General features: G+C 35.3%; 3 protein-coding genes and 1 long non-coding RNA gene across 7 annotated transcripts; 2 read left to right on the top strand and 2 right to left on the bottom strand.

The window, feature by feature from the left end:
- Positions 1 to 7,858: 7,858 nt before the first annotated feature.
- On the top strand, positions 7,859 to 18,201 carry LOC145133217 (SH3 domain-containing protein). Of its 2 annotated transcripts, none has more exons than XM_079068157.1 (27): positions 7,859 to 8,033; positions 8,106 to 8,354; positions 8,762 to 8,821; positions 8,915 to 9,007; positions 9,276 to 9,504; positions 9,650 to 9,753; positions 9,907 to 9,969; positions 10,221 to 10,321; positions 11,012 to 11,106; positions 11,635 to 11,655; positions 11,759 to 11,854; positions 11,951 to 12,071; positions 12,447 to 12,587; positions 12,952 to 13,139; positions 13,282 to 13,517; positions 13,621 to 13,722; positions 14,308 to 14,484; positions 14,570 to 14,758; positions 14,866 to 15,107; positions 15,190 to 15,336; positions 15,445 to 15,667; positions 15,849 to 15,977; positions 16,047 to 16,187; positions 17,041 to 17,127; positions 17,240 to 17,434; positions 17,668 to 17,727; positions 17,863 to 18,201. In XM_079068157.1, exons 1-27 carry the CDS (start codon positions 8,028 to 8,030, stop codon positions 17,935 to 17,937), a joined length of 3,570 nt encoding a protein of 1,189 aa, XP_078924283.1. In that variant the 5' UTR covers positions 7,859 to 8,027; the 3' UTR covers positions 17,938 to 18,201. The 2 variants fall into 2 exon arrangements, with proteins under 2 accessions (XP_078924283.1, XP_078924278.1); XM_079068152.1 differs by having other exon boundaries at positions 13,246 to 13,517.
- Positions 18,202 to 20,227: 2,026 nt separating this feature from the next.
- On the bottom strand, positions 20,228 to 23,933 carry LOC145133207 (putative magnesium transporter NIPA6). Its single transcript, XM_079068147.1, has 9 exons — positions 23,533 to 23,933; positions 23,239 to 23,295; positions 23,042 to 23,132; positions 22,793 to 22,953; positions 22,553 to 22,680; positions 22,108 to 22,245; positions 21,742 to 21,834; positions 21,502 to 21,619; positions 20,228 to 20,758 (listed from the first exon to the last, which is right to left on the bottom strand). The coding sequence occupies exons 1-9, from the start codon at positions 23,651 to 23,653 to the stop codon at positions 20,625 to 20,627; spliced, it is 1,041 nt and encodes a 346-aa protein (XP_078924273.1). The 5' UTR covers positions 23,654 to 23,933; the 3' UTR covers positions 20,228 to 20,624.
- A 16,299-nt stretch (positions 23,934 to 40,232) lies between these two features.
- PEX1 (peroxisome 1) lies at positions 40,233 to 47,857 on the top strand. Of its 2 annotated transcripts, XR_013718470.1 has the most exons (18): positions 40,233 to 40,535; positions 42,354 to 42,527; positions 42,930 to 43,029; positions 43,207 to 43,623; positions 43,727 to 44,464; positions 44,680 to 44,771; positions 44,898 to 44,971; positions 45,060 to 45,282; positions 45,369 to 45,462; positions 45,533 to 45,687; positions 45,793 to 46,023; positions 46,145 to 46,345; positions 46,445 to 46,570; positions 46,641 to 46,702; positions 46,830 to 46,947; positions 47,231 to 47,515; positions 47,617 to 47,705; positions 47,809 to 47,857. XR_013718470.1 is itself a non-coding variant. In XM_079068133.1 (17 exons), the coding sequence occupies exons 1-17, from the start codon at positions 40,329 to 40,331 to the stop codon at positions 47,653 to 47,655; spliced, it is 3,336 nt and encodes a 1,111-aa protein (XP_078924259.1). In that variant the 5' UTR covers positions 40,233 to 40,328; the 3' UTR covers positions 47,656 to 47,857. The 2 variants fall into 2 exon arrangements, 1 of the variants encoding a protein (XP_078924259.1); XM_079068133.1 differs by having other exon boundaries at positions 47,617 to 47,857.
- Positions 47,858 to 48,233: 376 nt separating this feature from the next.
- On the bottom strand, positions 48,234 to 49,799 carry LOC145133186 (uncharacterized). 2 transcript variants are annotated; one of them, XR_013718465.1, is made up of 6 exons: positions 49,566 to 49,799; positions 49,112 to 49,308; positions 48,951 to 49,031; positions 48,791 to 48,823; positions 48,580 to 48,704; positions 48,234 to 48,503 (listed from the first exon to the last, which is right to left on the bottom strand). It is a non-coding gene; the product is annotated as an uncharacterized LOC145133186 (long non-coding RNA). The 2 variants fall into 2 exon arrangements; XR_013718463.1 differs by having other exon boundaries at positions 48,614 to 48,704.
- Positions 49,800 to 68,215: the final 18,416 nt, after the last annotated feature.

Here is a 68,215-nt window from a genome sequence, read left to right as displayed (position 1 = left end):
ATTTTTGGGACAGTGTAATTGATTCCCCCTTTTCAGATTTAATCACGTTAACTTTGCCCCTATCTCTCTCTCTTCATCCTGCCTCTCTCTCTCTCTCTCTCTCTCTCTCTCTACACCTACATCACGTCTTCATCGTTGATTGTTGGATGAAGCCACTGTTTTAAATCCATGGCCGCCTCCGATAATCGTCACCCCCATCAATTGATCGGCTTCCTCATCGTCTCCCCCCTCTCTTTCTCCCTCACAAACACAAACACACATACACATCTTTATGCCTTCGAGACGACGATTCATTTGATCAGGATAACATCGGAGAGAATCGAGTACATTGATCTTCCCTAAAAACAACATCACCACCATCGTCTCCTCCTAAACCTACACCATATCCGCCTCCATTAAAACCTACACTGTAATCACCTCCCGGAATAGATCTTATTGCGTTTGTATCTGGTTATCGATGAAGTCTGAGTAGGAGTTAAATATCTTCACTTATCGTCTTCATATTGATGAATCCATGTTTGCAGACTTCTCTATAAAAAACGAAACGAAATTCGCATCTCCACTGTATTTCGGACGATCGATCGAGTATTTGATTAGAGAAGCTTCCACTGCCAAATCGGCCTTTGATTAGAGAAGACGATCCTATGTCGATGAAGTATTTGATTGTACAAGCATCTATTGCCAAATCGACCTAACCGGATCTATACCACATATAATCACCAATAAATCGAAATGAAAACTCCGACAATCAAGTGCCTACAACTACAATCAGGTAAATCATTAATCTCATTTTCTGAATGTTTATTTCAATATTTATGTTCTTCTCATAAGTTAAATGTTTCTTTGAGTGACCAGATAAGGTTTTATTACAGATAAGGTTGTTCAACAATCATTGTTAGGATCCACCTTATCAAACATGTTGTTAGCTATTGGTTGTGCTTTTTTTACTGGTGACATTGTGCATTATCCAACAGTTCAACATTTCAACCGGGCAATTCACCATTTTGGAATATGATTCCATTCTTTTGTATGGTGGAATTTAGATCTCTGGAATCACTCATTTTGTCATTTGTATGGTCGTATATATGAATGCACTTAGCAGTTCTTATGGTAACCTGAAGACTCGAAGCTTTTAGATCGTGTGTTTCAGCTTATACGAGAACATAACAAAGATGAATGTTAACTGTAGATTATAAGTTCCAAAGCTAACATTGTAGTGAAGGCATCAGATTATTTTGAATGTTTAGATTTTGATGTATGCTTTTGTTCTTTTCTTTGGCCCTGATTACAAATGTATATTTTTCAATTTATTACACGATACATAAGCAAATGATTATGTTTAGATTTTGAGTGACCAGCATTTTCCCCCGCCAAGAATATGTCAAGAATACTGCAAACTGAAATACTAAAAATGCCTTTTTGGTCATTTAAACTCACATTACAGTAAATCAGGAACATGATATGCAAAAAAATTCAAACTCAATTACAATCTCATTAAATTAAGAACATAATCTTTTGATTTTTGTCTCTGTTGACCAGTCAAAGTTATAATGATGATTATATTGAAAATTGTAGTCGTGCAATGGGAGATGGTAATTCTGCAGTCGGATATTTTGATGAGAGTGTGAATTTCCTTTCGAAAGTGGGAACATATGATCTAGAGGTACAAACAATTCTTGAATCTTTTTTTTAATGAAGGTAAAATTACGTTTATAACCTTAGTTGAATATATATATGTAATGCAGGTTACACATACACTTTCGGTTTCTTTGAATAAAATTGGGGATCTGAAATATTATGAAGGTGATTTGAAAGCTGCAAGGGATCATTACTTTCGGGCTCTTGATGTTCGTAGAAATGCTATAAAAGATTCTTCAAAAGCTCCATCACAGGGTTTTTTTATACATTGGATATGAAAATATACAAATTTATATAATATTTGATATGTGTGATTTGATCTTATGATTCCATTCCGTTTGTTGATTCCGATTCCAGGTTCTAGATGTGGCTGTGTCCCTTGCGAAAGTCGCTGATGTAGATAGAAATCTTGATGCTGAGGATACAACAATTGAAGGGTTTCAAGAAGCCATAAATTTGTTGGAATCTTTGAATATAAAGTCTGAAGAAAATGCACTGGAACAATAGGTAAGATGTTTCTTTTTAATTTAATGGACAATATTTTAAATTATATGAAAGATTTACAGGGTTACTAGGTAAGATTTTTAAAATTTTAAATTATATGATATTTCGTACTTTTCCTTTTCCTTTTCCTTTTTTATTATTAATTATACTTTGCAACTGCAGCACCTAAGGAGTTATTTAGTGAAATTATGATAAAGTATTGATTGTTGCGGGCCATTCACTTTGGTATGTACCTCCTTGTATTACACATTAAGGGTAATGTTTGCACATTATCTATCTCAATATATACATATTTCAAAATTTTCTCACTTGCAAACATATATCTTTTTCCTTTTTTTTATTGTAACAGGTTCTTCCTATCATGATTGATGTTGGAACCAACAATGACAACCTTCTAGAAATCCCTTGTGTAACTTTTTTTCTTCTCTTCTTGATTTTTTTTCGAACCTTATTAAGTAAATTACATGTGATTCACATGTAAATCACATATGAATCACATGTGATACACATGTAATTAACATATGAATTACATTCAAATCACATGTTATTCACATATGAATTACATGTGATTCACATGTAAATCACATGTTATTCACATATGAATTACATGTGATTCATATATGAATTAGATGTGATTCACATGTAAATCACATGTTATTCACATATGAATCTAATGTAATTCATATATGAATTAGATGTGATTCACATGTAATTCATATATGAATTACATGTGAATCGCATGTAAATCACATATGAATTACATGTGATTCACATGTAAATCACATATGTATTTTTATGAGTGTTTTTGCATCAACCGATTTTTTTTTCTTGTAGATTTGAAAGAAATTATGGTCAATATTGAAGAGGTGAAAAATGATAAATTGATGAAAATATGGAAATATTGACATGAAGACATGAAAACGCTTTGAAATTTGTAGCATTTTTTATTTTTTATATTTTATTTTGTATCGAATAAAATACATGTACTATTATGTTTATAGATTAATTAATAAATATGAGATTTGTTGTGATTTACTTACGAATATTATAGTATAAGAAATGTACATATCTGCATTTGAAAAAATATGTACATATGCACCTAAAATTTTACTTTTTTTAAAAAAAATGCAGTTTTTTTTTTAAAATTATAGTTTTTTTTTTAAATACAGTTTTTTCTGAGAAAAATATAACTTTCTTTAAAAAAAACTTACAGTTTTTTTGAAAAAATTGCAGTTTTTTTATTTAAAAATGAAGTTTTTTTAAAAAAAATTGCAGTTTTTTTTAAAAATGCAGTTTTTTTTAAAAAAAATTGTAGTTTTTTGAAAAATTTGCAGTTTTTTTAAAAAAATATTTTTTCAATTTTTTTTCAAAAATTCATGTTTTCTAAAAAAAAATTAAAAAATCTGCATTTAAAAAAAAAAACGAAAAATACTATTTTTAAAAAATATGAAAATTTGATTTATGATGTAAATTTTTAGACATTTATATTAATATGTTAAATAACACAAAAAAATTATATATATATATATATATATTAAATCCAAAGGAGCTTAGGAATAATATTCTTTTAGCCTTTAGGATTTTGCCACATAAGTTTGCTGAACTTGACACTTTTAGTCCCTCAAGTCAAAATTTTTACATTTTTTGCCTTTTGATTAAGTTTTTGTGCCTTAAAGTTTTTGCCACAAATCTTTAATGACTTTGACACTTTTAGTCCTTATATTCAAAGGTGTTTTTGCCACAATTCTTTAATGAATTTGACATTTTTTGTCCTTGTAGTCAAAAGTTTTACATTTTAACATAAAAAAACACAAAAAAACCTCCTTTAAAATTTTGCCAACATATTTTTCCAACGTTAACAACTTTAATATTATTGCCACAACATTTTGGATTTTCTCCACCAGTGTCCCTTTTTTTCGTTGTACACTTTTGACATCTAATTTTAGGAGTTGTCGACTTTCTTCCCTATTTATGGTGATTTACAATTTCAGCACATATCTTTTAAAGTTTGTCAATTTTTTCCATATTACCCCAAAAGCAGCATAGCCGCGGGTTCTTTACTAGTTAAACATTAAATGAGATTGGTAAGATGACGATCATGTCCTTAATGAATTACTTTTGATCCAACGCTCCACTTTTAGTTCTCGGGTTCTCGGGAAACTATGAGTTCTCAACCGAACTCAACCCTATATATATATATATATATATATATATATATATATATATATATATATATATATATATATATATATATATATATATATATATGGCCTAATTTTTAGTATTCGCACACAATTCCTAAAATCAACTATGACAGTTAAACTTATTTATATTGTTTACAAAATAGCTTTATTTCTTATACTGGCCGTCATAATTATATTTTATGAACAAAGTAAACAAGTTTAATGAAACCAAAAGAAAACATCATTGACTAAATATATGCTCATAATAAAATTTATTAACATTATAAGTCACTAACATTTTTATATAAAACTCATGTCACCGAATTGTATCGACTCTTCTTATAATAATAGAAATTCGAACCGAGTTTCATTATATAACAAAACCAGTCCCTCTAGTCTAATTGTGTAAATACCATTAATACCAAAGTTTCATGGATTTCTACATTGATTGATGTTATACAAAATGGTTTAATCTTTATCATTTATTACAAATCCAACAACTGACATTGATATGTTGGCAATCTTAAATGTCATGTGATGCTAATCTTAAACGATAACTGGGGAAGCGACATGAACTATAGAACCATTAGATATTTAGATATTTAGATCCCAAATTAAGATTTATAACTGTTTTTAGTAGGGCATCCACTATCAAGAACATGTTAACTATAAATATTTTAAAACAACATAAGATAAACAATAGATGAATATTTTTATTTACACCTTTATCTTTATTAATTATAAATATATTTTAAAGGTATTTAAATCAAGCATGCTTAATTTACTTATTATCTTTTATTCATGTTCAAAACAAGTTTACTTGCATTTCAAAACTAATCACACAATATTATATATATAATTTCATTCATTCATTTATATATCGGAAACAACGTAAAATTAACATATTCAAACATCGCATAATTGAAATATATTATTAGGCTAATAAATTCAATTAATAAAACATTGGATTAACATTATTTTAATTTTCTTCGTTATCATGGTTGAAGCGTTCCCATTTAATATGTTGGATCAAATGTTTAATGAAGGCGACGTCTACCTCAAAAGATGGATTATAAATTCCATCGTTTATCTTTTTTAACGATGCTTTTGCTTTGACTATTTATAAAATAGACATCCTTATTAGATGGAAAAACACCCATTTTAAAAGGAACTAGATGCTACAATTGTGGCGATCAAACCCATTTTGTAATAATGTCCTAAGCCATTAACGAAGTACGAAAATCAAAGAGCATTTGTGTGAGGGCTTTGAGTGGAAGTGATGATGATTGAAAAACGAAGAAAGAAGAAATTTGCCTTGTGGCCTTGGATTTTCAATAGGTATGTTCTAACTATTCAAATGATGAATATTATAACAACAACGACTCATTATAGTCTAACTTTGAGGAATTTAGATAATATTCATTAATAAGAACGGTTTTAAGAAAATATGTTAGCTCTATGTAAGTGTAATCGTGCATAATAATAAAAAAATGTAAGTGTACATATAGTAATTACAAGAAAACTCATTTACAAAGGCATTAGGTACATTAGACTACCACCTGAACAAGAACTAACTGTAAATAGCATAACCTTAACACAATCTTTGAATTGAATATATTGAATTAAAGAATGAAATTAAAACTAGGATATATAATTAAGGGTGGATTTGACGTTAATGATCCTAGAACCTTGAGAGTATGGGTATCATAGATGTGTTTGTGGATGTAGGTTTGCCTTAAAAGTGAAACCGAATATCTCAAATGGATACATGATAAATAATGCACAAGGCATAACGAGGAAACCAATCCTCTTCACCACCTATAAAGAGTGATAATGGTCATGTAGAATTTGGAGAAAATACCAAAGGTAATTAAGGTAGTTAGTAAAGGTAAGTTTTATTGTAATAACATTATAGGCTTATAGCATTCATGGATGTTGTCATGTTCAGCATGTTGGTAATCTAGAGTTTAATTTGCCAAGTGTTAGTCAATTGTGTAGCAATGATATTAAGATGCTTATTATAACATCTATAAAACAATGAAAACATTTTAACCAATTCCATGAGGAACTTGTATATGTGTATGACATGACACATATGACCGATGGATCTTCCGGACCGAAAATTAACCGAGCTCCACTATATATTTTTAAAAAGATTAGACGTTAATTAACATTAACATGTTGATGGTAAGAATATGAAATTTGGTTTATGACTTGTATTTAGCAACTTGGATTATCTTTTAAAACGATTATTCTTTTTGTTGTTTGTAAATTGTATCGTAACGAACTAGTTATAATATTTATTTTTTTTATTTCAACGGCTAAAAATTATTTTGTATTAACGAAACTAAAAAAAATGGCGTAACCGAATTAACTGCTCCCGAAACCAGAAACCCAGGTTCCGAGATTGGTTCCAAAAATTTAAAAACCGCCTAAACCAGTTCCGGTTCTAACTTCATAGGAACCGTCGGTTCTGAGTCTGGTTCCGATTCCAACGAAATGAGACGGGTACCCACCTATGTTCATCCTAACGGAGATAAATAAACATAATTGAATATATATGAACATAAAAGAAAATTAAATAAACGAACGTTGACGAACATAATTGAACGAACAAACAAGAGTATTGTTCATGTTCGTTCATTTAACTAAACAAACGAGAATTTGCGTTCATGTTCATTTTTTTAAAATAAACGAATATAAATGAACTTTCTGCCGAACGATTCACAAACAATTCGTTAAACATTCTGTTAGTTTATAGTCATATCCGTCAAGTTTGAAATTTTAATACATTAAATGTTGATGTTTCACAATTTAATTTTCACAATGAATTGTATGATATATATGCGAAGCGAGACTTTCATGGGTAGGCTTTATCTTTTTTGTATATTTGTAAACTAGTTGTGAGACCCATGTATTACATGAGTTCATTTAAAAAAAAACTAAATACAAAATTCTAAACATTTGAAAAATATGAGTTTATAAGAAAAGTGATAAAATATTGAATTATAAAAATTAAAGTGTTTTTTTCTCTTTTAAATTTAAACAAATAATTTAGATAAATAAATAAAGAAAATTAATGAATCTTTAATTTGGTAATTTTGAAATTAAAAAGAAAGTTTATTAATGAAATTGATATGCATTTATTATTAAATATAAATATAAATACTATCTATAATTTAATAAAATGAAAAAGCCATAAAATGACATGTGGAATAAAAATTAATTTAAAATAACCATAAAATTACATGTGGCAAAATAAATAAGAATGTGACATGTGGCAAAAAGATCTTTATTTATTAGGGAGGACATGTTACAATAAACTAAGACAGTGGTTATAGTTAATTATAAGTAGTAGTTAAGAAACTTAAAAATTATTTGTAATAAAAATGTAATATATTTAATGGTTGTTTTGAACAATATTAATTATATAGTTTAAAGTTACTGGGCTTCATATTTATGAAAGTTGGGTTTTGTTGTTGTTTATTGGGCTCAAATTCATTCAGTATTTCAGTGCCGCTTGCCCGCTTGTCGTCAAACTGACTGTAAGATTTCATGACAGAGAAACGGAATCGGACTCGGAGAGGACTACTGAAACACCCAATTCAGACAGCAACAACGATCTGTTGCTTCCTTTTTCTCCAATTTTGCTAACTATCAATCGAATTAACCAAATTCTGCCTCTGTTCACAGTCCAATTTAATGGCGGTAAGAATTCCATTTCAGAATCATCTCATGGGCAAGGTTTTTCATGCTTCTCACTAATTTTTGATGTAATAGGATTCTTCGGGAACCACGTTGATGGATCTCATCAGTTCCGACCCTACATCGGCACCTCCACCGCCTTCCACGTCGGCGCAGGCTTCAACGGCGTCGCACCAGCGGCCTGCCAGCCCGTTTAGTAAACCTGTTACGGCGACGACAACTACTGACCGGAAGTCTAAGAGATCAACTTTGATGCAGATCCAGAGCGACGCGGTTTCTGCTGCCAGAGCCGCTGTTCGTATACCTCATAAGCACAAGAAAAAGGCAAGATTGTGTACACCATGTGAAATTTCCAATTTCAAAGCTGCTCATTGATGCAGATCAAATTATATAATTCGATGAAATGTGGAGTATGTTGTGTAATTTGTAGATATAATCCTTAACAAATAAGTAATTTTAGCTTATAACTTCGCCAATTAGGCAGAATTTAAAGTCAATTGAGCTGATTTCAGTTGGTCATTGTTCATCTTATATTAGAGTTTAATTAGGGAGACTCATAACTAGTGATGCAATTTTTTATGTTTCAAGCTAAGCGTGACCTTGATCATCTTCTATGTTCCCGAATTTAACTTTGATCTTGGCTCTTGAGTGGTTCAAGATATAATTTACAGTCTGCATTTTGACAGACTTATTTCATACTGGCTGATTCCTTTTAATATTCTTTTGTATAGCCGGTTTCTTATGCACAACTTGCAAGGAGTATCCATGAGTTAGCGGCTTCATCCGACCAAGTATGAGTTCCATCACTAAACTTGATTAACGGTTGATATTATAACATTCTTCAGGTATCTGTAAATTATAGTTTTCATACTTCAATTTTGCAGAAAAAGTCCCAGAGACAGTTGGTGCATCACGTGTTCCCAAAACTTGCTGTGTACAATTCTGTTGATCCATCTCTTGCTCCTTCTCTTCTTATGGTATGAAGTTATTTTCAGATATTTCTCTCTTCTAAAACACATACACTTCAAAGATGGTTGATAAATTACAAATTGCAAGACTGTTCATAACCTATAGATTGGTGCCACACTCCTTTCAAAGTATAAAACCATTTAGCCAAAAACTCAAATATTATGAACATTTGTCACCATCTCTTGTTATAAGCCACCCCAAATCCGTAGTTAGAGCCTTACAGGTATTGAGTGGACATTTTCTTATTCTTGACTTCTTTTGTGCTCCATTTTGTAGCTTGGTCAGCAATGTGAGGACAGGACTATTCTACGATACGTCTATTATTACTTAGCAAGAATATTGCCGGATACTGGAGCACAAGGTTTAACTCCAGGTGGTGGGATTCCTACACCAAACTGGGATGCTTTAGCTGACATTGATGCTGTTGGTGGGGTCACTCGAGCAGATGTTGTACCTCGAGTACTAGATCGACTTTCTACAGAGGCTGTAAATCCTGATATTGAATGTAAGTGATTCCCTGGTTTAATTTGCAATATAGTTCTACACTTAGGTATATAGTTTTAATACTATGCATCCATCTTTTGGTGTTCTTTTTGTGTTATGAGTTGCAAGTTTAGAAAATAATCTACTGATGTTTTTGTTTTTTGAAGTTCATGCACGGAGGCTTCAAGCACTGAAGGCTCTTACATATGCTTCTACCACTCCTGAGATTTTGCCCAAATTGTATGAAATTGTTTTCGGTATTCTTGATAAGGTTTGTTCGTATAAACTAATATAAGCTTTTATACACCATTCTTGATTATTTGTGTAAATGTATGGTGTTACTCTTGTGTATGTCTTTTTTTATTAGGGACTATCAATTGACCGTGGAACATGTTTTGTTGCTTTTTTTTTTGTTGTTGATCAGGTTGCTGATACACCTGATAAGCGTAAGAAAGGCATATTTGGGGCAAAAGGTGGTGATAAAGAGGTAATTCTGAATGATTTCCGTTTTTACAGCTTCAGCATTTGATAATATAATGCCCATGTTTATTTCATCGAAACACAAGATGTCGTTATCTCAAATATTTATATGTATTACAAACAACATTGTTTAGCAGACAAATAATCTTTTGTCAAGTAATGGGAATATGTGGTTTATATAATAACATACTGTTGTACCTATTTGTATGTTTGATTTAATGCTTTCCTTATCCTTGTTACTTTTAATGTGAATATCAGTCTGTAATTCGAAGTAATCTCCAATATGCTGCCATGAGTGCATTAAGAAGACTTCCATTGGATCCAGGAAATCCAATATTCCTCCATCGTTCTGTGCAAGGGTCAGTTTGTTACTTTTCGTTCTATATCATTTGATTTTGATGATAATTACTTGGCCTTTAACATTTATAATTATCTTCATTTTGGTGATTCTTATGTTAAGTGAGTGGTTTATTTTTTAATCATTATTGTAATCAACATTATGCTTTATTAGGTTGATTCCATCAATAAAATCTCTGCACTGTGAGAAATAATTTTATGCAGGCTTTTTTGTTTAAATGTTAAAATATGGCCAACACTTTATCCCTAACAAAATGAGCCACTACTGGTTTTGCTTGCTAAAGTGGCATATGAAGTTAACCCTTCATTGTTCAATTTTGTTAGGAGGAAACTATTCTTAGTTACCATAATACCATTTCTTTACCCTTTCCTTTCTAGTTGGTTTCGTTTCCTTTTTCTGCAAGGAAAATGAGTAGTTTTATTGAACCCATTTTTCAAAACTTTTAGTGGAAGGTGTAATACATATGTGAATTCAGTTGACCAATAATGTGGTGATGCTGGAATTTTTTCCCAACTACTTCTCAACTGACTTTAGCAATATTAGCAGAACGACTCTAGTATCTTGATGAAATATACCACTTATGGTTTCCTCTTTGAGATTTGCTTAGTTGTTCTATTTAAGCAGGCGTTGTATCTTTGTAGTAATGTTACTAAAAAAATTCACTCTAAAATAAAATTCATACTGAATGCAGCGTGTCATTTGCTGATCCGGTGGCTGTTAGACATTCTTTGGAGATTATCTCTGAGCTAGCTACAAAAGATCCTTATGCTGTTGCAATGGCTTTAGGTAAGTATCAGATGTCTAAAAATCATGAAGATTGATGATTCAAGTGTCTTTCTTTATCTTAGTTTGAAGCATTTAATCTTTGATTAAATAAAATAAAACTTGACATTATATTGAGAATCTTCGTGATCGTGCTTTTCTTGTACATGCTTTAGGTTTAAATATGTGGCGGAAAAGCATTTTCAAGATATTATTTGCTTATATTCACATCAGTATTATGTTGATGATGTTTAATAACACGTATCCTTCTCATGTTTGGAATTCTACTTGCTAAGTTAAATTTTATTTTCTACGAAAAGTATGTAGTAAGGGTAACCAGACATTAAAAAAGTGTCTAGAAGTTATAATAATGATTGTTTTTGAGTCTTTTTGATTGATGTAGATGCTACCAAATATGTTCAGTGTTGCAAGTTAAACAATTGAGATGCTACCTAATCGAATTCTATCATCTTAAATAGAATAATATATGATGCAACTTTTTCCATGAGTTTCTAATCTTTATTTATTTTTTTATTTTTTTTCGTATCGCAGGGAAGCTTGCCCAGCCTGGTGGTAAGTTGGGAATTTTGCTCTTCTGTCATTTTTAATAGATATCTAATCCAGGTCATCATGTTGGTTATCACCACTTAAAGTTTTTATATGTTGTATGAATCAGGAGCTCTACAGGATGTTTTGCATCTACATGATGTGCTTGCTAGAGTTGCTCTGGCAAGATTGTGCCATGCAATATCTAGAGCCAAGTCACTAGATGGTACTCATACTTTAATAATATTACCTGATATTCTCAACTTCTTTTCTTGCCTTTGAAAACTAATAATTACCAATGTCCAAAATGCTTTCTTCACAGAAAGGACAGACATCAAATCCCAGTTTACTTCTTTGCTGTATCAACTACTCCTTGATCCCAGTGACAGAGTTTGTTTTGAGGCTATCCTCTGTGTACTGGGGAAATCTGAGTCTGCTGATAGGTACTTAGTCCGTAAATTGTGTTAAATTCAAGAAATAGCGACATACTTCCATTTCTTCCTATTACAACATTGCACTTTATAAAATCTACCTAGCTATAACAATGTCATCGATTGCAAAGTAGTTTTCACTGCTATAAGTCTAGGCAAAATATTCTGAGTACATTGTTTAATAAAGAACTGAAAGTACAATGTTATATTTGGATAGATATTCAAAGTAAAAAAAGTTGATAGTACAATGTTGTAATAGAAAGAAATGGAAGTAAGATCCTATGATAGACAAACAAATGAAAGTACTTTGCTATTTATTGCATTTCGCCTTATAATGTAAATATTTTTGCTTGTGATCTTTTTTACTTAATATTTTATCAACCATAGGACTGAAGAACGAGCTTATGGGTGGTATCGTTTAACAAGAGAGGTTCTCAAGGCCCCTGAAGCACCTTCTGTGAAGGACAAGGACACTAAAGCTTCCAAGACCAGACGTCCACAACTTCTTATCAAACTCGTTATGAGAAGGTCATTGTGCTTATTTAATATAATTATACATCTTTGCCAAATTATTCTACTTTCTGGATTTTTCTTGTGTTTTCTGAATGTTAGATATGTTTTTTTTTCTTTCTTTTGTTTATATAAACTATTTATTTATTATCAGATGATGAACGATGAATATTCATATTTTGGGATTTTATAGGTTTTTATGATCGGAGATCCTATAAAATTGTACATTAAACATGGATCTTTTTAATGTGCTTTGGACCAGTTCCGGTTAAATAGCTTACAAATTATTCAACAAATATTTTTGTATTTATACTTTCTTGATCCATTGGTTCATAGTTATGCTTGTAAAACTTAAACATTTTCCTTTTCATTATTGTTACAGATTGGAGAGTTCTTTTCGTAGTTTTTCCCGGCCTGTTCTTCATGCAGCTGCTAGAGTTGTGCAGGAGATGGGGAAAAGTCGTGCTGCTGCATTTGCATTGGGTTTACATGACAACATTAATGAAGGAGAAGATGTTAATACATTTGCTGAAAATAACGATCAGGAAGATGGAAAGTCTCAAATTGAAGGTAATTTGGTGATTGACTAGTCAACATCTGTTTAGGAGTAGGAGTGTAGGACACAAGACACATGCTATTGCTTTTTTCCTTTTTATTTCTTTTGAACTTGTTTTAGGTCATAGACGCATTCGTTCTATGTCAAATGGGGCAGGTAACAAGGATACAGTGTCAAGTCTATTGGCTTCATTGATGGAGGTGGTGCGTACAACTGTGGCATGTGAATGTGTTTATGTTCGTGCAATGGTGATTAAAGCACTTATTTGGATGCAAAGCCCACAAGAAACTTTTGCTGAATTGGAATCAATGATTGCATCAGAGCTCTCTGATCCTGCTTGGTCGGCTGCTTTGTTAAATGATATTTTGCTCACTCTGCATGCCCGTTTCAAGGTACTCGACTAATTACAACCACTCACTAATTCTCGTTTGAATCTTCTAATTTTTTTATTTTTATTTTTGTTGTAACTCTTCTTTAATTGTTTCTCGCGTATAGGCTACTCCAGATATGGCTGTTACACTTCTTGAAATTGCAAGAGTATTTGCTACTAAAGTCCCTGGAAAAATTGATGCTGATGTGCTGCAATTACTATGGAAGGTAGGTTTTTCTACTGTCCTTCCAATGATAACGCGTAACTACACTCAGTATTTAATATGACACCATTTTAATAGCATCAGGGAGTATTCAGGCTAACAAATGCATTCTATTAACATAAAAACAACAATTATATAAAAAGCTTCGTTGACCGTCTATTCTCCTAGATCATATAGAAGCTATATGTTATCCGCATAAATCTTTTTATTTAATGAAGAATTACTGCACACTGTTTTTCACATTAAACTCCACAAAGGTGTGAAGGGTGTGGATTTTGTAAATAGAAATTGCTAGCTACCTTGATGCCTGTAAAATAATCGAGTCTCCTCAATTCATTGTCTTGAAATTATTTTCAAATTCTTTAGTATAAGTGTTTTGTGGGCTAAAATGCAAGAAATAGCAATGTACTTTCATTAATTTATGTATTAGAATCCCACTTTTGTTTCTTTCTGTTACAGCATGGTACTTGGATTTTATTTATTTTTCTTATTAAAGCATCGAGCTTTCAACAATCTTGCCTGTTATATAGCATTGTGATTGTACTTGATTCTTTTATTTGTGTTGTGTCCTGAATAATTTTGTTTTCAGACTTGCCTGGTAGGAGCTGGCCCTGAAGGTAAACATACAGCTCTTGAAGCTGTGACAATAGTTCTTGATCTGCCACCTCCACAACCTGGCTCTATGTCTGGGCTTACATCAATCGATAGGGTGTCTGCATTTGATCCAAAATCAGCTTTGGCTCTACAGAGGCTTGTCCAAGCAGCAGTAAGGATGAGATCATATTTCTTCTGAGTGAATTTGATTATGTAAATGTTGCTCAGTGTGTTTGATGAATGAATTATACTTTCAGGTGTGGTTCCTTGGTGAAAATGCAAATTATGCTGCATCAGAATATGCTTGGGAATCAAGAACCCCTCCTGGGACTGCACTCATGATGTTAGATGCAGATAAAATGGTTGCAGCTGCCAGTTCTCGCAATCCTACTCTAGCCAATGCCCTCACCAGACTCCAACGATGTGCTTTCATTGGCAGCTGGGAGGTACAAAGTTATGATATATCTGTATCTATATCTATATATATGTATGTATGTATGTTGCAAAATAACACATCTGATGCATTCTTGTGATTGATATTTTTTCATGTCAGGTTCGTATCATTGCTGCTCAGGCTCTTACCACCATGGCAATCAGATCGGGTGAGCCTTACAGGATACAAATCTATGAGTTTTTACATGCTCTAGCACAAGGGGGTGTGCAGTCTCAGTTTTCAGATATGCATATTAGTAATGGGGAAGATCAAGGAGCTAGTGGTACGGGTCTTGGATCATTGCTTAGTCCAATGCTCAAGGTTCTTGATGACATGTATAATGCACAAGATGATCTCATAAAGTGCGTATGTTTTCTTAGTATTCTGAAAATTGCTGTATAAAAAGTTTGTAATGAATGTTTTTTTTTGTACTTGAGTTTGCAGGGAAATGCGTAACCATGATAATGCGAAAAAAGAGTGGAGTGATGAAGAACTAAAGAAGCTATATGAGACGCATGAAAGGCTTCTAGATCTTGTTTCATTATTCTGTTATGTTCCAAGAACAAAGTATCTACCTCTAGGGCCAACAAGGTAATATATTACTGCATCAATATCATCATCAGCTGTTGTATTTTTTTTTTATATTGAATGTAGCAGAAGCTTATTCATTGTGTTTGTTTACAATCTACAAATTAACAGTGCAAAGCTGATTGAGATATATCGGAATCGGCATAATATTACTGCATCAAGTGGCATGAGGGATGTTGCTGTGTCTACAGGGATTTCTGAACTGTTATATGAGTCCATAAAACCAGCAGCTGTGGAGTCTGACAATAATCTTGATGATGATCTGGTAAATGCTTGGGCAACAGGTCTTGCTGATGATGGCTTGTGGGGAAGCAATGCTCCTGCAATGAATAGGGTGAGAAATGATCTTTTTTTTTTTTTTTCTTAAGAAAAAAAAAACCCCCCATTAAGTGTTATCTATGTTTAAAAAATATTTGAGAAAATGAAGGGACACTTGGTAGGAAAGAAATAAATGAGGGAAGTTGTTTAAAAAAGTTGTTGAGTTAAGGTGATGATGTATAATTTGATTTTGGAAGGTTAATGAGTTTCTTGCTGGTGCTGGGACTGATGCACCTGATGTTGATGAGGAGAACATTATTTCAAGACCTTCAATGAGTTATGATGATATGTGGGCAAAAACTCTGTTAGAGACTGCAGAAGTTGATGTAAGAATTCAGTGCATTTTATTTATGTATGATTGTGCAATTTGATGTATATCATATGTTTATTTGTAGGATGACGGGAGGTCTTCTGGATCCTCTTCTCCAGATTCAGTAGGGTCGGTTGAGACATCAATTTCATCTCATTTTGGAGGAATGAATTATCCATCTTTGTTCAGTTCCAAACCATCAGCTTATGGATCTTCACAACCCACGGTATCATAAAATTTGAAAGCTATTTTGTTATCTGATAGATAGATAATATGTTTGAAGTTACTTTGTTTATTATAACTTCCTGCTTTCATTTCTTCTTATTACAGGATTTTAGTTTAAAAATCTACTCAAATTTTAGCAATGCCATCCAAATGCAAACCATTTTTGACTGCTATAATTAAGTAGATCTTTCAAAGTATAATGTCCTAATAATATAAAAGTATTGTGCTATAACTGGGTAGATTTTTTAAAATATAACAAACGCTTACCAAGGAAAATAAAAAGTATAATGGTGTAGTAAGTAGGATGCTATTGATTTGTTTGGATAATGTGAGGGTTGGGACTCAGAAATAGCAGTGACAATTGACATCCAAATACAAAGCAAGTTTCACTGGCCTAGCGGTAAGGAGTGATTCTTTCAAATGAGAGGTCATGATTCAAGTCTCATTAGGAGACATAGGTGGTGTTTAGGAGTAGGTTAGTTTTCCGTTTCAAAAAAAAAAAAAGCAAGTTTCACTGCTATAATTACACTGAAAGTACGATGTCTAAATAAATATAGTAATAAAAAAAGTGAAAGTACACTGGTATAATTGGATAATTTTTCCAAAGTATAATAATGGGTTAATAAGAATAGAGATGAAAGTATAATAAAAAGAAATGGAAGTAGGAGGTGATAATACATATAGAAATTAAAAAAAAAAAAAAAAAATATTGTTGCATATGCATAGAATGTTGATGGTGGTATAAATATAATCTGTATCTGTTTGAGTTTGTAAGTGGTATTTATGTATTTGGGAAATGGAAATGGAAATAGAAATAGTTAATGATTTTATGTTGAATGAATTGTAAAATGTAGGAGAAGGGAAGCAGCACAGGAGGAGGACGACAGAGTAGGAGTAGGCCTTCTGCTGGTTCCTCTTCATATGAGGGTTACGGTTCTCCGGTTAGTGTTGTGTTGTGCATGATGAATCTTATAGTTAGTTATTGAATTGAATATATTATATCAAGTAAGTAACTTGTTAATTGGTGTTGGTGGTTTATATAATAAAAAATAGATTAGCGAAGAGCCTCCTCCATACTCATCTCCGGTTCATCAAAGATTCGAGTCATTTGAGAACCCGTTGACAGGACAGGGCTCAAGTAGCTTTGACTCTCATGAAGAGGAAAGAGGAGAAAGATCACGATCCTCTACAGGGAACGCACAATCTGGATCAGCACTTTATGACTTCACAGCCGGTGGTGATGATGAGGTACACTTTTATGGCCCTGTTTTCTCTTTTTTTTTTTTTTTTTTGTCCCATTAAGTGGTGTCTACTCTGGATAAATTATGACAAAAAAATATGGCATGCTTGGGAAAATTGAAGAAAAATAATAAGTTTTCTGAATTTATGTATTAAGAATGTCAAAAGGAAACAACACATGAATTTTTTTGACTTGTATATATATAAAATATAATATTTGTTTGTTTAATATGGTGGTGCAGTTGAGTTTAACTGCTGGAGAAGAGGTTGAAATCGAGTACGAAGTTGATGGCTGGTTCTATGTAAGGACTAGTTACTTCACTTGTACTAAATTGTTGTGATATATGCTCTTTTTCTCCCATTAAGTTAGTGATGATGTATTAATATGTATGATAGAATTAAATAATACCTGACTGAGTTACTTTGACTGACTGCAGGTGAAGAAAAAACGAGCTGGTCGGGATGGAAAAATAGCTGGGCTAGTCCCTGTTCTGTATGTTAGCCAGTCATGAATGAAAACTTTTTTTGAGTGTTGAGGAATGAGGGATTGGATTGGATCGGTTTTTTGGTATATGCATAGCATATTCATGTGATGGGCAGGGGCAGGGGCGATGATGTTGTGCATTATGTGTAGATGAAGAAGTCAGCAGTTGTGTGATTGATTAGTTGATTGTTCCTTACATATGTATTATATATATTTCATGTTCAAGTGTGAGATGAGAATGCTGTTTTCCTCGACAAAAAAATTATATAATGATAATAATTTTAGACAGTTACCAATTTGTTAAAAGTTTCCCATTAATTACTCTTCTAAATGTACAACTGGTCTTTATGTGTCTTGCCGTTCCTTCCCTGTTAAGTTTCAGCCTTTTCTTTAAATTTGAGGATGTTTATTTCTTTTAAGAAACAGGTCTGTCATTGCCCGATCAAACCATTCATATTCTTATTCATGTTAATCCGATGCTCCGCTACAAATCCAAACTCATGCAACTGTGAATTTCATGTACTTCGGCAACAAAACTATCTTAAATCATGTAATTATGTAATTATTCCAAAAAGGTATAAAAAATATACTTTAATGTTATTGACATAATTTTTTGTAAAATACATTATCATACATGACGACTAAGAATAGATTGTTTGTTTGTAAAAACAAAGAAGCAATAATATGTAAGGTTGTGTGGTATGGGCATGCTAGACCTTATGGCCACATCACCCATGTCCCTCCACACCAAAGAGGGGGTGGTCGTCACTTGGGGAGGTAAGCAAAGTGAGGCCCTTCTTGTCGGAAAGATGCAGATAAATAGTCTATGGTGTATTCTAATGGTAGTTGCTACAATCTTATGACATCCAAAACTTCTGAGTCCATAAATACATTATCCAGATATGCAAGGGGGGTGTTAGAGTTGATGCTAATTGACTTTTTTTGTACGACATTGCAGTTGTCGTATTTTGAACATCGTAATTTTACTTGTATAAGTTAGATTAATTACGATGCTTTCCACTATTTGAACTTAACTGTGTTATGTGTTAATAATGTTAGTAGCGGAAATAACAACACTCAACAAAGGGTCGATGACAAAGTGTGAAAAAAATCCAATTAGTAACCAGACGGTGTACCCAATCACAAATAGAAGATTTGAGGTTCATGACTTAAAATGGGATGACATCTTTGATTTTAATGAACAGAGTTGCATGTGTAGGAAGTGACAACTATCTCACATACCTTATGGGCATGTCATAAGAATGCTAAGGACCTTAGAGAAAGTATGAGATAAATAAAAAAGTTAGAGTACGTATGTAAGAAAAACATGAGTCCTGAGAAGGATAAAAAACTGTTAATTACTTTGAAAGTAGAAATGAAAAAATGACATTACGTCATTCTATATATCAAAATATTTACATCTAAGCCTTCTAGCTTTCAGCTTTTATACAATCTAGCCCCTACTCAGTTGGATTATACATTCAAGCCCAACACTTCCAACTTTTGTACAATCCAGTCCCTACTCGTATATTTAATTTCGTAAAATAACATGTCTTATGAGTCGAGTCACGAGTAGAAAATTTTCATTTTGAGTCATGAGTCGACAACTATGAATGGACATACATCAACCCAACAGGCCAAAAAATACTGATTGTATTCTCTCACAAGGTGATGATCCAATAATAAATGAATGTTCTCGATGCCATAAAAAAAAATTTGACTGTCAAAATTATAAATTATATTCCTTCTAATTGTATTGTTAATTTTTTAACAAATATATAGTTTCATGTTTAAAAAATAAAAGAGATAACAAAAAATATATATAATACCATTCTACCGTTAAGAACCCCTATTGAAATTATTTATTAAAAAAAACCTCATTCCCATAAGTAATCGTGGTGCAGCAAAAAGAAAGGAAGACGTGAGTAATGAAGTTGTAGTAAAGGGTAACAATAGGAATATGAGAGTTTGTCTATATTCCCACTTAGTACATAAACGGTTAAGACCAATTGCAATTTCCAAATGTAAGCGGTTAAGGCAATGCCTAACTGGGTTTAGAGGAGTAAACAGAAACATTTTGATAATATGGTTAGAACAAGAAGTAAAAAGTAATATTTTGAAAGGATATGCATATTTGTTGGTGATGACATGATATTTCATAGAGGGATTGTTCAATAACTAAGCAGATGTTGTTTAAGGGGAATGATTTAAAGAGTATTATGTGCAACTATATTTGTTGTTGATCACATTCACATCACACCCCAAAGTGACATGCTAAAACTCCATCAACATGATCAAAGTTTGCATTGCAAGATGAATGAAGCTAAATCTTAACTCTTTTTGAAAACTGAAAACAAAGGTATACACTGTCTGTTTGTGTTGAGCATTTACAAAACATAACACCACCTACATGCACTACTAAATTGTAATACAGAAGAAATAATAATAAATATTATACTACTTTTGGTTTTGGGGCCTATAATGAGATGAAGATCCCAAACACAAATATAAGTTTCTTCTATTTTCACAGATGAAAAAAGAAAAATAAAGATCACGTCACCATGTTAGATGAATATCTTTCAGAAAGCCAAGAATACTTCCTCCTCTCCTTGCATCGGGTGATTGGCATCAACATCATATTTGACTTTTGAGGCATTCTTCTGCATTCTGCATTCTTAATCAAAGTCAGTAGTGTGTATGCATTCTAAAAGTATGTCATTTGAAATGATCTGGTTGAATTATTGCAACAACTTCAGGGGGGCATGATTCTTCATTATCCTTGTGCTTCCATATTTCACCATTTGCATGCACAATCCATGATATTTGAGGAGAAAGTGATGAATACATGTCTGCAAAGTAACCAACTCTCAAATCAAAATCTATTAAAATTTATATTACTTGCATCACAATTAATTTATATCTTTACATTATGCATAGCATTCCCATTTTAAGGAAGAATGCGAGTCTTTCACATAGGCATCTAATCTTAAGAGATACATACGAAATTAGGAGTACTATGCTATACAATTCTCTAAAATGAATATCAATTGAATTATGATTATATTACATTTTTGGTCCCTGAGTATAGCTGATTTTTCAATTTCGGTCCCAAAAGGCTTTTTTCTTGCAATTTTGGTCCTTATGTGAGGTTTTGGTAAACTTTGTGGTCCCTGTTCCAAGTAAAACCACTATTTTCTGGACCAAAATTGCAAAAAGAAGATATACTCAGGGACCAAAAATAATCATTTTACTTGGAACAGGTACATAAAAAGTTACAAGGACCAAAACTGGTTCATGGGGTGTGGGTTGAATTATCTATTTGTCCATTGTACTTCCAATTCAATTCTTATTAAAACATTGTACTTTTAAAAATCTTGTACTTCTAATTTTTCTTCATTAGGACACTGCACTTGAAATAATAAACTCAATTATAGCACTGAAAGGAAAGATGGTTAATATTTGGATGAGATTGCTATAATTGTGTCACTTTTTTAAAGTACGATGTTGTAATAGATGCTATAATATAATAAAGAAATAAATAAATGAAACTTTCATTTAACCCTAATGCAACACAAGATCTTTGGGTTATTACCTGAAACAGGTGGTTGATCAGGTTCTCTTGTAGTGTGCAAAATCATGGTACCAGAAAGTACAGTCATGAACCCACAAAGCACAGAAATAATGGTGCTAGCACTCTGACCAGACCAGTCCTATCAATTATTATTATAGGGAAAAAAAATTAAAATAAAATAATGAGGTGTAATTCAAAAGTGATATTGGAAAGCCTTTTTGATATAATGCAATTAAATGCATCATGCAATACCAAATATACCTTGAACATGATAGCACTTGCGAGAATTGTGAATGATGTGAACATGGCATAATAGATTGGTGAAACAACTGCGGTATTAAATGTGTCCAAAGCCTGATAAAAAATTTCATGATTATTAAAATAATACTTCAGTAAAAAAATAGTAGTTTAGTGGTCAAACAAAGTATAATGGCTTAATTACTACAGGTCAGATAATAGTTAATTGGCTAAATAGACAGAATGATGGAAGTACAAGGGCTAATATGTATTTTCCCTATCTGCTGTTTTTTAAAGTGAGCTCACAAGAAGTGTTGTGTTTCCTATTAAGATCTATTAGATTCAGCAACTCCCAGATTCTTTTTTGAACAAATGAAAATGATGGCCAACCTTGTTTAAGTAATTCAACTGAGTGATTATGCATGTAACAGCTACCATTACAAAAATCCATGTTTGGTAGCTTGCCACCTGGCTTGAGCCTTCTAATGTAAGTTTTATCGCGATACCTATTGCTTTCACGCTCATAACCTGCAATTTATAAACTCATTATTTCAAATGTAGGTCCTACAAAAAAGGAGCATCTGCATCTTGAAAAGAAAAGCCCATTCAGTTTTTTCACAATTCCCTTATAGATAGAAATAGAATTATATACGTACAGATGATACATGAGTCATGCCACTAGACAAGAAAAACATATACATATACTCCACTATTCCCCCAGTGTTTACCAAATATAAAATATCATTTTAGTAAATAAAAACTATATATTCTTATGTCTAGAAATGAGTTTGCTCGAAATGTAAATAATTGACAGAAAGTTGGACAATAGACTGACCGTTATTGAACCATTTATGGAACATACGCCAATATACACCATCATATTAGTCTGCCCATAGCGTGGTTCACAGTACAACACCAATACCAACACCACAGCTATTGCTGATGCTGTATACAAAAGAAAAGCTGCACCAACAAGTACAACACAATGGAATCAACAAAAACAATCTCTTACTATTGAGTATTGATACAAGTAAAACAAGAATCAAGAAATGAGTAATGAGACTGCATGACTCACTTGGTTGTGTTGCTAAGTCCCAAATTTCTTCCACAGAGCTTATGGCATGTTCAGCAGGGGCATGAAGCACAATAACAGTGGAACCCATTATGCAAAGCACACACCCCAGTACTCCCACTTTCCTCAGTTTCTCATTCAGTAAAAAATGTGCTAGAACAGCACTGCCAAATAAATACAGTTAAGTTACAACAATACACAACACTTAATATTAATTTAATCACTCTCGTATAATAAGTAATCAGTATTCACCTCACGATAATACTCAATGCTCCTAGTGGAGTCACAAGCACTGCTGGAGCATAGATGTAAGCTACAAAATTGGCAAATTCTCCAACAACCACTGTCAATTTCAAGAATTTTGCTTATGTTTCAGATAAATAATACAGAGAAGCAAAAGAATCATATCAAGACATCGATCTAAGGATAAAAGAAATGGAAAAACTTACTAGTGAACATGCCAATCCACCATAGTGGCTCCAGCAGATAACCGTAGCCTCCTGAGCCTTTTTTACAAGCCAGAAGCAATCAAAACAAACAAGACTTAAATTAATCAAAAGAACCCCTCAACTTGTAATAAGAACTGACGAAAATTGAACTCGATTGTCACGATGTACAGGTAAACAGTTATACCAAAATTTCGTTTCTGTGATGTTATTAGATAACTATATATCATCAGTGATTCGTTTATGCCAATTATATTGAACTAATCAACAAATTCTACAAAGTCACCGGAAACTTACCCGCGCGAGCACCAGAAGCACCAGCCCTTTGGAGACCTTTCTTTTTTATAATGAAACTTGATCCGATGAATGCACTAGAAGAGACGGCGAGACCGAACCCTAGCAGATTACCAGTATACATGATGATAATGACGACGACAGCAATAAATCTAGAAATTGACGAAATCGACGACCACTTAGAAATGAAAGTTTCATCTGAAAATTCGTCAGAGATCTGATGTCGTGAGAGAAATTCAAAATTATAAACTGGCAAATTGGTATATTGTCATCCAATCGATGTTTTTGGTTTGTGATGAACGTATCGCGTGAATTGTAACTGGAATTGGAATCTTGCAGATGCAATCGGACGACATATGCTTTGTTTTACGTAGTGTGATGATATACTTATTTGTTCTTTTTCAGCGACGAGCGACCACTTGTAAAACAATTGGTAATAAATTGACCAATAACGTGGAATGTAAATGCAACATGCTGTATTAAAAACATTACTTTATTTTTTATATCATTTTAACAACAATATTTGATTTTAAAACAATTTAATAGCAAAAAAAAAAGTTAAAACTTTATTGACTATAGTGTATAATAATCAATAAAAAATGGATACACAATTTTTTTTCTTTTTTTTTAAACGAAAAATTAATCTACTCCTAATTATCACAACCTACTCCTAATTATCACAACTTTTTTTTTGAAACGACAAACTAATCTATTCTTAATTATCACAACCTATGTCTCAAATGATATTTGAACTCATAAACTTTCAAATAAGAGAGTCGCTCTTTATCGTTAGACCAAAAACCTTTTGGTCTTTGTCTTGATAATCAAAATGGGATGTTTGCATTCTTGGGAAATGTTGTGTGCCTGAACTATTTTTTAATTAAAACATTTTGACATCAAAAAATATATAATATTGCTAAATGCTAACATATAGGCTGGCCCGATTGCATGTATGCAACCCCATCAAAACATAGCCCATCATAAATTTATAATAATGCAACCCCATTAAAACATAGCCCATTATTTATAATTACTAAGGCTATGTTTGTTTTTTCAAAATGAAAACGGATGAAGTCTGCAGACCACATCTGCAACCCTCTGCAGTATAAGAGGTGGACTAAACGGCTGCAACATGTAATAAGAAGTTTGTTTGTTTTTTAACTTCTGCAGACTGTTACAATAAACTGAAATTAATTATACAATAGTTAAAAATAAGTCTAAGTAAAAAAATTATATAGTTTACTCATATGTAAATCAAATATAAATACCATTATGATGATATGATTTTTAAAGAGGTTTATATAAAAGAATTAAACATAATATTTGCTAAATAACAATAAATAAAATTGTTACTTTAGCTAAAAACATGTTCATTTATGTTAAAATTTTGAAGACGATGATTATTTTTTCGATTAACTTCAATAAATTTGGTAATTTTAATGATTAATTTTATAATTTATTAATATTTGGTTATAAACAATATAACACAAAAAATACTTATATTAAATTTACCAAATGGTTTTCAAATTGTTTGAAATTATGTAAAATCTACTCGAATTGTTTACATATTCTTCAAATATTATTAAAATAATAAATATGTTGTTGAAAAAAAACAAATCTAAGTAAAATAATATAACTTAAAGTAAGTGAGAAGTGGTTTGAAGAAGATGGTCCAGTGTTGCGCCACACAGCACACGCGCAACAGTTTTTAAGTTAGAAATGTATTCCAAAAAACAAACAACTGCGAAAGACCAAGTGTTGCGCGTGTGCTGCGCGGCGCAACTAGGAGTGAGTTTTCTGAAAAAACAAACAACACCTAAAATATTTTAAACCAAAAGGTTCAAATAACAATTACGATGAAATAACTGGAAATCAATTGACGCGTGTGATTGTGATCCTCAAGCAAACTATGTGAAAACGAAAACTTGATTTTGGTTGTAGTATTTAGATACAACTATGGATCTTTTTCATGTAAATGCCTACAAAATTTTCAAGTCGCGATATGCTTGAATATTAAGGCTTTACACATATTATTTATATTTGAAAAAATCAAAATGTTTAAACGACAGTTAAAAAAATTATACATAATTAACAGTAAGGTTAATGTCATATAATAGACCTAAACAATTTTTTAAAGAAAATAATATATATATATATATATATATATATATATATATATATATATATATATATATATATATATATAGCTACAATATGTATAAACAAATAAATACAAAAATTATTAATAAATATCATTAATTTAAAAAATAGAGAGAAATTTAGACTTCCAATCTTTGTGATTTGAAGTACTAGCCAAATATAAATATAAGATGTTGCTAAAAAAATCCATGATTGGACACATGTGCTCGATCCTAGTGGTTTCATTTAAGATTCTTTTAAGTCTATAAGGGTGTCTGTCATCGTTTATTTGGAATATTTATTCATTTATTGTGGTTTGATATTAGTGATAAAGAGTTCCCATGTTTAGATATGTAGAATTCATAAGTATTTATTAACTTAAATATAGAGTTTTTGATATATTATTTGTTACTTACTTATTGTTTTATTTAAGACAGTGGGGGAACTAGTTAGGAGCCGGGGGTAGCCCGTGCTACCCCTCAAAATCATCCGAGAAATATAACTTTTTTATGTTGCATCTTTGCTGCTAATGCTACCGGTAGATTGTCGAGGTTGTACTCCTCAAGAAGATGAAGAATCAGACATAAACATTCATACATGATTAGTTTAGTTTGAGAATTAGTATCAAAATTCCAATTTGATCGTCTTTTCTAGGATCGAGGCTCAATTTCTATGTTTTATTCTTCTGATTTTGGTGGAATCATTGTTACTTGAATTTAAATTCTAATTAATTGAATAATATGTTGGTGCTTCTACTATGTTTCTTGAATTGCACATCTTAGAGTTTATGTTCTGATTATTTATATGTCACATAACTAATCTCACCTAAACCAACCAACGAATTATCTGTTGAGATATATCATGCCACGGTAAGTAAGAACGATGGTGGTAGTCACTTGTAAATGAGTAACTATCGATTGAGCGTGTATATAGAGTTCACTAATTTAGCACTAGCCCACCAACTGTTCGATGAAATTCCTATGAGAGAACACTAATTGTTCGATGAAATTCCTATATCACATAAGCTGAAGATTCTTTATGGAAATTACCCAATAAAGAACTAGCAAGTTGGAAACCACCATCAATAGACACCTTCAAAGTGGGCATGAACAAAGGGTAATACATCTTCTTTATCAAATGGTGACATTTTGTACATCCTTTACACATTTTACATTCTCAGTAGTGTTGAAATTAGCACCATCTTTGAATCATATCAATTTAGGAAAATAGATTCATGGTCAACTACTATGAGTTAGAATCCATTGTGAAATTGACAAATTTACCCTTGCAAGTGTACTTTCTGGTTCTGATATAAGCTATTTGATATTGATCAACTCATACATACAAATATCTTGAAACCAGACATGAAGATATGGTTTTAAGTTCATCGACCTAACCCCATCTACGGGTTTTTTCCATATCAACATGTATTTCATCTAGTTGTTTCTATTTGGGCTACCTTATCATAAAGATCATGTAGGAAAACCACAACAAAGATTTTCAATGTGTTAGGAAGCTAACTTTAATATCATAGTCTTCTAATTAAGCTTTAAAATTATATATTTTAAGTGTGTTAGGAAACTAGCTATAGTATTACTCTTTATATTTTATTGGGAACTAAAATTTGTGCTACCCCTTGCGAAAATTCCTGGTTCCACCACTGATTTAAAATTTGTGCTACCCCTTGCGAAAATTACCCAATAAAGAACTAGCAAGTTGGAAACCACCATCAATAGACACCTTCAAAGTGGGCATGAACAAAGGGTAATACATCTTCTTTATCAAATGGTGACAATTTGTACATCCTTTACACATTTTACATTCTCAGTAGTGTTGAAATTAGCACCATATTTGAATCATATCAATTTAGGAAAATAGATTCATGGTCAACTACTACGAGTTAGATTCCATTGTGAAATTGACAAATTTACCCTTGCAAGTGTACTTTCTGGTTTTGATATAGGCTATTTGATATGTTGGATTAGTGTCTAAGTCCATAACTATTTTGGTATGTACTTGACCCGATTATGAGCATGGTCCTTTTGGGTTGCCTTCACCATAGCAATATGTAGGATGAATTAAGGAGAGAAAGGTTTAATTATGATTTATTAATATATTATGAGAATAATATATTAAAGGAGAAATCATATTGTTTAATTAATATTAGTCAAGAATTAATAACGAATTAATTTTGTGACTAAAAGAGATTAATTAAACTTAAGGGACTTATTGTGTAATTATAAGATAATTACATAATTGGGCTATGGATCACCGTGGAATAATAGGTTGGACGAATTCTATGGGGAAGCCCATTAGAAATCGTCCAAGACATGTTCCAGAAGGGGTCCATGGGCTGCTTAGGGCTTAAGCAGTCAGATTAGGGTTTCCTAGCTGTAAACCCTAATAGCCAGCATATATAAGGAACCCTTATGGCCCCAAAAACGTGGTGAATACTTGGATTAAGGTTTCCAGCCGTTTTTGGTGCCTCCCCTCTCTTCTCTGATTCATCCAATTGCTTAGTGGTGTTTGTGACTCCATTAGAGGTGCAACACTTGAGGCACTAAGCTTTCTGAAGCCAATCAAAGCAAGGATTGATTGTTATTGCTATTGCTATATAACAATCAAAGGTAATTACTAAACCCTTATTTCAGTTCTTATATGATAGATCTAGGGTTTATAGCTTTGGATATTCGATTGCATGTTCATTAGACAAACTAGATCCAAAAGCTATTAGGGTTTGCATGTACACCATAGGAATGATGTATTGCTCGAAACCCAACAGTGGTATCAGAGCCTAGGGTTGTTTGTTTGATGTATTTGATGTTATAGTTGATTATTCATGCTTAAAATCGAGAATTTTTGGTTTCTGGGGGCTGGACTCGCCGAGTCCATAGTGAACTCGACGAGTCCAAGCTAGACTCGACGAGTCAGAGTCGCAGATGGAGCAGATTTCGGGATTTTGACCTGTTTTGGCTGTGGATAATTGCTTAAAACGTTCTTTATTAATAAAATTCGATTTTTATCAATATTTGGAGATTATCCTTGCCAAAATAGAAGATAATTGTCAAAATTTAGATAATCTTTTGTTTTATTAGATAAAAGATTGATTATTTGTAATTTAGATTTGAATTATCTTGTGAAAAAGTTTCAATTTTCCCCTTTAGGTTTTATAGTTTAAATTTGAACTTAAAAGTTTTGTTTTTTGAAATTTGAATAGTTAAACCCTAATGTTTTGAAAAGTTTCAAAACTTGCCCTCAAGTTTTGGAATTTAAATTTTTGATTAAAAGTTAATTTTGAAATATTTAAATTCTAATCCCAAATGTGTTGAAAAGTTTCAAAACTTGCCCTCAAGTTTTGGAATTTAAAAGTTGATTAAAAGTTTAATTTTGAAATGTTAAATTCTAAAAACCCTCGTTTTTTTGAAAAGGTTCAAATTACACCCTTATGGTTTTATTAATTAATTAAAGTGTATAATTAAAAGAGAGTTAATAATTCCATAAAGTTTTGGTTTACATTTAACTAAATTAAAAGCATAATTTATTAAATTAGACCACCTAGTATTTTAAAAGTATAAAATACACCTTTATACTATATGTAACACTAAAAGTCTAATATTATATATGTATGAGTAAAAAGTCAGTCTTACCGTTAGTAGGCCTCATTCACGAAGCTGGTTTATAAGGGGTGTTTAAGGAAATTGCCTATAAAATGGCGATTGAATGAGTATCCACTCTTACCCACCGCACTCTTGACTAGTGGAGGGTCGTTAGCCGAACGGGTAGGATAGGACGAAACCTTCCATTATAAGTATAATGAAGTACAAAGTAACTAAATGCTTTTACAAATTCCTAAATTCTAGTTACTTTAGGCAAAATGTGAAATTGTATGCTAATCCATGGAATTACACTTCATACCCTTGCCAAACGTTAGTGGAGCGTGTGTGGTTAACCGGCACACAAATTTGGGATTGACATTGGTGGCGAAGGGTGGCTCGGTGTTTATCGTAGATCAATGGAGCGTGTGTGGCTAACCGGCACATTGATTAGGTGATAGTAGCATTGGGTGAACCACGTGATTCGCACGGTTATTCACACCTTGTTTGTGATCCTCGGCATCCCAATCGCAAACCTGAAGGGCATAATCGAGATTAAACATGTCATTGAAAAGTTCAATGAATCTCAAAAGATCTAGGAGTTTCAATTCATTTAAAACTTAAACTTCATTTTTGTTTTTCATGGTGGGAATTGGTAAATCGTCATTTACCTACCTTCAAATATTTTGCAACTAGATTACGGCATCCCTCTTCTAGGTTGTAGAGTATTGTGTTGGATCCTAGCCTTGATGTTTCTTTTGGGCGTTACATCAAGGATTCTTATCAACTAACTTGAATTTTCTCCCGTTTTGTAGAGGTCTAAATCTTACAATGGTCTTCCCAAGTCCCTTGGAACAAGCTTTCCAAATGAAGATGACGTTCCACGATACGATCAAGGAAATGAGAGTCATGCTTCACTTCCTCCACCTCCTCCAATTATTCTCCCTAACCCACAAGTTCAAAGGCTTGAAAAGTTCAAGCTCACTCAATCCATATTGGCAAGTAAGCATGAAGATGGGAAACATGTGTGTGCACACGTCTTAGAGATGAAGTCACGCATTGATAGGTTAAGTGTGACAACCCGAAAATCCTTATCTTGTAAAGTTCAACTATTCGACTCAGCCGAGTGTCAGCCTTCGTTTTTGCTATCTTATAACAAAAATGTGGGTCTACATGAGTGTCATAGGCTTAGTATAACCTAGATATGAGCCTTAGGAAGGGTTAGAAAGTGTGTAGCATCACAAAATCGGGCCAAACACACCAAAGAAGGTGTGTGCGGCCGCACACCCGCGTGTGCGGCCAGCCAGCCGCACACACCCTCCAGCCTCACACTCGACCCTATATATTGAACACTTAGCCAACCTTACACCCCTTTTCTCCCACTCCTTCAAAGCTGGAACATTCTCTCTCAATAATCCTTCGTGTTTTCATCTCCAATCAGCAAAACAAGTGAGTATTCATCCTTAGATCATTGATACAACACATTAAAAGGCCTTTTCCTCGAACTTGATCCATGAAATCATCATTCTAGAGGGTCTTCAAGTGTGTACGGCCGCACACACATCATGTGTGACCGCACACACCTCTTTTGGCCCTAAAATGGACTTAAACACTCCTTTAAGCATAGCAACGGCCAAAACACCTTCTTAGGTTCATCCCCAAGCCTTGGAAAATCGATTTGGGCACATTTAGGTGGGGGTGTACGGCCGCACACTCTGGCCGCACACTCTGGCCGCACACCTGGCCGCACACTCACAAAGGTTGAGTTTGGTGGCCTTACACTCAAATCTAATGCCCTACACTCATTTAGGGACTTCAATAGGTGTTTGTAACACTTATTTCTAAGTGTTTTCATGTCCCTAAAGTGTGTCCATGTGTCTATTAGTGGTTATATACCCTAAGTGTATTCATATATGTGTTGTTACATGCTAAACTAGGATCCGTTTGTGCTCACAACTTCATTCGACACCCGACGATCCTATATCAATCCTTCTTTCGAGTTACTCACTTCAGGTGAGTTCATACCCCCTTAATTAACCTTTTAAATGATTTTAAATGCTTTTATGGGGGGGGGGGGATACAAGTTGAACTGATAAGTTATTATATCAATCATATGTGATTAATAACTGTCTAGCAAATAGATTTTTGCATGTTAAACTGTTTTATCCAGCTAAAGGTTTCCAAATTTTGTTTTCAAATCTCTTTTAAAGTACCAAAATCTCTTTTAAATTACCAAGCTTTTATCAAAGTCTTTTAAACTTATATTCTTGATAGAATCATGTCTATATAGATATAGTTATATAAGTAGGGTTTGAAGGACTTAGGACTGATAACCCACTTTATTTCCTGTTCCTTATTTGGTTGTGGACTTAGAGCATCCGGTTATTTGTCCGAGTGTCGTTGAAGTCCTAGTTATATATTACGTATATCTGGTTAGATGTTAATACTCTTATTCCAGTTCAACACCTTTGGGTAGCAAAGGCATCTAGATAACCTCTCGAATAAACTATAATAGGTATAGTTTAGGAACCAACCATAACCTTCATGAAGAAGAACTTAGTTATATCTATATTCTAAAAACTTGTACTTTTAGTAGAAAAGAAGGGTATATAGAAATCAAAACACGAGATACATCCTCATGACGCGGATTTCACCGTTGTCGAGTGGTAACCAGAGTCTCCTGGAGGGAGAGCGGGCATTGTGTGTATAGATCTATACGGGACAGACCCTCCCACATCCTGACTGCTAGCTACAGTCCCGGCTGACCAAGCCAAGGGGTGACAAATGTCACATTCATTTCGACGCCAGCAGGTCGTCGTGTTACATCCGTCAATCAGCATGGTTACGAGTATCTTTACAATTACCTTATAATTCATGGCTTTAAGGTAATAAGTGTCGTCACGGTATTTTCTACATATGAAACCATCATAATATATTTTCCTAGTTATACACTAGGCCTCATATTAAACCTTTAAACGGACCTACTTAGGATTAAAGGTTAACTTAGACTCTCCGAGGCGTATTGTTCACTTAATACCGCCTGGAGTCTGTATTTCATTCACTTAGACTCTCCGAGGCGTATTGTTCACTTAATACCGCCTGGAGGCTGTATTTCATTCACTTAGACTCTCCGAGGCGTATTGTTCACTTAATACCGCCTGGAGTCTGTATTTCATTCACTTAGACTCTCCGAGGCGTATTGTTCACTTAATACCGCCTGGAGTCTGTATTTCATTCACTTAGACTCTCCGAGGCGTATTGTTCACTTAGTACCGCCTGGAGTCTGTATTTCATTCACTTAGACTCTCCGAGGCGTATTGTTCACTTAGTACCGCCTGGAGTCTGTATTTCATTCACTTAGACTCTCCGAGGCGTATTGTTCACTTAATACTGCCTGGAGTCTATACTTCATTCCTTTAGACTCTCCGAGACGTATGGTTCATTCGATACCACCTGGAGTCTATGTTTTATTCACTTTTAGTCAGCAACATTACTGCTGAAGTAAAATAGTATTTTCCCTATTACTTTTGCTTGTGATCTTCTCACATATTTCTTAAAGTATAAACTATATTTTGATAATAATAGTTACCTTTGGGGAAATTACTCCTTAACCATAAAACAATTGGGTCTTGGTAGAAGACTGCTTTTATTAGAAAATATAGGATTTTCTGGAAAGAATTCTAATACTCTATAAACTCAAATCGCCATTATCTAGTGAGGTTATTTTGAAGTAAAACATGTATTTATACCAATGTCATTAAATACTTATGAACTCACCAGCATTAAAATGTTGATACTCTCTTTTAAAAATAACTTGTATTCTCAGGTCGTCAGTAGACAGGTACACTCCGGAAGCTTTTGTGAAGACAGCCTTGTACCGTGCTGCATTTTATGTTATTCTCTGTATTTACTTTTGATGTTGTTGCTAAATGTAACCTATGTAAAATTATTACTATTAATGCAATGGTTGTTTTACTTTGATTACTATACTGCATATGTTGTGATACTTGACATAACGTCCTCCGCCCCAAAACGTTTCCGTCGTTCTGGTTTTGGGGTGTGACATTAAGGATGTTGGGTGTCGATATCTCAGAGATGTTGGCTGTTGACTGGGTTCTTCAGTCACTTCCTGATTCGTATAGTGAGTTCGTAAGAGAGTACTATACGATGGTTCACGACGTAACCCTCATTGATTTGACCTATTTGCTTATTGTTGTTGAATCAGCGATGATTTGGCGCACTGGTCAAGCAAACTTGATTGGTCGATCAAACTCCCATACTTCATTGGACACTGGCTACATTGGAAGTCCAGAAAAGACTGAGATTGTCCCTTGCTATGTACCAAAGGAGTCAATTTGCTTTTACTGCCAAGAGAAGGGGCATTGGAGACGAAGCTGTCCTAGCTACCTGAGAGATCTAAGAGATGGGAGAGTCAAGACGTATGACTCTACTTCGGGTAAAATCCACTAACTAACTCTGTAAGTTCCTATTTTTTTATTCTTGACACATGATGTGATAAGATTACATTTTGATGTTTTTGCAGGATCAAAGAAAAGAGAGGAAGCTTAAGGAAGAAGCGTGTTGAATCTGATCATAAAGAAATGGATTTCGATCGCATGGATTCGAAGATCAGATTTTTGAGTTGCAACTCTAGAGTTAGGATATATTGATAAGAAATATGTGATAGCATAGTTTTTCAGTTGAATTACATTGTAAGGACAAATTTTTCCGCAATAAAATAAATTTTGATTTTGTCTTACTTATTTATCCTTGCAATGGAGTGTATGAAAAATTGATGTTTAATTGTTTCCATTATTAGCAATGATGGATTTGATTCTTAATTATGTTATATGTGGAAGTGTCGAGAGTTTACCAAATAAGGGAAGACTCTCATCGCCCAAGTTTCAATTGGACAGAAACTTGGAATCATACAACTTGGTTGCGTGAAGAATGAGAAACTTCATATTTGGAAATTAGACTAATTCTTTGGCAAAGTGTCAAGAGAAGGACTAGGAGATCGAGTACACTAGGTTGTGCGTTGATCAAGTCCGCCACAAGAGTGATAAAGATATTCGTCATGATTTACTAAAGTTTAGTAAATATGGTTATACTTATAAGATTAAGTATAATTATGAGTTGATCGAAAGAGTTTCAATCAATAGCAGAACAAATAAGAAAGAATCAAGTAGGCAGAAAGATAAAAGTTTCTCTATTCTAAGAAGAAGGGAGAGTACCTTTTATTGTGTTTTATGATAAGTCTTAATGATTAAGAACTATTTCTCAATTGGTCCTCTAAGCGAGTCTTAGTGCATTTGCATGTCTAAGAAGAGGAATCGAGAATTATGGAAATAGTTAAATCAATAAGTCAATCATACTTCGTTCCAATATCAAGTCTTAAGAGTCATACTCCAAGATTATGACTTGAGTGACAAGTCTTAAGTAGGTTTATAACACTCGTCAAATGTGGAATTTGGAAAAGTCTTCTTATTCTTGCACATTTGAAATTAGTAAGTTGTGATGTCTTGGATAAGACAAAGACCAACCAAGACCATTTGTGTGAAGTTTTAAACTTTGAAAAAAGGCTACACTGACTCTTGAATATTTGTTTGTCAAGAAATGGTTCTTGACAAGAGAATCTTATATGTCAAGGAGTCAGTGGGAGTCTTAATGGTCTTGAAAAGGTTTCAAGAACAAATCAAGAGTAAACCTAGTTAATCATCACTAGCGCACGACTTGAGGTTTATAACCTATCGTGTTGACATTATTTTGTTTTTGTGCCATTCCAATTAAGCTAAATATGTATGTGAGTTCTATGAGTTCTCATTTGAATGCATAAAGACAAAGCACCTTGATCAATGGAAAGTACATTGATAAGTAAGGATGAGTTGCAAAACCACTTGGAAGACATGGTGGGCACTCGTGTTACCATGAGGCAAGAAATCAAGATTGAACAAGTTCAGTCCATATGGTTTTGGATTTGTCGCAAACTTTCGTTTTGACGAATTCACATGGATAGGAACACATACACCATAAAGTCTAAGTGACATAAGGTTTCCCTCCTTCATGAAAAATGATTGTGAGGAAATGCTTTCACTAAGAGAGATTTTAAGAAGATAGCAATTGTGAAAATTGTATTCTCAAATTCGATTATGATTACGACATCCTTTTTCATAGTTTGAATTGTGAGATTTGGTAATTGATCTGAACATTTGGGACTTAGTAACATAAATTCTGAATTGTTTAGACACACATGTGAGCTATCTAAGGCAAAGATGTATGATCTTAAAAAGCTTAGATAAAGGCTTATCAAAGCATTAGGTATTAGAAATATGAACTTAAGGAATTCGATAAGCATTGTTTTCTGGAAGTTCAATTGTTTTCTGAATACATGTCAAAGCTAGTGGGAGCATAAGTGTTATGCTGGTAAGAAAATAATCATCATGTTAGTGGGAGCATGATTATTATGGTAAGTATTGCGAGTTAGCAATATTAATTATAGAAAACAAAGATTAACTTTGCAAAGTTGTAGGGGTTGAAAAGTTGTTTTGCTATAATTAAGGGAGAGAATATTATACTTCGTTTCAAAATTCTAAAGCTTAGATCGAGAAATGTTAATAAATTTAGTCAAGGATACATAGTGCATTCTCAATATTCGATTATGATTACGGCATCCCTCTTCATAATTCGAATAGTGGGAACATGGCACATAAAATATTATGGCAGAAGGATGATAAAGTATCACGTCTTTATGTGAGACATTATGCATCGTGTCCAATACGCTTCGGGTATAGGATTGATTGCATATGCTATAATATTTGATCATTCTAAAATTTTCCAAATGCCTAGGGCGTTAAGAGGGAAAAGGACTAGAACTGGTTTTGACTAAAATAATTAAACAACTATCAAAGGACGATTTGAGGTTCATTGAGGATTGGTCGCTTGTGAATAGTTGGAAGTATAGTACTGGATGGACCATATTGACATTATTATGAATGGATAAGATTCTATTAAGAATGAATTGTCATATGGCAAATATGGAAATGTTTCCATTAATGGGAGTTGGTAATTAAAAATCTATGTAGATTAGAAACTTTTATGCAAAAGGATGTTCAAAGGAATGTACTTTGAGTGAGAGACATCACATCTATAGAATTGTTTTGTAACAATTTCTGATAGAGAACTTAGTAATTTCATTAGCCAAGTCTTGGTGACTTTTGTGCTATGACTTTACGAAAGGGTCGTTGCATAAAATGTTAGAATCTGACATATTCTAAAAGTGGCAAGAATTTGGTATTCTTATACCAATAATAAGGATTAGGGATTGTGAAATGAGTTTCATTGGAAAAGTTTTTCAATTTATCTATTTCACAAAGTATGGACCATAGGAAACCAAAGTGTGCATGCTTGGAGCATGGGACAATTGTGGTTATAATTCGAGTAATAAGTTGATTTTCTGAAACAGTAAGCAATGAATAATGAGTAATCAATATGGTGTTTAAATAAAAGTGTTTTTATTTACGCTCAAAAGTTTTGGGGCCATATAGGATTAATATTATTATTGCGTTTCACTTTGCATGTTTTGACTTCCAGAATAACTGGGTTATTCAAACCTCCACAGTCGGTCATACGTTGGAAGTAGGTATGAAGGAAGACTGCCATGAATTTGTCTGTAGATTGTCTAAAGTGTTTAGACATAGCACAAGTTTGCTGCAGAGTTCATGAGTGCTTTGATAAGATTAAAGTATTGGATTAAACCCACGCTCACTTGAATCACTTCATGGATTTATCACGGGTGATTAGTGAGACGATAACATTGTATATTCTTGAAACCGAGGCGTGTGAGTTGTTATTTGCTGGTCGGTTGCACATTGATGATAAGTAAACGCACCAGTAACTTGATGTTATAAAACTTATTGTTGTGTGTGATTTGATTAGTAGGTGCAAGCAAGCATTTGAGTCAAAGTTTATCCATTCCTTTTACCCAAAGTGGGATAAAAGCGATATCTGTGGGCCCCTCGATGATTTAGTGATGACACCTAAGCACTTGGCCAAGCCGAGACTAAGTTGATGTGTTCAATTGTAGCCTGTTGTCAGTCGTCATAAATCAGATGTCGGGAAACAATACATAGACAGAGAGAATGATTTAAATCCATGTCTCATGTCTATACGATATCTTGTAGAATGGAGGAGTATATGATCCCTTATCTAAAGGACACGCGTATCTGATAAGATCAGAGTTGACAACGGCTTTTGAAACTACGATTGCTGATCAGGTTCTGAAGTTATGCAAAATAGTTATTAGACTTATCCAAGTGGGAGACTGTTGGATTAGTATCTAAGTCCATAACTATTTTGGTATGTACTTGACCCGATTATGAGCATGGTCCTTTTGGGTTGCCTTCACCATAACAATATGTAGGATGAATTAAGGAGAGAAAGGTTTAATTATGATTTATTAATATATTATGAGAATAATATATTAAAGGAGAAATCATATTGTTTAATTAATATTAGTCAAGAATTAATAACGAATTAATTTTGTGACTAAAAGAGATTAATTAAACTTAAGGGACTTATTGTGTAATTATAAGATAATTACATAATTGGGCTATGGATCACCGTGGAATAATAGGTTGGACGAATTCTATGGGGAAGCCCATTAGAAATCGTCCAAGACATGTTCCAGAAGGGGTCCATGGGCTGCTTAGGGCTTAAGCAGTCAGATTAGGGTTTCCTAGCTGTAAACCCTAATAGCCAGCATATATAAGGAACCCTTATGGCCCCAAAAACGTGGTGAATACTTGCATTAGGGTTTGCAACCGTTTTTGGTGCCTCCCCTCTCTTCTCTCCTTCATCCAATTGCTTAGTGGTGTTTGTGACTCCATTAGAGGTGCAACACTTGAGGCACTAAGCTTTCTGAAGCCAATCAAAGCAAGGACTGATTGTTATTGCTATATAACAATCAAAGGTAATTACTAAACCCTTATTTCAGTTCTTATATGATAGATCTAGGGTTTATAGCTTTGGATATTCGATTGCATGTTTATTAGACAAACTAGATCCAAAAGCTATTAGGGTTTGCATGTACACCATAGGAATGATGTATTGCTCGAAACCCAACATGATATTGATCAACTCATACATACAAATATCTTGAAACCGGACATGCAGATATGGTTTTAAGTTCATTGACTTAACCCCATCTTACAAGTTTTTTCCATATCAACATGTATATCATCTAGTTGTTTCTATTTGGGCTACATTATCATAAAGATCATGTAGGAAAACCACAACAAAGATTTTCAATGTGTTAGGAAGCTAGCTTTAATGTCATAGTCTTCTAATTAATCTTTAAAATTATATATTTTAAGTGTGTTAGGAAACTAGCTATAGTATTACTCTTTATATTTTATTAGGAACTAAAAGTTGTGCTACCCCTTACGAAAATTCCTGGTTCCACCACTGATTTAAGATGTTTTTTATGAGTTATTTTCTAATCTTTCTATCTTCTTATACTGATAAAAGAGTAGTTTTTTTGTCATGTGTCATCATATTAGACCTCCTGGTTAATGTCATGTCACTTATCAACCTATTGATTATCCATTTCAAATTTAAAATTTTCACCGTAATTATATTAAATTAATAACATTAGGATAAAAAATAAAATAAAATAAATATAGATTATAAGATGATATAATTTCACGTATTTATTTGAATCAATAATTATAACTGTATATAACTATATAAATATCTTTTAGTTAATAATATATTTAAAATAATTTTTTTAAAATAATTGATTAATAATTTTGAGTTTTTATTATAAAAGTTTAATTAATTTTGTAACCGTGGTTCCCACAGGTTATAAACTAGTTACACATATACATATAGACACCATTTCCCAAACATTAAAATTAATTTAATAGTTTTTTTATGTTTTGATACAAGATAAACTATAAACCTTTGAAACTCTATTTTAAGTCGAATAAATAAAGGGAAATCTCCACAAAAAGTCATAATATTTTATCCTAATTTACGAAAAAAATTTCAAACTAAAATTTGTTTACTTAAAAAAACATGAACTACCGGTAAAAATGACGATTTGACTTATTTTCCCGGTTTACCGGTTTCATTATCTGTCTATTTCCATTAAAGTCCCGTTATTTTATCATAATTTATGAATAAGTCTCAAACTAAAATTAAGTGACGATTTAGCCATTTTCTACCTTTAACGTATATTTTACCGGTTTCATTGCTATCATAGAGCTAATGAGATGGATATGTTGGGTTATATAATGTTATGTTTACCATAAAACTTGATATCCTGATGTACTGTATATTTTTTGGAATATAAAATGCATCCAACGAAAACTGTAATAATTATATAAACTAGCAACAACTTCGTCATTTTTTAAGTTTATAAGAAATTTCAATTTGTCTATCTAATCTTATGTAACCTAGTATATCCATCTCATCAACTTATTGCTCACATTTTTTTTTTCAAAACACACATCTTACCAGTTTCATTGCTGACCTGGATATATTGTCATAAATAAGCCGATAAGATGAATATCAAATTTTACGATAAACGTAGTATTATATAACCCATCGTACTCATCTCTTATCAGCTCATTTAATGACAAGGCGTCCAGATCAGCAATGAAACCGGTAAACTATATGTTACATAGAGAAAATTGTCAAATCATCACTTAATTTTAATTTTAGTTTAGGACTTATTCGTAAGTTATGGTAAAATAATGAAACTTTAATGAAACCAAGTAAGTAATGAAACCGGTAAATCGAGAACAATGGGTCGAATCCTTATTTTTACAGGTAATTTATATTTTTTCATAAATAAATTTTAGTTTGAGATTTTTTTTGCAAATTAAAATAAAATTTTAAGAATTTTTTTTGAGGTTTTCCGATAAATAAATATGTATTTTTAGTATAAGGCAAAGTAGATTGACAGTACACCTCGGGGTAATCAATATTATCAGTGCCATTGGATCACCCTCTCGTCAAACTGCTAAAGCTCCTCCTCTTTGAATTTCGAAAGGAAGCTGCGAAAAAATGGAGATGGAAGTAAAAGCGGTGGCAGGATTGGAAGGATGCTACGTTTCACTACCACTTCATCTGATTCAAACTCTTCAATCAACCTCTTCTTCAGGTTCTCTGTTTTCATTTCTAGCTCTTGAGCTTCGTTCAATCGCAAACAGTAATGATGTCTGGTACGTTGCTTGGTCTGGTTCCGCATCGTCTAGCTCTTCTGCCATCGAGGTATTCCTCTATTCCACTATCGTATATGTCAATTTAGTTTGGTTATAATCGCTGTGTATGCTTTTCAGAATCAAGTTGTAGGTTTGAAGTTCACAACTTTAGCTCTTTATGTAAGTGATTCTGAATTAGAATGCATATAAGGTTCATCAGAACTGTATGATAGTGTTTGGAAGATGAAATTCGAGGTTTTAAACTACAATTGGGTCAAAATTAGTAACTAACCTCCAATTGTGCGCTCACATGGAATAGGATTTCCCAAATTCGCTTGCGCAGTCTTATACTCAAAGACCTAATTCGGGGAGGGGCATGGTTTCCCAAACCCGCCCCGATATCTTTCGGGTATCTTATCGGGGCGCCCCATTGGGTTTCGGGTTTTCCCGTCGGATTTCGGGTTTCTTATCGGGTTTACAAAAATTCATAACGAAATCTTTATTCCGTTTTAGGGTACCCCGATGTCTTATAAAAAATACATAGCCTCCCTTTTAAATTAAAAATATGATGAATCACTTTAATAAAATAAAATGGACGTTATATTAAAAATTATTTGATTTAAGTTTAGTGTAATACGTCAAAACATAAAAAATGATCATTCACAGCAGATTGTTAATAACTAAAAAGATTGTCCATAGTAAGTATTTTATCTTTAAATGCGTTCAATTAACATTAAAAGGATTCAAACATATATATATATATATATATATATATATATATATATATAATCGGGGCGGATCAGGTCGGGGCGATGATAACCCACTCCCTGCCCCGAACCCGATAAAAAACCCGATAACGACCCGTTACCCGACCCGAAATGATCGGGTTTCCCCGTCGGGTTCGGGATTTTTTGCCATCCCTAGACCTAAGTTTCTCTAACTTCATACTATTTTTCTTTGCCTGAATGCAAACCTGATAACCTTTATGCCCCACACAAAACGCAGCAATTTGTATATTGGTTGTGGCATATTGTTTGCAAAGTTCTCTCTTTGTATAGATATGAAGTTAAATACCAGTTTGCCAATGGTTATCCTTAATGGTATTGATTTTGTTCTACTAGGTTCCAATCCCTATGTCTAGAGCTAAAGTTTACAATAGTGGCTATGATGAAATATTGTCTTCATAACAAATTCAGTACGAATATTATTTATGCGGTCCATGTTTCAACATTTTAATATATCTATCAAATCTATTTAAACAGTATAAGCTCTATATCGGCTTTTGAAATTCAAAAGTTGCTAAGGTATCGATGAATATCAAATGCGAAATGCATAGATGGGGAAATAAGTACTTATTCACAATATATGTCTGCATGATAGTTGTTATCTTCTATCTTCCTTAAAATCTCCCTCTTATTCTTGTTTCTCATGAAAGACATGTTTGAAAAGAAATTTTCAATTTTATACTCCTCTGTAGAAACTAAAGTTTGAACGATTCCTTCTAAACATGTATTTCATGAGAAACAAGAATAATAGGAAGATTCTAAGGAGGATAGAAGATAACAAATATCATGCAGACATACATTTTGAATAAGTACTTATTTCCCCATCTATGCACTTTGCATTTGATATTCATCGATACCTTATTTCCCCATCTATGCACTTTGCATTTTATTAAAAACATATTAGCTATGCGCAAGTGTTTTTTTTTTTTTTTGTTATTACTTCATCCGTCACTGTTATGTGAGAATTAGTAACTGCTTCATGCATATTTTCTTTAAACCATACTAATTCAAGATCTACTGTGACATACTTTTACATTGATGTTTATGTAATCTGATTCAAATTTATCTCTATCGTTGACACTTTATTTTGTGTACCTATGTAGATTGCTCAGCAATTTGCAGAATGCCTTCATCTGCCAGATCATACAACTGTTAGAGTAAGAGCAGTTCCCAGTCTTCCCAAAGCCAAAAGTGTGACTATTGAACCTGATACCGAGGACGATTGGGAAGTTCTAGAGCTAAATGCAGAGCATGCAGAGGCAGCCATCTTGAAGCAGGTGCTTACTCAATAGATTGTATATTTATCCTTATTCAAATTTTAGCTCAACAATCCAACCAAGCCTAAAAATAACCTTTACTAATCCTTATTTATAGAGTTATTTATCATGGAAATAATATATCTACTAAATCTAATACTTCAATATAAAGTGTTTATATGTGATTAGTAATATATGTTATATATTAATAGCATTGAGCCCATCTGTTGCTAGAAGGGCTATGCTTTTTTATGATTTAGCTTCTTTAGTTTTAGTGATCTTATAGCTATTAATAAAAGTCAAAAAGATTCCAGACACTTCAATTAGCGTTTCATATGTGGTAATCATATTTTGTTGGTCCATATGTCACTTTTCGAATAGGTGGAGAATAACACTTTTTATTTGTTTACATACTGACTTTAGGCTGGAATAGTCCATGAAGGCATGAGATTTCCTTTGTGGTTGCATGGGCACACAACCATTACATTTTCTGTAGTCTCAACTGATCCAGAGGAACCAATGGGTGAGTTGATATCTTATGTTTTCCCTCTCGATAAATATTCCCGTATCTGTTGATTTAAATGCTTGGTTCTTATTCTATGAACTAAAGTATGCTTTTCACAGTGATAATACACAATCATATATATACAACTTTAAAATATGTTATATGTTTGTAACTTATAAAATATATGTTGTTCAGTGCAACTTGTGCCAGGGACTGAAGTATGTGTTGCTCCAAAGAGACGCAGAAAATCTGAAAACTCAGTTGTAAAGGCATTACTGCGTATCCAAGATGGAGACAGTAGATTTTTTCATAAACTTCGGGTCAAGGATAATGAGATGGGGTTGGTTCTTACTTCTGCTGTCTTTATTCATCCAGAAACAGCTAAAGTTTCTTCCCTAGATTCTCTTCAAACTATAGTTTTAGAGCAAAGGTTGGTTAAGAAGGAGAAGAAAGTAAATTCAACTGCAAAGGAAGTTGACAATGTGATTCCAACTGACAAGCAGGATACCAGACAGGCTGTTGTTCGTCTTCTAATATCAGATTCAGTGGCTAAAGGACATGTCATGCTTTCTCAATCTTTACGATTTTATCTGAGAGCAGGCTTACATTCTTGTAAGTTAACTCTTTGAAAGAAAAAGGGTGGCTTTTTCTTTTCTCTTATCTTGCTACATAAAGTTAGATGCAGCCATGTAACATTGTTTTTTTATGCTTCCAGGGGTACATGTGAGAAGTTGCAATATTGTTCTACAAAAAGATCCTCTCTCATTTGTTATTTCTCCTTGTCAATTTAAGATGTTTAAAAAGAAGGTCTCTGAAAGTAATGGTTTTGGAAATCTTCATGGACACAGGAATCATCGCACCGAGAAACTGTTTCTGAAGACAAATCCAGATACCCAATATGACTTGTCTGATTGGTCAACCCATGAGAAGGTTATTGCAGCTCTTTCTGATGATACATCTGGTCATCAGAATGAAGGAACTTCTGTTAGCCCCACAAGTAATAAAGGGTTATTGGTTCTTCTGCATGCATGGATTTTGGCTCAACTTGATGCCATTATGTCTTTTTCCAAAACCGAACTAAATTCAATGGTTTTGGGGAATAAGATGTTGCTTCACTTTCAGGTGAAAGGCAATGATTTAGCAAAACTACATGAATCACATAATCGTTCTTTTGAAGTAAAAAAGAAAACCGGGGAATCATCAGTTGATATCATGTATGTTCTCTCGGTTTCTGAGGATTCTATGCAAGGTGGAGTAGCTTATGAGATTGAGTTTTCTGAAGGAAACAAGAAGACCATGAATAAGAAAAGCTTAGATTTCTTTCTTCAGAAATTGGAAAAGGGTGATGGTTTACCTCTTCATACAGTCAAAGAAAGAATATCTGACAAGCGTTCCAACTTGGAGATTTCTTCCTTGAGCTGGATGGGCACAACAGCTGCTGATGTGACTAATAGTAGGTACTTTAGCTTTAATTTTCTCACTTCTAAAACATATGCATTCCAACTTGATAATCATGAGCGATGCATATTATAGGTGCAATGAGAAAACAAAAATAGAGTAATATTTTGCTTATGCAAATACTTGTTCATATATATTAATTCTCCATATTTGGCTTTAAACTTTAATGAAGCTGTGATTGTCTGACATGCATTTGCTTCCTTTCTGCAGGGTTAATGGTGTTACTGTCACCTTCCTCTGGGATATTCTTAAGTACTTACAATCTTCCTTTCCCTGGACATGTGTTGATTTATGGACCTCCAGTGAGTTCTCCATACTTACTCCTTCCATAAAAAAAAGAATCAACATTTTACTTTTAAGTGAGTTCTTCATACTTACTCCTTCCATATTAGCATATACTTAAAGTATGCAAATATCTTGAATGTCAGGGTTCTGGGAAGACATTATTAGCCACAACTGTTGCAAAAACTATTGAAGAACATGAAGACATCTTGGCACACATGTAGGGCATCACATGACTTCTCTAGCTGAAAGACATTACTATTTATTTATTATGACAAATTGTTTTGATGGAGGGTTACTTTTCATAGAGTGTATGTAGGTTGTTCTAAACTTGCTTCAAGTAAGTCCCAAGCTATCCATCAAGCCCTTTCTAGTTACATATCTGAAGCCTTGGATCATGCTCCTTCCCTTGTGGTACTTGATGATCTTGATAGCATTATAGCATCACCTAATACCTCAGAAGACAATCACTCTTCACCTTCTTCTACTTTGCTCATGGAATTTCTCATAGGCATCTTGGACGAATATGAGGTATAGTTGCATTGCATGTTTTGTGGTAGATCTATCTTATCTGAGCTTGCTAATGCTAACTAATAAATTTATATCTGCATTATCAGGTAAAGAGGAAGCATTCATGTGGAATTGGTCCCATTGCATTCATAGCTTGTGTTCAGACCCTAACCAGTATTCCACAAACCTTAAGTTCCTCTGGTGAGCTTTTGTATATACTTCTGTTACATTTATATTATGAGTTCATGATTTTTAATACTTTTGATTCCAGGCAGGTTTGACTTTCATGTCCAACTGGCTGCTCCTGCAGCTGCTGAACGTGGGGCTTTACTTAAATATGAGATTCAAAAACGTTGTTTGTCCTGTTCTGATGATGTTTTGTTAGATATAGCTTCCTCATGTGATGGATATGATGCGTATGATCTGGTATTTGGTTCTTTTTCCATATCTCCTGCATCTGCATGTATAATTAGTATTAAATAAGTTTGTAAGAGAAAGTGAAAGTGGTAAACATATGATCAACTTTTGCAGGAAATCCTGGTGGATAGGTCAGTTCATGCTGCAATTGGTCGGTTTGTGTCTCGTGGGTTGACTTTTGGGAGCGAGAAAAACCCTAATTTGACCAAGGATGATTTTGTACAAGCAATGAAAGGGTTTCTGCCTATTGCTATGCGTGATGTTACTAAATCTGCTTCTGAAGAAGGACATGGAGGCTGGCAGGATGTTGGTGGTCTAATTGAAATTCGCAATTCTATCAAAGAGGTATAATATTGTCCTTTTCTTGTAACAACAATATTTGCCACAATTTTTGCAAAAAAGTATTGAAGAACATGGACTTATCTTAGCTTTTTAATAGTATTTGATATTAATTTTGGTATGTCAGATGATTGAATTACCTTCAAAGTTTCCAATGATCTTTTCACAAGCTCCTTTACGGTTGAGGTCAAATGTTCTGTTATATGGGCCCCCGGGTTGTGGTAAAACACATATTGTTGGTGCTGCTGCTGCTGCATGTTCACTACGCTTCATCTCTGTCAAAGGGCCCGAGCTGTTGAATAAATACATTGGTGCTTCTGAGCAAGCCGTAAGTCACAATCTAGTGCATTTTTTTTTTATAAATTATAATGCATTTTTTTTTACAGAGGCATAGATCAAATCATCCACACACCTAATCTAATTGCAGGTACGTGATATATTTTCAAAAGCAGCAGCTGCAGCACCATGCCTCCTCTTTTTTGATGAATTTGACTCCATTGCTCCAAAAAGGGGTCATGATAACACTGGTGTGACCGATCGAGTTGTTAATCAAGTTAGTTTATTATTATTTATATATACTCTTTGTACAAAATCTGACCACTATTGTAATCAAAACTTGCCAGTTTCTAACAGAGTTAGATGGTGTTGAGGTGCTGACTGGAGTATTTGTATTTGCTGCCACCAGGTCAGTAATTCTTAGATATGACAAATGCAGGAAATATCAGACAAACTACATTTTTTAAAATAAAAGATGGACTTAACTCTTAAGTTATTAATAGTTTAAATAAAATCATATTTTTTTGGATTTACAGTAGACCTGATCTACTCGATGCTGCCCTGCTGCGACCCGGAAGATTAGATCGTCTGCTTTTCTGTGATTTCCCATCACCACAAGAGAGATTGGATATTCTTAAAGTTCTTTCTAAAAAGGTTACAATCACCTATAAATATATAATGACATAACACGTTGTACTGTTGTTTGACATGCATTGGACTGGGATTGAGACAAATTTTTCAATTTTTTGTCCCACTCAAAAAGGTGGGACCGGGACAAAATTTGCATATTTTTGTCCCATCCAAAAAGGTCCTTGACATCAGTCTAATGCACGCCAAACGCAGTACAACCTGTTTTGTTTTGTTTTGTCTTGTGGGTAACAAATTCAAATTGGACCAAGAGGATGAATTTTCTGAAACCCGAGTTTTTGGATATCAGTTACCAATGGCGAATGATGTGAAGTTGGAAGGCATAGCACGAAAAACACAAGGATTTAGTGGAGCAGATCTCCAAGCTCTGTTATCAGATGCACAGCTGGCAGCTGTTCATGATCTTCTCAACAGTGAAGACCCTCACAAGCCTGGAAATAAACCGGTGATCACCAATGCACTTTTGAACTCGATTGCCTCCAATGCAAGACCTTCAGTTTCAGAAGCAGAAAAACACAGATTATACAACATTTATGGCCACTTCTTGGATGCTAAACAATCTGCTTCTGCACAGGTCTTTCTCAGTCTTACTACACAATTTTTTGTTGAATTATTTCAATCTTGTTACTTGGAGTATATTGGGTGAGTTGATTTGTGTACCTTTGTTTTCTGCAGTCGAGAGATGCCAAAGGGAAAAGAGCAACACTTGCGTAATGAATCGGTTGCTTTGCTTTACGACTTCATTTATGTGTATCAGTATACAGGTAAGATTAGATTTTTTTCATTATATGGGTACTTATTTTCAAATCGGCTGTACCACACTTTGATAGATCATAATAAACTTTCGATTCTCATTTTTTTATACAGAAATGTAATCATAAATATCATGAGAGGCGTTGGATTTTATAATTTTAAATCTGCATTGTGTATGTTATTAGTAAAATGAGGTAAAGATTATTCCAATGTAGGCTTGAACATGAGACTTCACTAATATTATTGAAACTTGTTTAAACTAGGGATGAGCAAAACCGGGTATTTTAAATCTGCATTGTGTATGTTATTAGTAAAACCGCTCCTGGAACCGGCGGTTATGAAATTATTGGTTTTGGAACCGGAACCGCTTACACCGGTTCCTTGAAAGTTGGAACCGCTCCCGGAACCGCCTAGACCGGTTCCGGGTACCCGGTTTCCTGAATGTTTAAACTATTTTATTTTATACATGCCATGGTAATTAACTTTTATAAAACTAAATAATACAAGATATAAAACTAAATAATTATAAAAACTTGATCTCAAAACAACAAAACAGCAACAAATGGAATTTAGCAAGTAAATATGACAAAAATAATAAGGTACAAAAGAACAAAACAGATCAAAACAAAAACAGCAAACTACAGAAATAGTCTCAAAAAAACAAACTACAAAAATAATCACAAAACAGCAACAACTCAAAACAAAAACAGCAACAACACAAAACAGCAATAACAACAATCAACAGCAGCAAAAACAACAAAAATATGTCTTGGCAAATGGCTCTCTGGTCATCCTGATCTGCCATGAATCTGGATAAGAAAAGAAAGGCATGAAGCGACATTACCATATTTTATAGAAAATAAGATAATAAACAATGTTTCTTACATCTCAAGATAAAAAAAAAGTACGGAAATGAAACCTATAAATAAGATAAAACTCTGCTTTAGATCATTTGCATCTCATCCCTAATCAAAATAACATCACGATGACCAAAGACTTGCAAAGGAAACCTACAAATTAGAAGCAAATTCAAAACATTATATGATATCAAAGAACAAAACTACAAATTAAAAACAAAATCAAGGACTTTTTTTACATTTGTACTCTCAAGTTCCAACAGTTCCAACACCTGTACATTTTAAAACATCACAAAACTATTAAAAAAGAAAAAGCAAAAGCAAAAGCAAACTGTGAGTAGGATTATTTATTTGTTATCTATTATCTAACCTTGGTGCAAAGCTTTTCAGTAAACTTACATTCTGGTTTAACTGTATGGATGAATTTTTCCCCTTTCTTCATTGTTTTTACAGCCTTCGCCAGAGCCGGGCAGAAATGGCCTGATCAAAACCAAATATGTCAGCAACAATGAAAAAAGATTGTAAGGTCACAATAGAAAGCAACTATGTGCTAAAGTTACCATCTTCTACTTTAAACTCCACTTCATCATCTTGATACCCAGATCCCATCCCTTGATCACTTGCCCTATTGTCAAATAACACAAGAAAATAGTGTTAATTATGTGATCACCTTGACCGAGAGTGAACTTAAATGGCGTTTCCCTATCACGACTTGAATCAAACTGAGTCCCGTCGAGCAACGTTCCAGTATAATGAACTGTCAAAAACTCAAATCCACATCCCGATCAATACAATCATACAATTTAACCACAAAATAGTACAAGATGCATTGGATATTAGCTATACTCCCAAATCGAGCTATCAAATTTCATAGTCAATAGATGCAATCTAAGAATCGAGATATCAAATTTAACAGAAAACAGATGCAAACTAAAAGAAAAACCTAAAGCATCGAGAATCGAAATATCAAATTTCATATATTTACATAACAACCTAACAAATCGAGAATCTGACCTTGACGAGAGAGACGGGGGAGAACCTAAGTAGGGATGATCAGCGATTGAATATAGATGGTCTACTACAGTGAATCAAGCAACGTGGTCCATTGTCGTCTTCTACTCTTCATTAATCGATGTGGTATTTGCCTATTTGGGTCCATCAATATTCAATCACAGTGAGAGACAGAGAGACGAGGGAGACGAGAGAACTCAGAGAAGAAGTGTGTGTCGGCGTATTTTTTAGAATGAGTCAATATAACCCTAGACAAAATCAACAATATATAAATAATTAAATATATAATTTTTTAAAAATAGGCGGGTACCCGTCGGTACCGGTTCCGGTTAACCGCCGGTTCCGGGTACCCGATATTGAAACAGGAACCGACGGGTATCCAACGGTTATCGGTTTTTTGAAAATGAGAATTGGAACCGGAACCGTTTAAGGCGGTTCCGAGACTTTAAGAACCGGAACCGGAACCGCTTAAGGCAGTTCCGGTTCTAGAACCGGCAGTTCCGAGGCAGTTCCAGTTCTGAAAGCAGGTACCCGCTTCCGCTGCTCATCCCTAGTTTAAACTGATGGTAAAATTGTATGGGGTTTGACGTTGCAAATCAGCGTGGAACTTAATCCTATTGCAATTTACAAAATCTTTTGACCCATGTAATTGACAATTCAATTTTAGCCCACACGATGTTGTTGTTGAGGTTCCAAAACTTTTTATGTATTAATTAAATTTATTTTTATGTTTGTGAAATTTTTATAAAGCCTATAATCTACTATGTTACTTTTAAACATATGTAATATTGACAAAATTAAAATGTACTTACGAATAACATTAAGGTTGTTTTTGGCGCATCACAGCTAGCTGATAAGCTAGTTTATTTTTCGAGCTTTTTTATATTGTTGTGTTTGGTAAGCCAAAAAGTAGCTTATAAGCTAGCTTTTTAAAAAACTACTTAGACTAGCTTTTTTAGGAGTTTTTTTAAAATTTTCCAAATATACCCCTTAATTAATTATAGAAACACATACTCTTACATGTCATTTTATGTAATTTTATATATTTCAGCTAGTTTACCAAACGTTATTTTTTATCAGCTAGCTTTTCAGCTAACAGCTAGTCCGCCAAACATAGCCTAAATAATACCAACAATGTCTCCTTTTATAGATAAATAAAAGCCACAAACAAACAGTATTTTTGGAAATTAACTAATTTATCATCTACTTTTATTTAGTTGAAAAAAAAAGTAAAAAAAAAATTAGTTCGATGGCATCCTCTGTCATAATTTGGAGAAAATAGGTATGAGATAGTATCACGAAGTGTTTTTTTTTTTTTTTTTTTTGACACATAATAACACACCAACAATGTTTGTTTTTATAGACATAAAATGCTACAAACAAAGTTGAAAAATATAAATATGCCCGTATCATTTTTTTTAAATAAAAAAATGATAAAATAATTACATTTCTAGTTACAATAAATAAATAAATAAATAAATAAAATATCATATGATAATGATGAATTTAATATTTAATATTGGAGATTAAAATGAGAATAAAAATGAGTCAAAATTATTTTCTGTGATAAAAAATTAAAATTATATATAATTATATAATTTGGTCTGAAATACAATGTTTAAATCAAAAAGGATGGGTAGGTTCTTATATATATATATATATATATATATATATATATATATATATATATATATATATATATATATATATATATATATATATATATATATATATATATATATATATATATATATATATATCAAATAATCATTTCCTTGTGTTTATGATTATGGCATTTAAATTTTTATTTTTGTTTTAACAGCATTTGACGAACTAAAGTATTTTAGAAGTTACAAATTACATAATTAAATATTATGCTGTTGTATTTTAATAAATTAAAATAATAATAAAAAATTATTGTTTTATTATTAAATTAATAGATATGTGGTTACTGATATAATACTTTTAATAAAAATAACATTTGATGCTACAAAATGTGTCCAAAAAATCAATTTACATGGACCAAATTGAACCAAAGAAGACCCAAGTTGAACCAAAGAAATGGTTTTGATATGGATCGACGGTCTTGGGTCGGTCCCCCTATTCAGCTATCTATTTGTCTTTAACCAATCTAAATCTATCTAAGACACATTGTTTCCAGTTGAAAACAATTTTCAACAAAGCCGATTCAAAATTGATCTCAGAATACCAGTCCATGTTAGTCTAAAGGTCTAGCAGAAAACCAGTATGAAGTAAACCAAATTTTATATAAAAAATTACTAATAAAGAAACACTTGAGAATCAAGGTTACCAAAAGGACCCTGTAAAGTTTTTATAGCCTTTTCTTTTTTTCAATCATTTTGCATTCCTTCAAATAACTTTAAGTTCTATTTTCTATGGATGTGAATGTGATAAGCTTCACACCAAGTTTACATTTTGCTTCCTCTTTCACTTGTAAGCTCCTGTAAAGGCATTGTTTTTTGGGTTTGCAACTTCTACTTGTAATTTTGCCATGAATATGTGGTGTTGAATATAAATTAATATAGATTAGAGGAGATCATCAATCCACTATTGATATAAATTTGAAAAAAAAAATCATTTAGGCTATATGGAGTGGTCTACTAAAGAAGCTATATGAGACGCATGAAAGGCTTCTAGATCTTGTTTCATTATTCTGTTATGTTCCAAGAACAAAGTATCTACCTCTAGGGCCAACAAGGTAATATATTACTGCATCAATATCATCATCAGCTGTTGTATTTTTTTTTTATATTGAATGTAGCAGAAGCTTATTCATTGTGTTTGTTTACAATCTACAAATTAACAGTGCAAAGCTGATTGAGATATATCGGAATCGGCATAATATTACTGCATCAAGTGGCATGAGGGATGTTGCTGTGTCTACAGGGATTTCTGAACTGTTATATGAGTCCATAAAACCAGCAGCTGTGGAGTCTGACAATAATCTTGATGATGATCTGGTAAATGCTTGGGCAACAGGTCTTGCTGATGATGGCTTGTGGGGAAGCAATGCTCCTGCAATGAATAGGGTGAGAAATGATCTTTTTTTTTTTTTTTCTTAAGAAAAAAAAAACCCCCCATTAAGTGTTATCTATGTTTAAAAAATATTTGAGAAAATGAAGGGACACTTGGTAGGAAAGAAATAAATGAGGGAAGTTGTTTAAAAAAGTTGTTGAGTTAAGGTGATGATGTATAATTTGATTTTGGAAGGTTAATGAGTTTCTTGCTGGTGCTGGGACTGATGCACCTGATGTTGATGAGGAGAACATTATTTCAAGACCTTCAATGAGTTATGATGATATGTGGGCAAAAACTCTGTTAGAGACTGCAGAAGTTGATGTAAGAATTCAGTGCATTTTATTTATGTATGATTGTGCAATTTGATGTATATCATATGTTTATTTGTAGGATGACGGGAGGTCTTCTGGATCCTCTTCTCCAGATTCAGTAGGGTCGGTTGAGACATCAATTTCATCTCATTTTGGAGGAATGAATTATCCATCTTTGTTCAGTTCCAAACCATCAGCTTATGGATCTTCACAACCCACGGTATCATAAAATTTGAAAGCTATTTTGTTATCTGATAGATAGATAATATGTTTGAAGTTACTTTGTTTATTATAACTTCCTGCTTTCATTTCTTCTTATTACAGGATTTTAGTTTAAAAATCTACTCAAATTTTAGCAAATGCAAAGCATTTTTGACTGCTATTATCAAGTAGATCTTTCAAACTATAATGTTCTAATAAGAATTTTTTTTTGAAAGTATAGTGCTATAACTGGGTAGATTTTAAAAAATATAACGAATGGTTACCAGGGAAAAAAGGTATAATGGTGTAATAAAAAAAATGAAAGCAGGATGGTATTGATTTGTTTGGATAAAATGAAATAGTAATGACTTCCAAATACAAAGCAAGTTTGACTGCTAGAATTGGGTAGATTTTTGAAAGTATAATGTCCTGATAAGAAATGCGATAATTGGTTGGATTTCTGAAAGTACAATGTCTAAATAATAAATAAACTGAAATTAATTGGGTGATTTTTTCAATGTATAATATGGGTTAATAAGAATAGAGATGAAAGTATAATAAAAAGAATTGGAAGTAGGATGTGATAATACAGAAATGAATAAAAGTATTGTCACTTGGAAATAGGTGGTATAAATGTGATAATCTGTTTGAGTGTGTAAGTTGTATTTATCTATTTGGGTTATGATTTTATGTTGAATGAATTGTGTTGTTAGCCATGGACATGGTTGATGATGAATCTTATAGTTAGTTATTGAATTGAATATATTATATCAAGTAAGTAACTTGTTAATTGGTGTTGGTGGTTTATATAATAAAAAATAGATTCGCGAAGAGCCTCCTCCATACTCATCTCCGGTTCATCAAAGATTCGAGTCATTTGAGAACCCGTTGACCAGACAGGGGTCAAGCAGCTTTGAGTCTCATGAAGAGGAAAGAGGAGAAAGATCACGATCCTCTACAGGGAATGCACAATCTGGATCACTTTATGACTTCACAGCCGGTGGTGACGAAGATATGTTGCAGTCTTGTAGAAAGTGGAAACCGTACAATTTATCCAACCTTTGAACTTGGTGATGTACCTCTATACCACCTATTTCCAAGCGACAATACTTTTGTTAGTGTTTTTATTAATTGATCAATACTCAAAAGTATATCTTTTTTTTTTTTTTTTTAACGGTTTCATGGGTTGTAATTTGTTTCATTAAATGTTATTTGATATTTATTTTATAAGATGTTTAGTATGTGATTGTGTCATGCTTTGTAAATCTTTGTAATCAAACAATTAATTTTTTTTTATATATTTTAATCATGGTTCTAAAAAGCACGCCATGATGCGCCTCAAAGCATGTCATGGCGCGAGGCGTGACCTAGCCATTACGAAAACATCCAAGGCGGGTTTGTTAAGCGTGACGCCCAAATAACGTGTCAAGGCGCGCCTTACCGCGTTATGGCGCGAGTTTTTTTCAAGGCGCCAATATTTTCTTGTTTTGTTTTGTTGTTTTTTTTTTTTTTTTTTTGACCGGCCTTAAAATAATTGAGTTTTTGTTAACTTTTTGATACTAAATATTAATATAACACTTCTAAAAACTTGATATATTTGATAACATTCAATAATTATATGATTTATCTTTTTTAATTTATAATAGTCACGCCTTGAAAAACGTCATAGCTTAACTTTAACCTTGCTGTCAAGCCACACCTCATATTATTTAGAACCTTGATTTTAATGATCAATACTTATAGATACTATAACAAGTTAATTAAATTAAGTAGAATTTCGAATATCCAACTTGACATTTGTATATCAAAATCTGCTATCCGAAAGCTGATTATCATGTTTTGCACTACCTAATTGTAGTATGGTAATTGGTAATTTTCAGTTTAACGGTAGAAAGAATTTTTTTTCCGGTTAACCACTAAGGTATGTTTTGTTTTTCAAAATATAACTATTATAGCTTGAATTTGATTGGGGTTTAGTCTTTTAAAATATTCTCTTTTTTTATTATTTATTTATGAAACTTTGAATTATTAATTAAAAAAAAGAGAAATTAAATATTCTCTTACTTTTTGTTCCTACAAACCCCTCTACCCAATTGAATAGTGACACGTGTAACATTTAATGCTCATTTAATGAAATTTAATGATATTTTAGTATACTAATATGATATATGTCATCATTTAATTGGGTAGGAGGATTTGTAGGAATAAAAGTAGGAGGATATTTAATTTCTCATAAATAAAATATTAGGCTAAAAGGTGTGGTGTCATATCATTTTTGCTTACTAAAATTTAGTACCACGTAGGCGCAACATAAAATTTTGTCATTCTTGTCATGTTTTGCCTATGAGTGTGATGCACCTCCGGGTTCGGCTTCCATCTTTTATAAGGTTAGTCGATTCCTTCATAATGTAAGTAACCTAAAGACATCAAACAACTTGTAAGCTAATTGACCGGGAGGGGATCACGGGCTAACGCTCTAATGATAAAGTCAGAAAAGACCTTGTGAAGGACTATCGAAAGTGTAATGGATCGTAGTATGTTAAGAATGAGATCGATTGTAATGTGATTATGATTGCGTACCTCTAATAGTGGATTCGATTACCTATTTGTAGTCGAGATGAAAATGTGTCAACCTCTTCCTATACCGAGCATGTTCGTCATCTTGTCACATTTATGGTTGTATGCCCGAAGGTACATATCGATGTACTTATCAGCCGTTCAACAGCTGTTCTTCGTAAGTATAAGGATTTATCAGTCACTTATCATTATACAGTCTAACTATTTTTAAGTTCCCATGTCCTTTGGGGACTGTGGTGATGCCATGTTGTACTTTAGTCGTTATTCTTCATGGTCCGGTATTCAGACATGGTTCAGTGCTAAACCATGTTCGGTATTACATGTGGTTCGGTACGGAACATGGGTCGGTACTTCTGAGGGCATAAATGTAGCGCTTTAACCCTTATACCCTATTAAGTCCCCCCAGTTTGGATTGTTACTTGTCGGTAAAAGTAATAATTCAAACTCACAAAGTCTAGAAAGTAACTGTTGCAATCGGATAAGTACAAAACACCATGATCAAGCTTGCCTTCATGCTCTTCAGGTTCCTATTATTTCCCCTAAACCTAAGAGGGGACATAGGGTTAGCATCCACCTGATATTGGCTCTTTCAAACTCAATGTGGACGGTTCCGCTATAAATGGATTCATAACAGGGGGTGGTGTTATCAGGAATTACCAAGGTCAGGCTGATATGACGGTTTGAAGGCCCCTAGGGCTCATCATTGCTTATAATCGTCTCTTCATATCTTCTTTATTTAGGAGACTTGCAGTGTGTAACTACCATTTTGTATGCTTCATTGATGTCTTATTTTTGGATCTCCTACACATATTCTTCTTAGCGTTTTCATTTTCTTCTCTTGTAACATCCCAAAAACCGTGAAAAAAATATTCATTTTTAAAACCATATAATAACCCATAAATCATACACAACATTGTTTCCAAAAGTCATGATCATCAATTAGAGTATTCCAAAATCATAGGTCAATAAACTATCCAAGGATGATGTGCACAATCACACCTTCGCCTTGTCCCGATCCTCAGATGTACCTGAAACCATGAAATCAAACTGTAAGCCAAAGATTAGTAGGTTCCCCCAAAGTACCCCACACAACAACATCCATACAATGCACGCAACCATGCCTACTGCACAAGACTGGACCGCCACCGAGCCTTCAGCTATAAGTTGGAACGCTCCTAAGCCTACAACATAAGTTGGACCGCTCCATTGGGCCTACAGTATCAACTGGACCGCCCGAGTATCTTGGCCTTCGGCACAAAGTAAGACTGCCTCAACCCAACAAAACAATAACATGCCGATATATGCAATGATAATTAATAACCACCAAGTATAGGTAATCATACACATCTACCAGTCTAAAATATAACCAACGAATATAGGTAATCATATAGACCTACCACTCTAACATGTAACCAACATAGCATCATCCTATATACCAGGATACATAAACTAGTGGGCCGAAACTGGTGCCTTTGAACCATGACTACAGTGAGGAAAACTCACCTCAAATTCTGAAACTGCTCTAAATATTGGCTCTACATGTCACCTATACAACAAACAGGGACCAAGCCTTAGTCTACTACTAAAATCACTCCATTTGACCTAAAGTCAAAATTGGTCAAAGTCAACGGCCAAAAAGTCAAAAGTCAACACTCAGGTTACGCCCTGCGTAGAGCACTAAGTTGCTTTTACGGGACAAAACAAGGCTACGTGTTGTGTAGCCATAATTATTCCATGCATACTACACTAATTATGTCATGCATACTACACTGGTGAACACTTTTCTCTTTAAGTTCTTAATACAAAAGATTATACCACCAAACTTCCAAATCTAAGCTAGATGAACGTCTTAATGGATAAAGTCTATGAATTTATCCATTTGCATGTATCTTAAGGACACCAAACTAAAACCTAGGTCCAAATATAACGACCCAAAAATCAAGGGGAAAATTTTCATTTTTATTATAGTCAAAACACAAATATCATTTAATCCAAACATTCCAAAAACGTTGCTAATTAAAAACATTTATTAGAGTTCATCCCAAAATCACATATTGCGGAAAACACGGGTGTGCGCTGCGATCAAGCCGGGCCCTTCCTTTCCAAATCGATGATACCTGAAACCATAAACAAATCTATAAGCACGAAGCTTAGTGAGTTCCCCAGAGCATACCCCACATAATCCACATAATCTACATAACCGCATAAACCATATCAATCACATAAGCCATATAAATCACATAAGCCATACATATAAACATATAAGGATGATGTGGGCTCCTCCCATGGTCTTAATCTAGGATTCCATGGGCTCCCCCACATGGTCTTACACCTATGTGCCATGGGCTCCCCCCATGGTCTTTACCTGGAAAGCCATGGGCTCCCCTACATGGTCTGACATCCAAGTGTCATGGGCTCCCCCCATAGTCTTTACCTGGAAAGCCATGGGCTCCCCCACATGGTCTTACATCCAAGTGTCATGGGCTCCCCCCATGGTCTTTCATGCAAATATCACATAAACAACTAGCATACCACATAGCATATAACCAACTAGCATACTACATCTCACTACATCAACTAGTGTACTACATATCACAAAATGGGTCGGCCTTGGTGCCTTCGACCCATTGGTATGGTGAGGAGACTCACCTCGCACTGCTGAAGTCCCGCAGATGAAACTTGTAACGACCATAAAACTCGAACCAATTTAAAACATTTTATTTCATTTCAAAACCATTAAGTTCATACATCTTGTTTTCAAAATAGTTTAAACATCAGAGTATCCCCAGAACCATATCACATAAATCATAAAACATGAGGAGCGGTACGATCACGCCTTCGCCTTGCCACGATCTCCTGAAGTACCTGAAACAATAAACTGCAACTGTAAGCCCGAAAGCTTAGTGAGTTCCCCTAAAGTACCCATACACACATAAACATACATACAGCAAAGAACAACATGCTATAGGTCCAATCAACCTTCCGATTGGAATACCCCTGGCCCTCAACCTTCGGGTTGGAATGCCAACATACTACGAGCCCAATCATCCTACCGGGATGGAATACTCTCGGCCCACAACCATCGGGTTGGAATGCCCATACACCTATACACACTACTACAACTACTATGGGTCAAATCATCTCGCAAGATGGAATACCCCAGGCCCCTCAACCATCGGGTTGGAATGCCAATCTACTATGAGTCCAATCATCCTACCTGGATGGAATACTCCTGGCCCACAACCATCGGGTTGGAATGCCCCACCTCCTATCATACAATAACAACTACCATGGGCCCAATCATCCCTCATGATGGAATACCCCAGGCCCCTTAACCATCGGGTTGGAATGCCAACCTACTATGAGTCCAATCATCCTATATGGATGGAATACTCATGGCCCACAACCATCGGGTTGGAATGCCCCTATACTAGCAACATGTATACATAACAGGAAACCACATAACATTCTACAGAATCAACATACTAGGGCCCTATCATCCTACCGGGATGGAATACCCTCTGCTACGACTCAACATGCATATCCCACAGGTAACCTCCTACCAACGTACATAAGGCAAGACCAACTACAGGTCTATACTCATAACCACTACCCAACTACCAGGGTGCTGATCCAACAGAACTAGCCATCACTTAACTATCCTATCCTCTAGGATACTAAGCTAACAAAGCATATCCTCATATCATTATCCTATCTACCAGGATACTAGCAAGCATATCATCACAAAACATAACAAGCTCTAAACAACAATTCAAAGGGCCGGCCTTGGTGCCTTAGACCCTTGAGTACAGTGAGGATAACTCACCTGAAACGAAGAACCGAACCACGAAAGTACACACCCGAAGCACTGCTCCAAACTCCAACACCTATTGCCATCAATGGACCATTGACATAAATAACCAATTTACCATAATACCCTCGGGGTCAAAGTCAAAGTCCTGGCCAAAGTCATCCTTCCTGACTGACTCTACTCGCCGAGTCAACCCGTTGACTCGTCGAGTCCTTATACTCTGAAAACTCTTAGAACACGACTCAACTCGCCGAGTCACCCCAAGACTCGTCGAGTCCAACGATCCCCGAGTCCCATCCTACTCAACTCACAGAGTCACCTCCCGACTCACTGCTTCGAGGTTTAACCAGAAGAGATTGGGGTTCTGCGACCAGACTCGCCGAGTCCAAGAACAGACTCGCCGAGTCCAAGGCAATCTTCAACAGACTCGCCGCGTTGTTCTTCCAACTCGCCGAGTCCATGCTCATGTTCATACAACTCGCCGAGTACACCCATGTGACTCGCCGAGTCTCTCCAGTTCTCAATCCATACAGTGACTTTTCGAGCCATGCAGGGGCTCCAATCCATAGATCCACTCTTCTACGGTCTAACCCTCACATAAAGTAGCAAACTTTACGTGAAACCAAGGAGCTATAGGCCCAAAACACTCTAGGGCTAGGGTTTATGACAAAGGGGCATCACCAACAACTCATTGACATAAGATTTATGACATTCTGGACCATTACAAGCCTAGATCTGAGGTAGCAACCTCAGATCTAGACTCCAACCTCGAAATAACTCTCAATCATACCAAAAATGCCCCAAATCTCATACATAAGATAGATCTAATTGCAATAGAGCCAAAACAGCAGCTTATTACCTCAAGGACGACCTCCCACTGAAGAAGAGTCCAAATCTCTGCAAATCCCCTTGATCTAAGCTTCTTGATCTTCAAGATCTCTTCACCAAAACCACTTATCTAGGCTCCAATTTGCTTCCAAAGGCTCTCACTCACGATTTAGGGTTTCTGGATCTCAAAAGGGTAGTAAAGAGGCCGAGGGAGGAATATAATGTTCTTTATATAGGGCACAACCCCCGGGATTAGGGTTTTTCTCTCTTCAGCACCAACTCGTCGAGTCCCGCGCCGACTCGGCGAGTTGGCCACTTAACCGCGACAGAATCCCGCTCCGACTCGGCGAGTAAGCAGGCCTACTCGTCGAGTCCCCTTTCCTTAATTTACACTTTAAGCCCTTCAATAATACTTTTGGAATTTGGGATGTTACAACTCTCCCCCACTTAAATTAGGCTTCGTCCTCGAAGCCTACTGTAATATACGCTTCAGAACAAACCCCTTGCACTGCAGACTCTGATTTCTCAATTAACTCAGGTTCTTGCAAACCCTACTACTGCATCTCTCTTACAATGACTTCTTCTCGCGTGGCATCCTTGCCACTACTCCAAGCCGACCATCGGCTTTTCAACTCAATAGCACCACATATCAACCACGTATCACCCGATGATACTGTCCCTTCATATCAGGGACGCACTTCCGCGCCCTGCGAATGCTAGATACCTCAATCACCCACTGAGCTCTGCTGAGACACTAATCCATCTTCCTTTGCCCAAAATTGGCGATAACCCAGATAACTTGAAACCTGGAACGAATCCCGTTCTCCTTATGAATCTATCCCTTACGCGCTGACAGGAGACTGCATCCTTCAGCTCCCATAATCAACTAACTATAACGCGTAACCACTCGTACCTGGCCCAATCAACCTCGGGCTGGAATACCAGGCACGCCTATAACGGGTCCAGACATCCCTGGGATGGTATACCCTCACATCCTCATGTATGTTTGGCCCAATCAACCCTCGGGTTGGAATACCAAACACACCAGGTCCAATCAATCATAGGGTCCGGTCATCCTCATGATGGAATACCCTAGATTGGAATACCTCCACATACATAACTCAAACCTACAACCATACTCGGAACCAAGGACCTTGCCCTTGCGTCACCCTCGAACCCCTCGATTCGACACATCTGAGTGTAACCCACTCACATCTCCTTATCGCGATCTCTAGGTCCTCGACCTTTGACTGGAATATCCTCATACAGTCCTCAGCACCGGTCCAGACTTCTCCCAAGTCTGTTAACCTGCTATCTCACCTTCCTCTGACCAAATCTCCAATCTGGAACTACTATCCTCCTCTTTTTCCAAGGATACTGAAAACATGCCTATGCATCATCCAACATTGCCACAGCGACAGAACCTCACTATACATCACCCCTTAGCGGCGCACACCGCTAACTCATAACATGCATACGTACTCAGAGACTGATCGCATAACCAACAATCCAAACATAGCCTGCCGCATTTCCTCAACATTTCCATCATTCGGGGATAACCCCACTAGCCGCTATCACGTAGCAGCATCCTCACTACTTGCTCAAAGATCCACGATACATGCAAAGTCCTTACTATAACTGAACCGCCTCGATGCACCACTCCAATAACCAACATTCAAACCGCGTCAGGCCACCTTCTACAACCAACGGCTCACCCGAGAATTTCCAATTCTCCCCCACTAAGAGCACTAGCTACTATCCACAGGCGGCGAAGCTGACATGCTGCTCAAACGAACCTAACTAATACACCGATCTTCAAGGAACCTGAGTTCCTGCTGAAAGTTTCAAATTTCCCGAATCATGTCCTTCCTTTCTCACGAATTCATCATTGGATACTATCCCTCTAAAACCCTCAATACCAATTCTTCACTAATACATACAACACTTAATATCTCATGCAAGAAACAATATCTCATAACCATAACATAAACAAGATAAGGCAGGAAAAACATACCGGCTGACACCTCTGGCGCTGACCTGATCTCCTCGGTCACCAGCTGATAAGCACGCCCTGGAGCCTTCGGAGGCTCTGCTCGACCCTGACTCCCGTCAGTAAGTCTCAAAGTGGCTGGCGCTGGGGCCTGCACTGACCTGGCAGCCAACAGAGGGCACTGGGCCTTCATATGGCCCATCTGATCACAATGATAACAAAGTCGGACTCCTGCAGCTGGAGCCGACTGACTGCAATCCCTGTATATGTGGCCCTCCTTGCCACACTTGTGGCACCCCGAAGAAGAACGACAACTTCCCTCGTGCACCTTGCCGCATTTCCCGCAAGTGCGACTCCTCTGACCTCCCTGACGATAATCAGCGGCCCTCTACCGCTTCGGTGCAGGCTGCGACTGCATCGGGGCCTGTCTCTGCTCTCTCAACTGGAGCTCAATCTCTAACTCGCGCCGCCTAGCGGCCTCCTGCAACTCCAACAAGGTACTACACCTCTGCGTGGATACGAACTGCCTGATGTTCGTCTTGAGCATGCTCAGATATCGGGTCATCTGAGCCTGTTCGGACGCAAACTCAGGGTAAAACATCGCCCTCTCCGTAAACATCTTGGTGATCTCCGTCACCGACTCAGAGTCCTGCTTCAGCTCCAAAAACTTATGAGCCAATCTCTCCCGCTCCACCCGCGGAACATAACGAGTACTGAACATGTCTCGGAACTGATCCCAAGTAACCGCGGCCCTCTGCGCATCAGAATACGATCCCGTGGTCAACCTCCACCAATCCTTCGCTCCGAGCCTTAACAGGTTCAGAGCACACCTCACCCTCTGATCAGCAGGGCATGAACATGTGAAGAAACATCCCTCCACGTCTGACAACCACCTCATAGCAACAATCGGATCCTGAACTCCATCAAAAGTAGGGGGCTTCGTATTGTCGAAATCCCGATACTGAAAGCCCTGACTGGCTCCTCCCCCTGCCGCTGCCACAGCCGCTGCGGCTGCCGCGACCGCTGTCTCTGCAAGAGCTGCATAGCGCTCATCAAAATACTCAACCATGGCGGTCTTGATTGACCCAAACAGTTCCGGTAACTCGGCCCGGAACATAGCAGCAACCTCCTCATGCAGGATCTCCCGAATCCTAGCATCCAACTCGTCCGTCCTCATCTGATCAATAACCTCGAGTGGTGTTGATCTATCCTGACCACCCTCTCCTGATCCCGAACCCAAACCGGATCCTGACTCGATCGCATAACCTCCGAGAACTAACCTCTAACCAACAACCTAGGGGTTATGACTTCGTTGACACGTATATGGGTCCTGTGCTTTCAGTAGTACGGGCCCATACTACCTTCCACACCTACCCATATTTGTCTCAAGTATCACCACAACGCCCTAAGCACAAGCGTTCATAACAAGCACTCATTCCTCACTCCTAGAGGAATACTGAAAATCTCATATCAAGAAAACCCTAGGCTAGCAGGCATCACAATCAGGCAACTCTATCATGCAATTCCTGAAGATCCCTAGCCTAGTACTAGCATGTTGTTCTATCATATCACATAAACAAATAACTTGTATGGTATTTTGGGGTTACTTACTGGCTCCGGCTGATCGTACCCTCTGCGTCCTCCTTTACTCATTTTGAAAACCATTTGGAAACCTCTTTTGAAAATCTCTCCTTGATTTGAGACTGGATTCACACGAATGTTCCTCCAATTCACTCAAACCAAGGCTCTGATACCAACTTGTAACGACCATACAACTCGAACCAATTTAAAACATTTTATTTCATTTCAAAACCATTAAGTTCATACATCTTGTTTTCAAAATAGTTTAAACATCAGAGTATCCCCAGAACCATATCACATAAATCATAAAACATGAGGAGCGGTACGATCACGCCTTCGCCTTGCCACGATCTCCTGAAGTACCTGAAACAATAAACTGCAACTGTAAGCCCGAAAGCTTAGTGAGTTCCCCCAAAGTACCCATACACACATAAACATACATACAGCAAAGAACAACATGGTATGGGTCCAATCAACCTTCCGGTTGGAATACCCCTGGCCCTCAACCTTCGGGTTGGAATGCCAACATACTACGAGCCCAATCATCCTACCGGGATGGAATACTCTTGGCCCACAACCATCGGATTGGAATGCCCATACACCTATACATACTACTACAACTACTATGGGTCCAATCATCTCGCAAGATGGAATACCCCAGGCCCCTCAACCATCGGGTTGGAATGCCAATCTACTATGAGTCCAATCATCCTACCTGGATGGAATACTCCTGGCCCACAACCATCGGGTTGGAATGCCCCACCTCCTATCATACAATAACAACTACCATGGGCCCAATCATCCCTCAGTATGGAATACCCCAGGCCCCTCAACCATCGGGTTGGAATGCCAACCTACTATGAGTCCAATCATCCTATCTTGATGGAATAATCCTGGCCCACAACCATCGGGTTAGAATGCCCCTATACTAGCAACATGTATACATAACAAGAAACCACATAACACTCTACAGAATCAACATACTAGGGCCCTATCATCCTACCAGGATGGAATACCCTCTGCTACGGCTCAACATGCATATCCCATGGGTAACCTCCTACCAGCGTACATAAGGCAAGACCAACTACAGGTCTATACTCATAACCACTACCCAACTACCAGGGTGCTGATCCAACAGAACTAGCCATCACTTAACTATCCTATCCTCTAGGATACTAAGCTAACAAAGCATATCCTCATATCATTATCCTATCTACCAGGATACTAGCAAGCATATCATCACAAAACATAACAAGCTCTAAACAACAATTCAAAGGGTCGGCCTTGGTGCCTTAGACCCTTGAGTACAGTGAGGATAACTCACCTGAAACGAAGAACCGAACCACGAAAGTACACACCCAAAGCACTGCTCCAAACTCCAACACCTATTGCCATCAATGGACCATTGACATAAATAACCAATTTGCCATAATACCCTCGGGGTCAAAGTCAAAGTCCTGGCCAAAGTCATCCTTCCTGACTGACTCTACTCGCCGAGTCAACCCGTTGACTCGTCGAGTCCTTATACTCTGAAAACTCTTAGAACACGACTCAACTCGCCGAGTCACCCCAAGACTCGTCGAGTCCAACGATCCCCGAGTCCCATCCTACTCAACTCACAGAGTCACCTCCCGGCTCACTGCTTCGAGGTTTAACCAGAAGAGATTGGGGTTCTGCGACCAGACTCGCCGAGTCCAGGGCAATCTTCAACAGACTCGCCGCGTTGTTCTTCCAACTCGCCGAGTCCATGCTCATGTTCATACAACTCGCCGAGTACACCCATGTGACTCGCCGAGTCTCTCCAGTTCTCAATCCATACAGTGGCTTTTCAAGCCATGCAGGGGCTCCAATCCATAGATCCACTCTTCTACGGTCTAACCCTCACATAAAGTTGCAAACTTTACGTGAAACCAAGGAGCTATAGCCCCAAAACACTCTAAGGCTAGGGTTTATGACAAAGGGGCATCACCAACAACTCATTGACATAAGCTTTATGACATTCTGGACCATTACAAGCCTAGATTTGAGGTAGCAACCTCAGATCTAGACTCCAACCTCGAAATAACTCTCAATCATACCAAAAATGCCCCAAATCTCATACATAAGATAGATCTAATTGCAATAGAGCCAAAACAGCAGCTTATTACCTCAAGGACGACCTCCCACTGAAGAAGAGTCTAAATCTCTGCAAATCCCCTTGACCCAAGCTTCTTGATCTTCAAGATCTCTTCACCAAAACCACTTATCTAGGCTCCAATTTGCTTCCAAGGGCTCTCACTCACGATTTAGGGTTTCTGGATCTCAAAAGGGTAGTAAAGAGGCTGAGGGAGGAATATAATGTTCTTTATATAGGGCACAACCCCCGAGATTAGCATTTTCTCTCTTCAGCACCAACTCGTCGAGTCCCGCGCCGACTCGGCGAGTTGGCTACTTAAACCGCGACAGAATCCCGCTCTGACCCGGCGAGTAAGCAGGCCTACTCGTCGAGTCCCCTTTCCTTAATTTACACTTTAAGCCCTTCAATAATACTTTTGGAATTTGGGATGTTACAAAACTCTAGCTGATGGATGACAGATTCCCGAACTGTCAACATCAAAACAACACCCAATTAATAATTGGGTTCCAATTCATGACCATAAGTCCATGCTTGGGGTGAAAAGACTACTTTACCCCCAACCTAGCTTGATTCAAAACCAAGGCCCAAACTCACACTCTGAAGGCCCAATATCCAAATAATCAACCAAGGCCCAACATATGGCCCAATTTTCCAAATTGGACCCAAACCTCTACATGGTCTTACCTTAAGGCCTAACCATTTATTCTTGTCCAAACACTTGGTAATCCGATGGTCCAACATCTCATAATCATCAAGGCCCAATTATGGCCCACCTATGGCCCAATTTTCTAAATTAGGCCCAAGCCATTCCAATGGGCCTTATCCTAAAGCCCAATAATTTCCTTAGTCCATAAACTTGTTCCCATTTGCCCCACGAAGGCTCAAACCAACTTAGTCCAAGAAATGGCCCAACAAGAACCCAAACCTAATTAGGGTTTTTCACATAAAATGACGATTAAGGTTAAGTGTTCTTACTTAACCCATTAAGGAATTAATCCATTAATTCAAATATTGTCTTAAGTTAATTGCAAGGATTATTAATTAATATTTGAAGTCTAGTAAATAGTTTCAGTGCGGGTCCCGATCAATTCCAAAATTAGGGTTTCATGACATTAGGGTTTTCTAAACCCTAATTAGGGTTTCTAACCCACATACTAGCCAATTAAGTTAATTAGTGTTTAATGAGCTGGGCACCACCCATTAACACCCCGGGTGGTGGTGGTCAACGGTGGTTCATGGCGGCAGCCACCACCTCACGGTGGTGGTGGTTATGATTTTAGGCCAAAACAGTGAAAAAGCAATTCAAATATCCGTCCAAAAACACACACATATACACACAGCCACCCGAAGTGGCGGTTGGTAGCGGTAGAGTGGCGGCATGCGGTGGTGGTGGTTTTTCCTTTGGTTTTTCCAGCCAAAATGTTCATACAACATGTCCTCATTAAGAAAATGCACACACACACGCACCAATATATACACACAAAGTCACCCACACATGGTGACTGATGGTGGCCGAAAAGTAGAAATGGTGGCAGCCACCATGGTTGGCTGCCATGGTGGTTTTCTCCGACTTCAGCCAGCCAAGACACACACACAAAAGTCAAAATTGCAGCAGTGATACACACGTACGCGAAGCATGAGCACCCGTTGAACACATACACGACTCAGCTTCCTTGTGGCGGCAGGAGGTGATGGATGATGACCGGAGCAACATAAGGGTTGTTTGGTGGTGGCGGCGACAGCTAGCAGCGGCCTGAACGAAAGCGGAGAAGGGAGGACATCGTTTGCGGCAAGGAGGTGGTCGCGTCCGTCGCAGCAGCGACCACGACGTCTGTCGTCGGTCCTCGTCCTCAACAACACCTGAAGCAACAATGGCGACAACCCTTTACTTGGTGGCTTCCGGCTTCGAGTCAGCGGTGCAACGACGGTATCCGGCGATGATGTGGTTGACAGCGCGACTAGGGATGAAGGGTGATAAGGTGGCAGCTGGGAATGATGTGATTAGGGTTAGGGTTTACATGATACTTATATATGAAGGCTAAAAATGAGGATGACGGGTTTATGCCCGTCAATTTTAAAACTTAGTTCATAATTACACTTCCATCCCCTCCCTCCAAATTCTTTTCAACTTAAATCCATTATTTACTAAATAACCCCCATATTTAATAATTCATTACAATTCAAGTCCTATAAGTTACC

This window comes from Lactuca virosa, chromosome 1, assembly GCF_052849685.1.
Source record: "Lactuca virosa cultivar CGN04683 chromosome 1, Lactuca_virosa_CGN04683_v6, whole genome shotgun sequence".
Lineage (NCBI taxonomy): Eukaryota > Viridiplantae > Streptophyta > Magnoliopsida > Asterales > Asteraceae > Lactuca > Lactuca virosa.
This window is presented reverse-complemented; position numbering and strand designations above follow the sequence as displayed.

What these genes read in the sequence shown, in the direction of transcription:
- LOC145133217 (XM_079068152.1), top strand. An exon ending in GAAGCTTGCCCAGCCTGGTG is followed by an intron (nt 11,656 to 11,758) that starts GTAAGTTGGGAA and finishes TGTATGAATCAG; the next exon opens with GAGCTCTACAGGATGTTTTG. An exon ending in ATGCTCCTGCAATGAATAGG is followed by an intron (nt 15,668 to 15,848) that starts GTGAGAAATGAT and finishes TGATTTTGGAAG; the next exon opens with GTTAATGAGTTTCTTGCTGG.
- LOC145133207 (XM_079068147.1), bottom strand. Translation starts at nt 23,653, where the DNA reads ATGTATACTGGTAATCTGCTAGGGTTCGGTCTCGCCGTCTCTTCTAGT. An exon ending in GTGGATTGGCATGTTCACTA is followed by an intron (nt 23,133 to 23,238) that starts GTAAGTTTTTCC and finishes TGAAATTGACAG; the next exon opens with TGGTTGTTGGAGAATTTGCC. An exon ending in GCATTGAGTATTATCGTGAG is followed by an intron (nt 22,954 to 23,041) that starts GTGAATACTGAT and finishes TTTATTTGGCAG; the next exon opens with TGCTGTTCTAGCACATTTTT.
- PEX1 (XM_079068133.1), top strand. Translation starts at nt 40,329, where the DNA reads ATGGAGATGGAAGTAAAAGCGGTGGCAGGATTGGAAGGATGCTACGTT. An exon ending in TTCGCAATTCTATCAAAGAG is followed by an intron (nt 46,024 to 46,144) that starts GTATAATATTGT and finishes TTGGTATGTCAG; the next exon opens with ATGATTGAATTACCTTCAAA. An exon ending in TTGGTGCTTCTGAGCAAGCC is followed by an intron (nt 46,346 to 46,444) that starts GTAAGTCACAAT and finishes ATCTAATTGCAG; the next exon opens with GTACGTGATATATTTTCAAA.